The 60948-nt window shown below is 36.1% G+C and overlaps 1 protein-coding gene across 2 annotated transcripts; it reads right to left on the reverse strand.

Annotated features, from left to right (window-relative positions):
- Positions 1-10292: 10292 nt before the first annotated feature.
- Positions 10293-60208, reverse strand: LOC138692809 (zinc finger protein 492-like). Of its 2 annotated transcripts, none has more exons than XM_069816039.1 (5): positions 60105-60208; positions 57875-57972; positions 36318-36503; positions 33527-33597; positions 10293-11234 (listed from the first exon to the last, which is right to left on the reverse strand). In XM_069816039.1, the coding sequence occupies exons 2-5, from the start codon at positions 57965-57967 to the stop codon at positions 10358-10360; spliced, it is 1227 nt and encodes a 408-aa protein (XP_069672140.1). In that variant the 5' UTR covers positions 57968-57972; positions 60105-60208; the 3' UTR covers positions 10293-10357. The 2 variants fall into 2 exon arrangements, with proteins under 2 accessions (XP_069672140.1, XP_069672139.1); XM_069816038.1 differs by lacking the exon at positions 60105-60208 and adding an exon at positions 59032-60062.
- Between the last annotated feature and the right edge of the window lie 740 nt (positions 60209-60948).

The raw sequence follows: 60948 nt of genomic DNA on the forward strand, positions 1-60948 counted from the left end.
AGTGGGGTGACTTTGAATGCCGAGGTGACTTTGAACAGTAATTTAGCGCCCTTCTAAATTAAATGCTGTACCCTATTTCGAAAAAAACTGAACTAATTTATTGAGAACTTAAATAGTTTTTTCGCAATTGGGTACAGCATTTAATTTAGAAAGGAGCTAAATTACTGTTCAAAGTCACCTCAGCGTTCAAAGTCACCCCACTTTACGCATAATCCATGATAGATATCATCATTTGTAGCCCAGTTTTATCCACCCATTTCGAATAGTCTGTGATGCATGACCTACATGGTTTTGACCGCTACCCCATCCGAATGTGTATGTCTGCTTTACGTCCTGCTGAATCTTGCTCTCCAAACTGGGTTATAAATAAGGCAGAGTGCGTTGGAATTTCGGAGTCCATGTCATTCGATGATAACAGACATGAAAGTGTGGACTCCGTAGTAGAACATTTCTCAAGTGTGGTTATAAAGTCAGCGGAATATCCCTCGGTCGTCCTACAGGCCAAAACGCTTCTCTGTCACCTGGTGAACGGATGTCTGCAGAGATGCAGACCTTCTGAACAATTACATAACGACCACCAGTCGTATAAAAATTGCTGAAATATTTGCTGGCACTTTTGCACAGATAAGCTCTTCAAAGAATTATGTCCCGGAATTTTTAAAAATCTAAGATGCTGCAGAAAAAAAATTATAATCTGATAACACTGAACATTACAATACAACGTTCACATCACAGGCTGTACTAGACACACCTCCTCTGGCCCTGATAATATCAATAACCGTATGCTTCGCCATCTCCAAGATCTGGACTGAGAGAGTATTGCCATCTGTTTGGTGTCCCCCCCTCCATTGTAATCCCAGTCCAGAAACCGGGAATGGATTCTTCTTTACCTGGCAGTTATAGGCCAATTTGCCTCACCAGCTGCTTATGCAAAGTTATGGAAATGATGATAATTAAACGCCTGATGTGGGTACTGGGTTCGGAAAACCGATTATCTAATATCCAGTGTGATTTTTGTAAGCACATATCTGCCGCAGGCAATCCTGTTCGGCTGAAGACCGCCATTAGAGATGGTTTCCTCAAGAAGGAACTTCTTGTGGCGGTCTTCTTTGATCTGGAAAAGGTGGCGTTATGGAGCTCTGCAAACTTTGCATGATTGGGACATCGTGGTACTCTACCAACGCTTTTTTTCCTGCATTGCGAACAGTGGAATTGTCAATTGTGTGGGTGACCGAGTATCTTCTCTGTTGTGCATTGATGACTTCAGTTTAAGTTACAGCTGCCGAAATCTTCCACCCATCGGTCGACAGTTGCGACTGGTCATCAACGTGTTATCAGAATGGGCTGTTCGCAATGGCTTTAAATTCTCCACTCAAAAAACCCAGTTTGTACACTTCTACAACCATCATGGACTTCATCCACATCCTGAACTGCCTCTTAATGGAGTGGAGTTGCAAGACACAGACGCTGCGAGATTTTTATAAAATTTATTTATTTTTGTGTTTGGTTTAAGTGTATTAATTTAAGTAAAGTTAATAGTAAATTTTAACTTCTTTCTTATGCTTTCAAAGCATATGCTTTTCTTTAAAGCTTTTTAACTTTAATGATTTAAATTATCTCAAAATTTTATTATTATTGGGTGGATAATATAGTATAGGAAATATAGAACTGTAAAGATTTGTCCGGTGATTATAAACTAACGTGGGAGTCGCATATACGTGATTTGAGAAGGCGTATTGAAAATTCCTTAAACATTTTACACCTTTTCTCAGGGGTTCGCTGGGGTGCAGACCGCATACAGCTTTTACGTCCTTATCGTGCTGTTATCATATCAGACCTGGATTATGGGTGTTTTATTTATAGCTCAGTAAATAAATCGAAGTTACGTCTCTTAGACACTATCCATCATCATAGGATACGACTCGCCACAGGTGCCTTCCGAACAAGTCGGATAGAGAGCCTGTATTGCGAAGCGGAGGAACCATGACTGTTTCGTCGATGTAATGTGTTGTTGTGCTCATATGCGGTTAAGCTCCACTCACAGCCTGAGCACAGTTCTTACTACTTTCACCATTCTTCTCTTTAAGGCAGATATAGTGAAAATCCACGGAGACTTTGTCGACTAGGTATGCGGTTTCGTGAACTGCTCTCTGAGCTCGACATCCGCCTGCCAACAGCTCTCACACTGGAATATACGACCATTCCACCATGGATTATGCGACGTCCCATGTTTGATATAAGTCCGAGCCGAATTTTTCACCAGCATTTGTTTATAGACTTCGTTTTAGTGAACTTTTATCACGATATTCAAATTGTTTTTTAGTTTTTACTGACGAATCGCACATAAATGATTGTGTTGTTCGTTCCTTTGTTGCAAATGGACAAATATTTAAATATAAATTGAGCCAATACTCTTGTGTTTTTACAGCTGAGCTATATGTTTTTACAGAGCTTTATTGTTTTTAATTAGACAGCCCCAGGGCAAATTCCTTATCTGCTCCGACTATTTAAGCGCCATTGAGTCCCTGCAATGTATGAATTCTGATGATCCGCTTGTTTTGAGAAGTCAGGATCGTTTCCACACTCTCCCAAGCTCTGATTATGAGATTGGAGTAGTGTGGCCTCCGGGTTATGTTGGCATCCCTAGTAACGAGATTGCGGATTCTGCAGCAAGGGACGGTGATATGAATGGATGTAAGGTGTATTGGCGTAACAGGTGCAAGATATTCAAAATTATCTGAAACATACACTATGGTGGCATTGGGAAGGAGAATGGTCTCCACAAGAGGGAAACAAATTACGAGTTTGGGATTCGTCCACAAGAGCATCACGACACGAAGAGGTTTCACTCACTCGGTTGAGGATTGGCCACTGTCATCTGACACATGACCATTTCCTACGTGGCAAGCCTCAGTCGGAGTGTGATATAGGTCGTGGAACATTTTTTATTGCATTATAGAAAATATGACTGTGTCCGTCGGCAATATGGAATTCGGCCGACTCTATGTGATGCTCTTGGAAATGATTTTAATTGTAAAAATACAGTTCTGAGATTTTTATCGAATGCAGGATATGACAGGGTGATTTTTTATTGTCCAATTTTACTTGTCCTCGGGATCCTTTAAATCCAGAGGTTACATGGTTTTTTAGTAAATGTTTTCAACAAACTTGACATTTGGACCTTTTACATCTGAGTATTTTAGAAATGCGCCAGAAAATTTATTTCTGGTGGCATTTGTTTCATTATCTTATTGTTTCTTTTTCAATACTAGCTGGGGTGTGAGAACTACTCACTTTTATGGTTTTTTAAGGATCACCTTGTTGAAACTGCACTTGTTTAACTCGTTTCAACCATGGCAATGCTTTTTAGTTCTTTTAAGTATCCTGATTATTGTATTGTGTTTTTGTTTTGTGAAGGATTTTAGATAAGGGCGCAAATAGCCATAGTAGCTGACGCGTCATTTTTAAACTTCATTAACTAAATAAAATTCAACATATTCTGTCGCAGTTTTCTGCTACATATCTGTTAGTGGGATAATTCAATGCATTCCACCACTCTTGGGGCTCAAATTCCGATGACAAAGGAAATAAAATAGCAGAGGTATGTACCCGTCTAAATCTCATTACATTGAATTGAGGGAAAGCAACACACCTTTCCTTCGCTTACAGTACTTACTTCATGATAGATTTGTAGCCCAGTTTTGTCCATGCATTTCGAATAGTCTGTGAGTCACGTCCCACGTGGAAGTAACTACTACCCTATAGGAATGCGTATGTCAGCTTTACGGCCTAAGGAATTTCGCTCGCCGAACTGGGTTATTAAAAAGGCGGACTGGGTCGAATTTTCAGAGTCCATAATTATCATTCGATGATAACGGACATGAAAGTGTGGACTCCGTAGAACATTTCTCAAATGCGATTATAAAGTCAGCGGAATTATCTGTCCCCCAGTCGTCCTGCAGGCCAAAACGCATCCCTGTCCCCTGGTGAACGGATGACTGCAGAGATGCAATCGGAGACCGCAAACGTGCCTTACGCCAATTTGAGCGCCATCTGACCCAAAAATTTTTTGTTCAGTTTAAACGTCTTCGAGCCAAAGCTCGTCGCAATGTGTGCGTTGCTAAGAAGACGTCCTGGACAAACTACGTCAATTCATTGAAAAAGAACGTCCCAGCTAACATTGTAAGGGACAAAGTCCTTCGAATAATGTGGAAACGTATTTCTGTAATTCCGGGCTCTGAAGTATGGCATAACGACCGCCAGTCCCATAAAATTTGCTGAAATATTTTCTATCACTTTTGCAGAAATAGGCTGCTCAAGAAATTATGACCGGGATTACTGCAGGGAAATGAAAATTAAATTTTAAATCTGATAACACTGAACACTACAATGCACCATTCACATCAGAGGAGCTGGAGACGGTACTAGAGACATCCCCTGACACCTCCCCTGGCCCTGATAATATCCATAACCGCATGATTCCCCATATCTCGCCAGCTGGAAAATCCTTTCTTCTGGCAAACACGATCTAGACTGAGGGGATATTTCCATCTGCTTGGCATTCCACAATTGTAGCCTAATCCCAGTCCAGAAACAGAGAAAGGATCCTCCTTTAGCTGGGAGCTATAGGCCAATTTGTCTGACCAGCTGTGAATATAAGGTTATAGGTAAAAATGATAAGCAAACGCCTGATGTGGGTATTCGAATCGGAAAACCGATTATCTAATATCCAATGTAATTTTAGTAAGCACAGATCAGTCGCAGACCATTTTGTTCGGCTGGAAACCGCCATTAGAGATGCTTTCCTCCAGAAAGAGCATCTTGTGGCGGTCTTCTTTGATCTAGAAAAGGCTTACGATACCACATGATGTTATGGCATTCTGCAAACTCTGCATGATTGGGGACTTCGTGGCAGTTTACCAACGTTTATTGCGAAGTTCATGGCAGAGCGGTATTTCCGAGTTCGAGTAGGCACCACACTTTCTAACATTAGGGCCTGCCAGAGTTTTAAGGGGCCCGCGTACACCATGCAAAAAAGAAGAAAGTAAAGAAAAAAAGCCCAATTAATTGCAACCTGCATGGAAGTGGTCAGATCGTTATTCACGACGGTATTATAGAATCGGACTGTTGTTGAATACAGCACAGCTTTAAACAATGCTTGCCCTGTGCCCTTGCCGACAGCAGTTCGTATGACACGTACAGGTGGTGTGCGGCATCACCTGTCCTCACAAAAGAGCAGCGCAAAGTTATTTTATCATAATGACAAGAATGGAAATTGATACCAAATTATCATATTTTAGTTATAAAATTATATTTTCTTCTTATGAGTAGTGTGCCTGAGATGGTTTTGTGCACATTTTTTTCTGAACGTTTAACTTTTGTTATACATTTATTCGACAACAATGGAATGGGTTTTCGTTCAAATTTATAATCTCAATAATTATCCAATAAGATGTTTGTGTAATAACGATCAGTCAACTTTACTCAGTTTCGAACGAGCTCTCTTTGCGGTAAGTTATTAATATCAGCTGTGTGATCGGTGTGATATTTTTCTAGCTTCATTTGAATAGTTTTTAATTTAATTTAGTTCCTATATTTTTCTGTGTTTTATTCCAGTAAATTATTATTAGAGAGTATTGACAGAATAGTACTGTAGTTACTGAAAAATGAAACCGTTTAAAGTTAAGTACGAACATCTAAGTGGTGCACAGAAAAGAATGAAGAGGCGAGAGTTAGAAAAAAGAAACAAATTAATGAAAATAAGTAATTTTTTTTATCTTCCTGGTCCTAGTAGTAGAGCTAGCTCAACAGTTACAGATGTTTGCAGTGCCACAAGTGAGTGCGCGTCTTTAGTGAAAAGTGACATAGAAATAGCTGTTAGTAGAGACAGCAATTGCTAACTCGTTAGTGAAAAAGAAGATTGTAACAAAATTGCCTTTAATGTAATTAGGCCAACCAATATCGCTTTTGCAGAGTATTCAAATGATCGCTCAGATTATGAGTTAGAAGTAGATAATCAAACTAAAAAGTTCTTCGTTAGACAAAATCCACTGGGTCCTCCCCCTAAAGATGCGAAGCAGGATAACAGATCCTTTTCCACCAAATATTACGATAAATTCACATTGACAGGGCAAAGAATTACGAGAGAATAGTTGTGTTATTCAAGTAAAAATGACTCTGTTTATTGTAAACAGTGTTGGCTCTTTGGACAGCAGAAGTCGTCTTCAGCATGGAGGGAAGGGGTCCAAGATTGGAGATGGTTAACCAACCGTATAGTGAGACACGAAACTATGCGTCGTTTTCAATTCGTGGCGTAAGAAAAACACAGTTGACGCGGGTATGGATTCAGAACTAAAGAAAAATGAAAACAGGTCCTTGAGCGTATCATGAATGTGACGTTAACTCTGGCATCCAATAATCTAGGTTTTAGTGCACATACGGAAAAAATTGGAAAATCAAATAGTGAAAATTTTTTAACAGTCATCGAACTTCTCGAAAAGTACGAACCTGTATTACGCGATCTCATAAATAAACGAAAATGTACACAAAAACACCTTAGCTCTTCTATTAAAAAGAGTTAATAAATGTCCCTCAAGGGATCGAGTGTCTGTGTATAAGAATTTACGTATGCAAGATAACTACTTCCCCCTCTTCTCGTTTACCCATAGATCTTCACTGCCGTGACGTATGGAAATGCCATGAATGCCAAATGGAAAAGATGGTGCTGATGGGCGGTGAGCAACTTCGACTAATCCTGCATACATGGCTTAGATTCAGACGCCAAATCTTTGTTTTCAATGATCTGTTTTCTTTATCTACAATTTTACATGGTGAAAATTATTGTTCTGAGGAATTGAATGACATTAATTTCTAAGCAGTTCTTTAAACGAGTCTTGTACTACAAAAATATAATGAAAAGGGAACTAAACGTCATTGCATGAGGATTAATAAGCACTACAATATGAAACGGTCACCATATTTTGTTTACCAGTATTATTGCTTACCTTGTGGAAGATAAAATACGCCAAAACATTTGAAAATAATCACATAACATGACATTCACCAACACAATGAAATAATATCACTTAAAATTAAATTCAGCAACACAATTGAACAATAAAAAAAAATCACTGACTACCATGAAACAAATACTGTACATCCACGTGATAAGACGCTTCTTTACACAACTCTAAACCACGCTAACAAATCCAGTCGGTATTCCGCGCTTCTAGCGGGAACGTCTTTAATTTCTTGCAATACCCAAACTGTCATAAAGAAAAGGAAAATTGTCAAGGCTGATATAGTATGGGATCGGAGAAGGCTGGTTGAGCTGAAGACAATTTGAGAGACAAATTTCGTAGACATCGCATTTGAATGGTCCCTCGCCTGTGTAGACGCACTTGATTGTAGAAATGTCCAGCTTATACAGGGTGTTTAAAAAATACGGGGCATAATTTCAGGTATGTATTTCCCACATGTAGACAATCAAAATAGTTCATTACAACATGTGTCCGGAAATGCTTCATTTCCGAGTTATGGCCTTCACAACATTGAAATTCACCGGAACGTTTTTCTTTCCGCAGGTCGTTGTCATTACAGAAGATGTTCAAAATGTCCCCCTCCTGCTTGAATACAGACCTCACATCGATGTCTCATTGACATGCGAACACGATCCCATACTCCAGGAGTATTGCGTATGTCCTCAGAACATGCCAAAATTCGATTCCGAAGGGATTCCAAATCAGGCACCGGAGACGAATAATCTAATAATTTTAAATGGCCCCACAAATAGAAATCGAGAGGGTTCAGATCAGGTGAGCGTGGAGGCCAAGCAATTGGGCCACCTCTACCTATCCATCGATCAGGAAACCTTCGATCCAAGTACCGGCGAGCCGTACGACTGAAGTGTGCAGGAGCGCAATCATGCAAGAAGTGAATGTGTTGACGATTGATCAGTGGAGTGTCTTCTAAAACATGAGGTATGGTGTTTTCCAGGAAGTTTGTGTACGCCTGTCCCGTAAGTCTGTTTACAAGTACATGGGGTCCAACTAATCGATCACCAATGATACCGGCCCACATGTTGAGGGAGAACCGCACCTGGTGATGAGATGGAACAGTTGCACGTGGGTTTTCATACGCCCATACATGCTGATTGTGGAAATTTGTTATGCCATCTCGTGTGAACTGTGCTTCATCTGTAAATAATACTAAGGCAGGAAAGTTTGGATTTACACCACACTGCTGCAAGAACCACTGACAGAACCTAACTCGTGCAGGGTAATCTGCTGGTGACAGGGCCTGTACACGTTGCAAATGATAAGGATACAATTGATACTCTTTCAACAGTCTCCAGTCGTATGAGGAACATTGACTTGCAACGCTACCCTTCGTGTGCTGATAGAAGGAGTCATGTTCACAGCCTCCAGAATCTCCTCCTGTACTGCTGGAGTTGTAGATCTTGGTCGTCCCCTTCCCAAACCAGGAGAGTTAAATTTTCCATACTCGCACAGACGGTAATGGAGACGTACAAATGTCTTCCGATCTGGACATTGTCGCTGTGGGTACCTCTCCTGGTACAAACGACGAGCCAGCGCAGCATTGCCGTCCGCCTTACCGTACATGAAGTGTATCTCTGCCAGCTCTTGATTTGAATACATGTCGCACAGTCTAACGCCTACACAACACTGAATGTAACCTTCGCCTCGGAATGAACTGTCAGAGTGCCCTCTTAATGTCTCCTTTGACGGCAACGACCTGCGGAAAGAAAAACGTTCCGGTGAATTTCTATGTTGTGAAGGCCATAACTCGGAAATAAAGCATTTCCGGACACATGTTGTAATGAACTATTTTGATTGTCTATATATGGGAAATACATACCTGAAATTATGCTCCGTAGTTTTGAAACACCCTGTATATATATATATATATATATATATATATATATATATATATATATATACACGAGGCCTGTTTAAAAAGTATCCGACCTTAAATATTCCCGCGCAAAGTAGTGATTCTAAGGCGCCACTGTGCACGGTGGAAGGAGGGACCGTAATGCGCATGCTTGAATTTTTTCACCGCATTCGCTTGTGCCAGTCACTGGCTGGTGGTCGCCAAGTAAGGTGCTGTTCTAAGTGTTTGTCGGATTTAGTTTTCTCGCAAGATGACTGAACGAATTGAGCAAAGATACTGCATCAAATTTTGCAAAAGCTTGGTGATTCTCAAAGTCAAACAATTCGTAAGATTCAGCAGGTGTTTGGGGAAGATGCGATGGGTGTAACACAAATTAAGGAGTGGTTCAACCGATTCAAAGATGGCCGCACATCAGCGGAGAGTGAGCAGCGTTGTGGCATGCCCCAAACTGCTCGGAGTGCAGCTGTTGTTGAGAGGGTGCGAAATTCGGAGATGGCAGAACGTCGTTTGACCGTGCGGGAGATTGCCCAAGAGGTTGGAGTGAGTAAAGATTCTGCACATGCAATTTTGCGTGATGATTTGAACATGAACCGAGTGGCTGCGAAATTCGTGCCCAAGTTGTCCCCGGAACAAAAAGACCTCCGTCGTGACGTTGCACAGCACCTTCTGGACACCGTCAACACTGATCCTGGGTTTCTGAACACCGTGAAAACTGGAGATGAGTCATGGGTGTACGGGTACGACCCAGAAACAAAAAGACAGTCGTCGCAATGGAAACATCCCGAGTCTCCAAGTCCGAAGAAAGTGCGGCAGGTGCGAAGCAAAATCAAGGTGATGCTGACTGTTTTCTTTGATGTCCGTGGAATTGTGCATCACGAATACGCACCGGAAGGACAAACGGTGACAAAGGAGTACTATCACGATGTTCTCCGGCGACTCCGTGATGCAGTTTGGCGCAAAAGACCAGACATGTGGACTGCGAACAACTGGCACTTGCATCACGACAACGCCCCCGCACATTCATCCCAATTGATCCACACTTTCTTGGCCAAACATGGAATTACAACCGTTCGCCAACCTCCCTACTCTCCAGACCTGGCTCCTTGCGACTTCTGGTTGTTTCCAAAATTGAAGACACCACTGAAAGGATCCCGTTTTGAGAGTAGAGAAGAGATAATGCGGAACGCGACGACGGAGCTGAACACCATTCCAAAAGAAGACTTCCAGAGGTGTTTCCGGCAGTGGAAGGATCGGTGGGCTAAGTGTGTGCAAGCACAAGGGGCCTACTTTGAAGGGGATTAGGGTCCCAACCCCGTCAGGTATTTGCAATATTTTTTCTGGCTAAAGGTCGGATACTTTTTAGACAGACCTCGTATATATATATATATATATATATATATATATATATATATAAGATTCCATAGACATCTGATGTGAAAAGCATTTAGCCAGTGTGTATGCGTACATGTTTCTTTAAGTTTCCTAATTGTGAGAAACACTTTCCACATATTTCGCATATGAATGGCTTTTCGCCTGTATGAACGCGAGCATGTATGCTTAAAACTGAAGATTCTGAGAAACACTTTCCACACAGCTCGCATTTAAATGGCATTTCCCCTGTGTGAATGCGTACATGTTGCTTCAAGATACTCAATCGCGAGTAACACTTTCCACACTCCTCGCATTTGAATGACCTCTCGCCAGTGTGTACGAGTGCATGTCTGCCGAAAACTCCCGACGCTGAGAAACACTTTCCACACACCTCGCATTTGAATGGCCTTTCACCGGTGTGAATGCGTACATGTTGCTTTAAGTCCCCCAATCTTGAGAAACATTTCCCACACGTATGACATTTGAATGGCCTTTCGCCTGTGTGTATGCGTGCATGTTTCTTCAAACCTGCCAATTCTGATAAACACTTTCCACACACATCGCATTTGAATGCCCTTTTGCTTGTGTGTATGCGAGAATGTTTATTCAAATTAGCCAATGCTGAGAAACACTTTCCACACACCTCACATTTGAATGGCAATTCGCCTGTGTGTCTGCGTTCATGTATCTTTAAATTTGTCAATTCTGTTAAAGACTTTCCACACACCTTGCATATGAATTGCCTCTCCCTTGTGTGTGTGCGTGCATGTCTCTTCAAACCCCATGATTTTCTGAAAGAATTCCCACACACACTGCATTGAAATGGCATCCCTCCTGTGTTTCGGATTGAACCGTTTGGTCTGTTGCTACCATACTGCGCCGATTTATCTTCTTCGCTATCAATGCTGGCGCATTCTTGTGACACACTCTTCTCAACATTATCCACAATGCTGAAATCAACATAAACATTTATTGGTCTCTACAAAAATTCAATGTGGTGAGATAATAGTACATTATGCAACGAGCCTATAATGATAGTAATTATGAAGCGAGTATGGATGTTTATGAAACGAGCGCAAGCGAGTTTCATAATTTTCATACGAGCTTCTTAATTACCATTATAGGCGAGTTTCATACGACTTTTTATGCTCGACCATATTTCTAACTTGAAATTACAGTATTCAGATGTACACATTTTATTTGTATCTGACAAGATCGGAAGTGACCTTGTTCTAAGTCGTGAATTGTGAGATGTGCGCAGACGCGAAAGTTTTGATTTTTTCCGAGGAACAATAATGTCATTGACCTTGTGTAATCCGTTAAACATGGTATAACTTTGATTATTGAATTCGACATTGAAAAACGAGATGACAAATTGAATTTATTTGAATATTATTTACAATTAACGCTAATTATTATAGTAACAGAACATAACCTTCTGCGACAGTATTGGATTTCCAGCCTCCGTGACTTTTCGCTAATTCTCTTTCGATTGCATATCCGAGAATTATCGATACTTGCGGTTTTATAACGGTACAAAGCTGACTTGTCATTGGCTGAACACCTGTAAGCTGAGTTGTGATTGGCTGAAAACACCTGAACTTTAATGAGTAGGTGTACTTTAATGACATGCATTAAAGGACTGCTACCAGGTGTATAATTACTACATTTCGGCATGGTCAAGCATAAAAATATATTAAATACTACATTTAGATGTATTTGTGTATATAGATATATATTGTGTGCGCGTGTGTATTCATGGATGTCTACTTAAAACTGCAGAATCTGAGAAAAACACTGATCACATTGCAATTAAATGGCTGTTGAAGCAGCTATGCAGTTGTTCCATGCAAAGATTATACCCATCCTTACCTATGGCATAGACGTGGTTTGGGAGTAGTTAAAGAAAAAGGATTTGAAAGCGTTGGGAAAAAGTCAAAGCCACATATCTGAAAAGGGTACTCGGAGTGTCGAAGTTCACAAAATCCAGGCTGGTCTATGTGTTAACAAGGGAACCCTATCTGATCGAGGATCTACGGTATTCACTACTTCTGCATTCCACAGACGCGTACAAACAACTTCTAGAGAGAATACAAAGAAATGTAACAACATAGACGACGAGTTCTACGCCACTAGCGCCATGGTCGACCGAAGCCGGACTGGGACTAATCAATGCATGAAGAACGTAGTCACAAGGCTAGCAGTGCATGGATTTCACTTCAAAGTGTGCAGCACAACACAATTCCATACAGTGTCCGAGAAGTGTGTCTGTAAATTCTGTGGTGCAAGGTGTGACAAGTCCACGTCCTGCAGTGTACCGAGTGCCCAAAAACAGTGACTGAACTTAGCACAGAAGACTAATGAACAAACAGCCTATGCACACTTGTGCGCATTTCTTCTTTATTATTAATTAAATGGCTTTATACAGGCGATTACATTTTTTGTTGGTGCCTTAGTGTTTAGACTTGTTGGGGTTATTTGGGACGGTATGTTAGGAAGTGGCGTTGGACGGACCGTACCAGTTCTAGTATTTTCTTTTGTACTGTTGAATTTGTATACCAATTATATAATAAAATACGCTAATTTACAGTGGTGAAGCTCAGGTGTAAATACTGAGTAGGCTGAAAATATCTGCTTACCTTTTATCTTTTTATGCTGTAGATGTTTCTCGACTTTTCTATCAACATCTTTTGACACAGAACTTACAAGAAGATCATGACCACTCATTTCACCCCCAAAAACAATACAGGTTTAACAATATAAATTGTCTCAGAGCACCCTGGTAGCAAGCATATTTCTTATACTAAAATAATTAAAATTTCCTATTTTCTCTTCTTCAGTTCGCTATTAATATGTAAATGTAGTTTCGATCTATCTTTGTAAACTCATTTTCTTTCATATGCCCGACTTGAAAACGATTTCTATTTCAATTCTGCAAACAATGACCTCAATGTTCTCTCAGTATGAGCCATTTTACACAAAATTAGTAACACACAGATGCACTTTTGATTACACTAACGCTCAACAATGCAGTGCACTCACAGAAAACCAATATTATATCGCGATTCAGGCTAGCCCTCATCCTGTTACTGAATTGAAGCGAACTGATACCCTCCTCCCTGGCTTCCTCCCAAGCTGTAGCAAGTGTCTCTCCCTGTGAGAAAGGCTGTCACACGTCGCTATGAGACTTTTGCCAGAAGCCTTCCGCAGTGGAATGACTGCTAAACGTGAATTTAATGTGTGGAAGGACCGCAGTGAAACCAAATGTTACGATATATCGTTATTGCGAACTTATTTTTTTTTTTACTAGATATAACTCAAAATTTTTGGGTATGCTAAATCTCAAAAGCCTTTTATAGTTTCGCCATTGATATATTACAATTGTGATTTGTTATATTATCCGTAGTAACTTCTACATGGTTATCATGGTTTTAGTAGACTGCATAAATTTAGATTTCATCGTTATAGACAGTTGCGCATCAGAGTTTGTTTACCTGTTTGCCGTGTCGGAATTGAGCAGCGGACACTATTTCGTAAGTTTGTATCATACGGACTCTGCTCTATGATTACACAAATATTATAATTATAATAACAATAATAATGATGATGATGATGATAATAATAATAATAATAATAATAATAATAATAATAATAATAATAATAATAAAAGAGTGAGTGAATGCAAATATGATACATAGTGTGTAAGCGATATGTAAGCTTACTATATAGTGTAATCAAGATTTCATGATATAAATTTGAAGTTATAAAGGAAAAAGTTTTTAGCTGCATGAACTACCTTACATCAGCTAATAATGTTTCGTGGAGAAGTGTCAGACCTACATAAATCTGAGTGTCATAATGTGGCGAATAGTACAGAAAATAGTGAGGCGTGTAGTTTATCATATATTAGATCAGAGTGTATATATTTTATTTTATTTTGTTATTTTACGACGCTGTATTAACATCTAGGTCATTTAGCATCTGAATGATATGAAGGTGATAATGCCGGTGAAATGAGTCCGGGGTCCAGCACCGAAAGTTACCCAGCATTTGCTCGTATTGGGTTGAGAGAAAACCCCGGAAAAAATCTCAACCAGGTAACTTGCCCCGACCGGGATTCGAAGCCGGGCCACCTGGTTTCGCAGCCAGACGCGCTGACCGTTACTCCACAGGTGTGGACGAATATATATATATATATATATATATATATATATATATATATATATATATATATATATATATAATTATTTAAATAAAATAACCGTTTGGTTTCTTACTGTTTAGTTATTATCAAAATGTTAAATCTTATAATGCTGATATATAAATAATACTGCTTTATATATGTATGTATGTATTTATTTACACTGCAAGTGGGCAAGCACCCGGTGGCAGTGGTATATACAATATTAACAATACACAGTTAAAATGATAAGCAATACACAATAAAATTTACAATACATAATACAATTTACAACACATATACAATTTTATACACAATACAATAAGAATACACAATACAATTTAACACAATAATAATAAAATATAAAATAAAACATCTAATTTTACAACACAACCTACATAATTATGTATAGGTCCTACATAAGTTTCAGTAGTCTTTCACTTTACTCTCATCTCATTCCCTGTAGTGGCACTATGACGCATTTCACTGACACTTTAGCACATTTCACTGACACTCTGGAACACATTTCACTGACACTATAGAACTCATTTCATTGACGCTATAAATTATCACTGAACGGAACTGTTCACTGCACTGTAAAACCATAACTTCACTGACTCACCTCGCTTCACTGATACAACAGTTCAAATAAGTCAAATAATTGCATTCTTATGCATACTTATAAACAGAACTACATTTAAACTAAACATTTCTAGTCTAAGGCCCTCTTACACGCTATTTTTAAATAATTTACAATTCAAACCAAGGAAGTAAACTCGTGAGGCTAGATAAATACATGTCACCTTAAAAAATTAAATGTTGAATGTCACCTTAATTTTAATTTTCACTTTATACACAACTCTTTAAATTATTCTTGAATCTCCTTAAGGAAGGACAGCCCTCAAAGACCGCTGCTGGTAGGTCATTCCAATCATTTATAGTTCTATTTAAAAATGAGAATTTACCTACATCCGTTTTCTGTTTCCTACATTTGATTTTAAAATCATAATCGTTCCTACCATAGTACGTTGGCTTTTCTAACCGAGCTGTTATGTCTACCCATGCTTTCTGACCTAGATGTGCTCTATACAATGATGTTATTCTAGTTTTCCTACGTCTGTTTTCCAAATTTTCCCATTTAAGTTCTTTTATCGTATCGTTCCCATCTTCTCTTTTACCTTTAACAAATTTAGTTGCCCTATACTGGATTCTTTCTAAGGAATTTATCTGATATATTCTATAGGGATCCCAACACGTAGTTCCGTATTCCATTAACGGTCGCACTAATGTTAGATATGCTATTTCCCTCGATTAGGGGCTAGCCTTTCTCAAGATTCTCATAATAAAGTGAAGTGCCCTCCATGCTTTGCCTGTAACATTATCAACATGCTCTCCCCAAGAAAGTTTGGAGTTTAAATACACTCCTAGGTATTTACAACATTGTTCTCGCGGAATTACAACACCACTGAATTCGTAATTAAGACTAGTTTCCTCTCGGGTTTTACAAAATGTTATAGATTTACTTTTAGAACCATTTATTTTCATCCTATGCTTTAACGCCCAGTTGTAAATGTTATTCAAGTCTGTTTGAATAGCATCTACATCTGAATTATTTCTAATCTTTCTATAGATAATGCAGTCGTCTGCAAATAGCCTCACATTTGATGTAATATCCTGGCATAGGTCATTTACGTATATTATAAAGAGTAATGGACCCAGAACGCTGCCCTGTGGCACCCCTGAACTTATATTTCCAATTTCCGATATTTCTTGACCTACTCTAACTCTCTGGGTTCTACCTTTTAAGAATTCTTGGATCCATAGCACCACTCTTTTATCTATTCCTAGCCTACTTAACTTATCTATTAATATGTCATGTGGCACCAAATCAAATGCTTTCGAAAAGTCAATCACAACTGCATCGATTCTTCCGCCTCTATCTACCTCTTCAGCTAGATCCTTATCTAATCGGATATAATTTTCAAGGTTTATTATATTATATTCCTTTATTAGTAAATAATTTTAATATTAATAATTTGTTTTAATAATGACGCCGAATCAATTATGTCTAATACATTTATTACTTAAATAAAGAGAAAGGTGTTAGTGATTCTATTTCTGACGATCCTACAAGAAATTAATAGTTTGGTAATCATATTGCTAAATGAAGTTACGTTAGTCAAAATATGGACATTCATTTTAAAAATTGACGTAAGAAATATTATTGACTTTCCAAGGTATATGCATTCTCTCCATTAACATCTTGCAGCCATTGATTATTTTATATTTAAAAATCTAAATTCTTTACGATAATGTGCAGAGAAGAAACATAGTTTTGCAAGATTCTGCATCTCGTAGCATCTTTTTTAACGTAGTCGGTATTATAAATAGAAATGCCTCCGGAATAATTACGAAAACAATAGCCACGACAGAACACCAATACCTGCTGCGACACTTCTACGAAAATAGGGATATCCTGAACTAGGACGTGTACTATGAGGGATGTGCTTTGCGTGTGCATTTGTTTTTCGGTATATAAACATTGAGGATATACATAGAGTATTTGTATATTAAATACTCTTAAAAACAACTAAAAAGGGCAAATTTTTGTTATGTTCCTATATGGAAAAACCAGGGAAAGCTTCTTGTCTTCAATCAGGTCCAAAATATTCTGAATATATGCTTTAAATCTTAAAAAATATAAGTAATAAAATTGGGCCTCGAAAGAGCTAGCTATTAAATAAAACTAACTACTTCAAGTAAGAAATTGTTGACTATAGTTTCATTTTGGAAGAGGAAAAATAAAAATTAATAAAAACATATGCAACCTCGACAGCGAGCTATGTTAGCTTAGATTATATTCGGTAGTTGTAGGAGTCTCCGAATTTTACGCCTGCAGTAAACTCTCGATAAACTGGAATGTTTATTATCCAGGACGATCCCTAGTGAAATCCATTTCTTGAATAATGTTTTAATGTACTGTACCCTAATTATTAAAGCCATGTTTTAAGTTCAAAGTTTCAAAATCATCCCCCACAGTATTCAAAACTGCATATCCTTAACCTACAAAACACACTACTAATCGTTATACTATTGCGATCATATTATATCATCCTATTAAAAATTGAATTTGATCATCCTGCAACTACAGAAAAAATACAAGGAATTCAATATCGATAGTCCCTATAAAAAAGCACATTGGTGGCTGCATATCCTGGTTTTAGCATACGGTTCTTAAATACTAATTATTAAAGAGGGCAGTATTCACTTTCGACATATTTCCTATTTTGTATTCGTGCATATTGTTCTCAAAGTTCTCGTTTAGGTTCATGAACATTCAATTTACTCGTATTTATATTCTGCATACTGCAGATTTCCCCACCCATCTCGGGGAATCGCTCAATATTATACAGGTTTACGTTATTATTTACTTTAAATTAAATTATGAGGTAAGAAAATATTGAATTATATTAAATTATACTAGGTTATACAAAATAACTGTAAATATAATTTAGACATGCACAGAAAACCAACAAGAGGGAAAACGTAATCAACTGTAGCATATGACAATACGTAGCCCTATAACATGTTGAGCCGCATGGAACGCTCCTGCCATCTGATGGTAAAAGTTCGCATAAGATATCCATATTAAACTCCTCCAAACAAAACAGCTGACTACCACATGCGCGCTGTGAAACAACTGGCAACGCTGGTCTGTCAGCATAGACTGTGATTGGCTAGTTTGAGCGGTTGCCATGGCGATGCCTCGAAGCCGCTGAACTGTCAATATCTTTCTAGTTTACTATAGAGTGTAGTAAGAATTGTGATTGTTTACGTGAGTCCAACTGTAATTTTACATCCCAAACATTGGATTCTGAGATGTAAGATCTTAATTGAGGGGCTTATTTTCAAAATGACTCTTGTCCATTCCCATAACTTTGTGGGAAATAACGAAAAACATATTGATATCTAAAATTTCTTACCAGCTAGTCAAGAGACATTATGAAACCAAAGAGGTTGGGTGCATTTAGAATCAAATGGGAGCATGATTTCAAAACCGGAACTAATATTTGTGGCAAATTCTGCTGTTAACAAGGATAAGTTTAATTCCAATAGTCACTTTTAAAGCAAACTTTTTGTGGTTTATAAGGTGTTTCGAAACCAAATCATGACAGTTATATGTAGAGTTATAATTGAAGAATACATGGACACTGGAAGCTCATTTTCGTTATCAGGTGGTCAAGAGACGTTTTGAAAATTAGCTACTCAATTATATTAAAGTTACAATCGTATTGGTGGTGTGTATAACTACATTCCCACTCATATAGTTTCATATATTTGCATGGAGCTTTGCAAGGGCCGTGATAGAATTATCCCGAGGTACTTTGCTATATTTGTGGGGAGTTCACACTTAAAGCAAGTAAGAAACCGTTTTCCGAGTTTGTGAAGAGGCGTCAAGCTTGGCGAACAAGATAAGCCATGGGCTCCTCATATTTTACGCAAAACATGTATAGAGCATTTTCTGCCCGTGGACAAATGGAAATAGAACCACCAATGGTTATTTTTGTATTGTGAATATCATTCAATCGAAATAATCGTGATAAGTGGTCACATCATGATCTACCTTTAGCTATGAAACATATGCCACTCTCGGATCTGGTATCTATTCCACCCTTCCGTGATCTACCACATCTCTCACAGATGATGTATGTCTGATATAGCACAAGGTAAAGAAAGTGGGGGCAGCGACAGTGATTTTGAAACTTCACATAGTGAATGCTTTGACCACGAGCTGAGTGATCTGATTAGGAACCTAAATCTTTTCAAACAATCTTCTGAATTGCTCGCCTCCTCCAGATTAAAAGAAAAAAAAAATACTTCAATCTCGAAAGAAAATTATATTTTATTGAAGGAGAGAAAAGATTTTGCTGCATTCTTTACTGAAGACAAACACTCAGTACTGCACAAAGACATCGAAGGCCTCCTAGAAAATAGGTGTCTCAGAAAATAGCCCAAGAGAATGGCATCTTTTTATTGACAGTTCAAAATGTAGTTCCAAATAAGTGCTTTTAATCAATGGCAAGAAATATATCCCCATTTTTTTTGCTTGGTTATTTAATGATGCTGTATCAACTACGAAGTTATTTTGCGTCGATGGGATTGGTGATAGCGAGATGAAATTTGGCGAGATGAGGCCGAGGATTCGCCATAGATTACCTGACATTTGCCTTACGGTTGGAGAAAACCTCGGAAAAAACTCATCCAGGTAATCAGAACCCGCACCCGAGCGCAACTTCGGATTGGCAGGCAAGTACCTTAGCCGACTGAGCTACGCCGGTGGCTTATCCCCATTCCAATCGGTCATTCCACACGATTAGAGACAGTACAACGCCATCCCGTTAGTCACGGAAAAGATAACTTACCAAGAACATCAATGAATCTTTTGTGTGGATTGAAATAAATGATAATTTTCTTCTTGCTCAACAAAGTGGCTACAAAAATATTCTTGCCTTCCATGCCTTTGGCATACTATAAACTCGGCCCACTGTATAAAGGGAGAATTTGCTATATTATGTGCATACATATTGGGCAACTCTTGACAGACGAATTTCTGTCACGGGAGTGAACACTAATTATTTAGCACCTGAGTTCTATCAAGGCCCCAGTCTCTTGTGGTACAACGAGAGCCACTGTAGAGGGCTAAAGGTGAAATTGTGAAAGGATTAAGTATATACAATGTGATAGAAACAGAAGAGACAGTCCTGCTTACAGAGGCCAATATTAACCAGGTTGAGGAGAAACTTTAAAGAAGCAGTCCCATTACTTCACAGTTTCTCACGCAAACACTATTAAGAGATAACAAAGGAAAGGAGAAAATACGCCAAGAACTAGTGTTTTAAAATTAATTGGCCAATATCAAAATGATTGGATAATACTTTTAAATGGAATGGACGATAGATGCTTTCCACACACAGATAATATATGAATATAGATCCAGAGGAAGAAGAAACGTGTGTCTCACACAAAAAAGAAGAGAAACGCTTCAACTTCTTTACATCTGGTAGATGCTCTGCCATTAGAATGAAACAAAGAAAATGGTGTAATCCTATGATGATGATGATGATGATGATGATGATGTACTTGACTAGAGGAAGTGGTAAAATTCGGATTATATAATCGACAGTAATTAAAACATATGCTATACTCAGTAATTAAGAAAGTCTGTTGAAACTGTATTTTTTCTCCTGTTTAGCAAAATACTGCACCTGTAAATCATTTGCAGTTCTTCTTTAACGAAACCTAGTTCATAGTACACATCAGCTTTTCTTTACCACTCTCAACTTGTTTGATAACATTAACGTCATTACCTTCCACTATTGTAACTTCCTTTTCTGCACTTTGTTCCAATGCTCAAGACTTGAATATACTCAATTTTCTTGCGAGCGTCCCAGTGGTATGTATGCTGTAAGTTGTTTTCATATATCAGCTTCTATTTTCTTAATTGCTGTACACCTCATTAGATGGCTTTTATTCATTCCAGAGTTTGGATCTTTACAAAGAGTACTACACTGGGATGATGAATATATGTTGATCCTATGTAAATGAGCAACCACCCAGTCATGACAAGTTGTTAGTCGAAATATTACAACTGACCAGTGGCGATTTCTCTTAAGGAGCACAGGAGCAGTGCACCACCTCATCAAATAACACGTTTTTAAAGTTATATCAATGAGCTGCAGTAGATTATGTGAGCGACATAATTCTTTATTATAATACTGTGTAAAAATAACACTGCACGGTATACTGGTCTTGTTGACGCCTGGGAATTATGTTTACCGCTCGACACTTGTGGCACACTGTTCCACTGGAGCATGCGCAGTAGTGCTGTTTCACTGGCAGGCTTTGGAGCATGGTAGGGAGGCAATACAATGTGCATAAGAGGGGTTAGGAGCACTTTCAGATGTGTTCTCAAGCTGTCTGCAGTAGTCGTTAGATCGTTACATCACAAATGTTACAATGAATAGTGTGCAAAATATTTTAAATATGTAATTTTCTGTAAGACCTTTACACGAAAAGATCAAAATAAAGAAGATGGGTACACCTACACATGAATTAAAATTACAAGTGGCGAAGCATAGTAATAGAGAAGAGAAAAGAAAATTGAACATTCGGACTTACGAAAAAGCAATATGCGGCTACAATATAAAAGACGCTGTATTTTGTTTTGCTTGCCAATTGTTCGACGGCGATAATTTATTGACAAAAACAAGTACGTTTTATGAATTTTATTTATTTTTCTGTTTGAATTTAGGACTGTGCGTAGTAACTAAATAATTTTGATTATCGTTCTGCAGGTATGATTGATTTGAATCACATGAATGAAAGAATTAAAAAACACGATTCTTCAGCTGCACACATCAACAATAATGTTATAGTAGCAGTATTGGTTCAAACAAACATACAGACACAATTGGATTTAATATTGGATTGTTGAACTTCACAATGATAAAGTTACCAAGAACAGATATGTGCGTGCGGTTTTGTGGAGCTTTTGAGTTGGCTTTAAGAGGTCACGATGACAGAGACTCATCTTTAAACGCTAGTATTTTTCTTGACCTCATCAATTTAAAAGTTCTGAATTAGACGCACTCTTAAGGAACATTTGGAAACAGCAAAAGTGTTTAAGGACATATCAAACACTATACAGAACGAAGTCCTTCAAGCCATTTTGCGTGTATGCCATGATGAGATTTCAAAGAAATAAAGAATGCTGTTGACTTTTTAGCAGTTAAGGCTGATGATGAACTTTGTAATAAAACGCAATATAGCTAAAACAATATTATTTACGGTGTGTTGCAATAGAAGTTCAACATTTTACTTTGATATTAATGGACCTACATAGGAAACTAATTAACTGCAATTTCTTGACTAACAAAATTATGTAAATCTATACCTATATAACATATGTTAATAGTTATGGAGTAGTTAGTACAAATAATGATAATGATAATAATAATAGGGTGTAATAATAATAATATGATAATCATAATAAATATTTGTGCACCACCAGGATTATTTATCACCACACGCCACTGCAACTGACTTATTTCTTGGTATATCTAGGATGATCCTGGTCTTTTAATAGAACGTGCCAGGGTTTATCTTGACTGTTATCATATAGTTCTTATTAATCATGCCTGGAATATATAGTCGATCAATAAACTTACCTAATGAAAGGGAACATTTGTTAGGGGGTTTACTACAATTTTTGTTCCTTTCTTTGCCAATGAGTCTGTTATCTCATTTCCTTGGATTTTACAATAGGATGGTATCCATTGAAATGTCATTTCTTTTTTTAGAATTTCAATAGTATTCTGAATTTCATTAATTTTCTATTTGTAGGTTCAATAGATGAAGTAGTTAGCAGGGTTGATTTGGAATCACTCATAATCAACACCTTGTTAAAATAACTTGTATATGACTTCGGAGTTCTCTAAGAGCTAAAAATTAAAGAATTTACTGCAAATTTCAGCACCCGCATTACCATTTTTATCTTACGTCATCCATTCAAATATGAATCCATTTCTGTGTAAGGATATCTTGTTTGAATACTCCCCTAATCTACTGCTGAGATTTCATCTCGTTTACATCGCATATTGTGTGTTCATTCAAATTCAACTCTTGCAAAATATGATAGTACATGATTTGCAAGTGGGAGTTTTTCTAATTTACTTTAAAGTTCTAAATCATATTTGTTTTGAATTTTTTTTTTTTTTTGTAAGAGACTTCTTGGGATTCCAGATAACGTTTTTATCCTGATATGATCTCCAGTAGTAATTGCTTGGAAGTGTCCTTCCTTTCTTAAACAGTGTGGCACTTTGTTTTTCTATTCATTTTATAATAGGAATATGCTGGGTAACTATGTGCATGGCTGTCATTGGAGTAGATTTAACACCACTCATTATTAAACTTGAAGCTAGATTTTGCACTATTTCTATTTCTTGTGAATTTTCCTGCAAGAAACACTTAGTTTCCTCTTTTCTTAGAATTCCAGTTCTTGGCTCGTAAAATGCTTTGCTCACAATATATGAAAACATCATTGGTGTCCAATGACATTACAAGTCTTCAGCGAGTTGCACCCAACGACAGTCGCTATTTAATGTATGTAAAACATGAAATTTTGAAGAATCTACACTCAGCATACTGTTATCTGGCGAGTCCATGACGTCACTTGTTGCTTCATTGTACTTGGGGGGGAAAGAGGCTACCTCAATACTATTTTAAGCGAACCAAAAACATTCCATTTTGTATCTTGTGTACACTACTTTTAACACTTGAATATAAGTAATTGATAAACTAGCGGACTTACTCATGTTAATTATGTAAGTTTCTGTGGCTTACAGCTCTTTCGGTGCTTCATCACCATCCTCTGAGCCTACTAGATCTCGGCGTCATCTCGAACTTCTCTGCCTGTTATGTGGGTGCATTTGATTGTTGAGTCCACACCTGTGGAGTAACGGTCAGCGTGTCTGGCCGCGAAACCAGGTGGCCCGGGTTCGAATTCCGGTTGGGGCAAGTTACCTGATTGAGGTTTTTTCCGGGGGTTTTCCCTCAACCTAATACGAACAAATGCTGGGTAACTTTCGGTGCTGGACCCCGGACTCATTTCACCAGCATTATCACCTTCATTTCATTCAGACGCTAAATAACCTAGATGTTGAAACAGCGTCGTAAAATAACCCAATACAATAAAAAAAAATTGATTGTTGAAAGGTGTTGAAAGGTGAGTCAAATAGTGTGTGTGTGCTGAAATTGATCTTGTGTTGAGAATTTGATCGGGGTATGTTTTAGTGTGTTTGTATATTTCATATTGTTCTAGTGTGTTGAGTTTTTGGTTCTTGGTTTGTATGTGTAGGAGTTCCATGTCCGCATTTATGTTATTGTATGCATGGTTAGCATTGGTTATGTGACCGGCATATGTAGATGTATTGTGTCCTCTGGTTATTGCTTTAATGTGTTCTTCGTAGCGTGTTTGGAATGATCTGCCTGTCTGTCCAATGTAGAACTTGTCGCAACTATTACATGTGAGTTTGTATACACCTGTGTGGTCGTATTTATTTGTTTGTGTTTTTTGTGTGTTGAGATGTCTTTGTAGTGTGTTTTCTGTTCGGTATGCTATGTTGTAATATACTGGCACAGATACATAGACGACATACTCATACTATACAAAGGAAACAAAAGACAAATACACAAGCTACACGAATGCATAAACAAATTACACCCAAAACTTCAATACACACTGGAACTTGAAAACAACTCCATAAATTTCCTAGACACCACCATAACAAAGATTGACAACAAACACACCTTCAAAATATACAGAAAACCAACCACCACCACCACACACATACACAACACATCTAACCAAACCCATACAACACAAACATGCTGCATTCAGGACAATGGTACACAGATTACTCAACATACCCATGAGCCAACAACACTACAATAAAGAAGTGAACACAATAAAATACAGAGCACAAGAAAACGGTTACAATCCAAACATAATAGACAACATCATAAGAAAGACAAAACAAAAACTTAACAAACACAAAAACACGCAAAACACAACACAAACACAAGAAATACATCACACTAACATATGAAAACTAAAGCACACATAAGATTGCTTCTTCATTCAGAAAGCAGAAATACAACATAGCATACAGAACAGAAAACACACTACAAAGACATCTCAACACACAAAAAACACAAACAAATAAATACGACCACACAGGTGTATACAAACTCACATGTAATAGTTGCGACAAGTTCTACATTGGACAGACAGGCTGATCATTCCAAACACGCTACAAAGAACACATTAAAGCAATAACCAGAGAACACAATACATCTACATACGCCGATCACATAACCAATGCTAACCATACATACAATAACATAAATGCGGACATGGAAATCCTGCACATACAACCCAAGAACCAAAAACTCAATACACTAGAACAATACGAAATATACAAACACACTAAAACACACCCCGATCAAATTCTCAACACAGAGATCAATTTCAGCACACACACACTATTTGACTCCACCTTTCAACAATCAAACGCACCCACATAAGAGGCAGAGAAGTTCGAGATGACACCGAGATCTAGTAGGCTCTGAGGATGGTGATGAAGCACTGAAACAGCTGTAAGCCGCACAAACTTACATAATTAACACGAGTAATTCCGCTAGTTAATCAATTACTTAAAAACATTCATTCACCTCACGCAGTGTCAGTTTCTTCGCCATCACTGTCGTACAGTGATCTCTTACACCGCGGCTCATGTATGTCTTCAGCTTCAGTTTCAGATTCACTTTCAACACCACCACAGTTGATAATTACACTGTCCGCTACATTATCCACGATAATTTCTCGTTCTCTCTTCTCCTCTTCAATTCTCTGCACTCGTCCACAAACAGGAAGCCAGTCCTCAGCTGTGATTGAGTAAAATTTTTCTTCACAAAGCCTTCTCATTGTGTCAATATTGTGGTCCACGTTTCTGGATGCTACCCATCCCTTCACTATATCCCAAACATTTTCAGTGGCACTCGGATCCGAATGATAAGGAGGAAGCCACAATGAAGTATGCCCTACGTCTTCTAAAATCTGATCCATTGAATAGATAACTCTTAGAGGTTTATTAGCTTTCACACGTTTAATAAAGTGAAGATTTTGCCATCTCCTGTATCCATGGAATGCCATATCTACTAAGCCAGTCTCTCGTCACTTTCCTGCTTGCATTGCTATTGGGAGCTCTGTTTACTGCGATATTATGATATGGGGCATTATCTAATATGAGAGCAAAATTAGGTTTCAGGTTGGGTACAAGCCTTTCACGAACCTATTTTTCATAATTTTCTTAATCATTTGCTTGTGGTAATCACCTGTAGTTTGATGTGCCTCCCACATGACCAAAGCATTAGGATCAAACCCCTGTTCACCTCCAACATGAAACATAATTAGACATTTCGCTTTCTAAACTGGCTGGAGTACTCTATTTAATGAACTATCACTCCAGGACTTTTTCTGTACATGCGATGACAAAATATCTGATTCATCAACATATACAATGTCCCTTCCTTTTTCTCTGTACTTAGCAATGTCTCTGAAATAATAAATTCGCTTCTCTCATATGTCACTATTCTCTATTAGCATTCATCAGTTTGATCTTGTTCTAGTCGATCTAAAACCTAATTTCTTCAATAATTATTTACAATGTGTTCCGACCCTTAAAACCTAATTCTATTTCTTATTTTCTCCTCAACTCACTCATAGTTGGGGCATGTTTTTCAGTCACATAATATTTGTGCACAATTCTTCCTGCCACTGTCTCGTCGAATTCGTCTAAATTTAGTACAGTTTTCTGTCGCTTCCTCTTTTTGTCGGAAGTCTGAAATGCTGGAGATCCACCTGCTTCAATTCGTTTTGCTTCGGACTTTGTTCTTTGAACAGCTTTTAACGATATGCCTATCGATTTTGCCATTCTCTCATGAACCTCTTCGAGTGGAATACTTATTCCCTTGGCTGTTTCTACAAACTGCATTTTACATCAAATCCTGTTTCAGAACGTTCCAAGTAAATAATTTTCATTTGCTACGGAATGATTTGATGAAACATTAACTGCTTTGTATCAAGAACAGCGTTGTCTTTATGACAAGAGACACAAGTATTAAAGAGCCAATGCATTAAACGATAATTATATGGAAGACGATCGCTCATGAAATTAAATGTGAAGGTAGGTGTATATATCCTATAATGTATGTCCTTCCCGGTAAGAAATTATTATTATTATTATTATTATTATTGCAGTATTGTATTCTCAAAATGATAAATTCCTTGGAAAGGGCACAGTTATGTTGTATTGTCAGTTAATTATTAAGTTAGGTTAGGTCAGCTTTGGTGTGTAATAAATCAATTGGTAGTGAAATAGGGCATAATTAATTAATTTGACTATGTCTTAATTTCACGTGTGTTAACGTTTATATATTTATAGCTGGAACAAATTTTTGGAATAAAAGGGAAATAAAATTACATTGAACACAACGAAAAATCAACAATGCAGTTAACCTAAAAAATACAATAATTTAGTATGTTTCCCTTATATGATATCAGTTTGATTGACACCATTTATTCTGTTCCAGTTCAAGTATACCAAGGAAGGCTAAAAACCTTAAGTGACAGGTATACGAGGGGAAAAAAAAAAGATAGCAACAGGAGCAGAGCTAAGGTAGCCAGAAGGAGTCCCTTTAATGATAATGATGGCTTTCCTTGATCATACACGGTTGAGGAAAACATACAATATAATAATTTTCCTGTACTTGAGACATCATTGCCTGGTACTAGCAACAGCCATGTAGTGCAAGAGAATTCAGTGTCTACAAAAGATTGAGATTTTAACTCCACCTTCGAGCGTGAAGTGGGTTTGGTGGAAGAGATTTCTTTTCACGATGATGAGCAGTATGATCCTGAGCCTGTTCCATGTACCAGCAAGTCAGTTACAGTGCCGACCATGCTATCGAAGGAGAAAAAACGTAAAGTATTCTCAGATGATTCACTTATAGACGAAAACTTGCGAATGATTGCTGAAAAATCGAAAATATTTTCAAAATCTTTTGCAAGAAAGATATCATCTGAGGATTTAACGTTCACTGACTTTCTTGTAGCTCAGCTCTCTACTTTTCAAAATGAAGTAAAGGACGAGGTTATGTTAGAAATAACTCAGCTGCTGATGGCAGCCAAGACGAGGTGCCATCTGCTGTCTTCGCAATGATATCTTTCAATCGTGTTTTTTTTTTATATTACATTATAAACTTTTTGTAAAATGAATATGTTTATGTATACTGTTCAGTAATATTTTATTGAACTTAAAGTATAATATTGTTACCATCAGTGAAGATTCTCTGGAAATGTAATTAAATTTTGTGAACCTTGTTAAGTGCAAAACATGAACTACTTTCTTAATTAGTGCTAAGGCTAACCTAACCTATATTCCCTAAACAAATTATCTGCAAGTATGGTCAAACTACTGCCTAAATTATTGACGAGAAATTTATCCTTACATTATTGAACTACATTTACGTTATACAGGGCTACTGAAAATATTTACCTGTATTCTCTTTATATGGCACTGCCAAATCCACGTAAAATATATTCCATTTGTCCATCAATGACACAAAAGGATGAGATAAAATAATCTGAACTAGCCTCTCCAATATTTAGTGCATTTTCAAGTGGTATTTCTGGTACCAATTCTTAAGGAGTTAGGTACAGTATAAGACTTAAAAAAATGGAGTTTTCCTTTTTACATTTTTTAAGGTATGTTTTGCACATGACCTCTCAGCGGGAAGGCTTCATCTTCATGAAAGTAATGTTCTGTAGGAGTTCCTAATTGCCAAAGGGGTACTGGAGGTTGTAAAGGGCGCAAGTCATTATTTAAGTTGTAGCCAAATTGTGAATTTATAAAAATTCCACCATCGGTCTGAGATCCATATGCTCCTACATCAACATGGGTGAAGAAATATTTTGCATCATATATCACCATTAGCATGATACTGAATGTCTTTTTATAGTCGATAAATTATCATCCTGAGTTAGTGGGTGCCTGGATGATGACATGTTTACCATCAATAGAATCCATACAATTCGGTAGGTTTCAATTCTTTGAATTCATCTGCAATTCTTTCATATTTCAAAACTGTATCAAATCGGGCGATCATCAACCTCGTGTACACTAAAAATTGTTGTACTTTGTGGAGGAAGCTCGAACACAGAAAATGAAGGAGGAGGAGGAGGAGGAGGAGAAGATGACGGATTTCTTCAAGTGATGAAAAGGTAGATAAAGGCCCATTTGCATTTTGTATTGTTAAATTTAACTTAGATAAAGTAATAAAGCTTTCATCATTACTAACATTTAAGTTACATTAATTTAGACAACCATATGTTGTAAGCCAACATATAGTATTTTGCGACCAGTATATCACAAATTTAAAATTTTTCCTAAGTAGCTCGATAACTCGAATATTCGACAAGTCGAATTTATTTCAACATCCCCTGATGATTCGAGATATCGAGGCTCGACTATATAAATAAGTTGATATTAATGTAGCCGACATAATCCAGTAACCATGACAGTTACGATCACTTTAAACTGCAATACCTACTACAAACATTCACATGGCATTAGGGTTGCCAACCCTCCCGTATTTCCCAGAATCTCCTGCATTTGCCTCTAATTTTTAACATACTCCCAAATCCCATATTTTTGTTGTTTTGGAGCATTTTTCTCCCTTATTTTTGCATCACGTAAAAATTTTTATTCTAAACATTTCATTTTGCTGTGAATGATTGTTTATATGATAAATTTTGTTGTTCAAGAGATGCATTAAAATGTACAGTCTTTGTAGAAAAATGGATTTTAGTGCACACCTGTTTAAAATGAAACCATGTTAATGTTAAAAATTTGGAAAAACTGGCAAGTTTTGTTCTAAGCATATCATACAAAAAGGATGTTTCAGCTCATGAACAATAATTCGACAGATGTTCGAAAAAGAAGGACAACACAGCTAATCAAATCAGAGCTACAAAGTGCAATCGACTTCCAACTATTACCAGAGACAAAATCTGTCTCAAAATGCTCTTAATTTAAGTCTAGCTGCCAAAGTGCAGAATACATTTTTAGTAACTGAACAGAATAATGTGTCTATTTTATATGTAAAATTTTGTCGATTCCTTAGTCTTCCGTATTTTCTTCAAAAAAAGTTGGCAACCCTATATGGCATAACAAAAAATAGTGCAACTGGTAACTGTTCTTTTCCACACATTTGTCACATCAGGTTGTGAACTGTTTAATCAGAAAAAAACAACGGAAAAATTCCAATCCAATCTTCATTCCATTTAAGAAACAAACATGTAAACAAATGCACATGCCCGAAGCCCTTCCTATACAGCAGAGGACAAAGGAACTCTATATGGCACCTACAAAGCAACAACAATTAGTTCCCTGTCTGGAAGCACATCTGTTACAAATTTTCGAACTCTTAATGGCAAACTTACTATCTTTTATAAAAATGAGAAGGAAATAAGATGATGAAGCTGTTATGAAACTAATTAAGACTGCCAAAGAGAGCGTGAATTGCAGGTGAGGTGTATAACTAACTTTTTGCAATGAACCAAGATAACATAACTAAGAGGTCGTGTAATGGTGCGTCACCAATCGAAACACTAACCCAAGCAAAGAGATGGAAATGGACAATCAGCTTCTGTTCCTTGCACTGTATTAGAATAGATGCTTCTGGTAAGAAATTTGCATGGCAGAGTAGACAGAAATAAAATTCGAAAAGCAATGGGAAAATTTGTAGAACTTTTCATAACTGAACATGGATGTACAATAGATATATTTTCCCATCATGAATTGAAAACCAAGAACTCTAACAAAAAAATCATAAACATTCCTGATTTCCCAGCTACTCCAAAACAGTTATCATATTATATTACTGTAAACAAGATCCATTTTTATACATAAAAAATCGACCAATGTGAAATCTTCTAAATAATGTTAAACATATAAGGTAGATTTATAATATTTTTTTCCAGCAAAATAATATATAGCCTATATGATTAGAAATACAATTTATAAGCTGATATAAAAATGTCGTCCACACCTGTGGAGTAATGGTCAGCGCGTCTGGCCGCGAAACCAGGTGGCCCAGGTTCGAATTCCGGTCAGGGCAAGTTACCTGGTTGAGGTTTTTTCCGGGGTTTTCCCTCAACCCAATACGAGCAAATGCTGGGTAACTTTCGGTGCTGGACCCCAGACTAATTTCACCGGCATTATCACCTTCATTTCATTCAGACACTAAATAACCTAGATGTTGATACAGCGTCGTAAAATAACCCAATACAACAATATAAAAATGTCTTATATTTTTTAATTCTTATAAAAGACTTCTCTCTAATAGCAGTTTCTAGGGCCATTTCCTCTATCATAAGATTGTTAAAATATGACTTACAAGTCCCGTGTGGTATTCCAATTAAGATAAGAGGAGTTACATTCGCAGACTAGATGTGAAGATCAAGGACAAGTTAAATTGAGTATTGACGGCACTACCAATACGTGATTCAGATCCGAACACAGAAGTACATTGATGCACTGCATCATCTTCGACTGCAATTTGTTTATCACTATTTATGTAGAAATGTAAATATTTTCTGTATGAGTCTATTAAAATAATTGTTTTAGATATTAAAATTGCAATAAATCGGTAGTGGCTCACAATCCGAACCAATTTCCTTCAAATCTTCCTTACCTGAAGCAGCTTAAACAATATTTCCCCAAATGTATCATATTTTGTCGTGAATAAAACTATAAGTTTTGCAAGTGTCGTACATCCATGTTACCATTTTGTAACCACCATATGATATAATGTCCAATAATACACAGAAACCATGATAAATATAGTGAATACTCCAACAGAAGTCCCGCACTGTGACATTGTGGTCTAAGGCATCCTGCCTACGACTCAAGTTACGGAATGCGTGCTGGTTTGAATCCTTGTGGGGGAAGAAATTTTCTCATGAAATTTCGGCCAGTGTATGGGACCGGTGCCCACCCAGCATCGTGATGCACTTGGAGAGCTACGATAGGTAGCGAAATCCGGTTGCGAATGCCAGCTATAACGGCTGGGGTAATCATCATGCTAACCACATGATACCTCCATTCTGGTTGGATGATCATCCACCTCTGCTTCGGCATGTGGGCGTGAGCCCAGCAGTCGGCTGGTCGGTCTAGGCCCTTCACGGGCTGTAGCACAACGGATTATTATTACTCCAACAGAAATAAGTTTACAGACCATCATTTTTCTCTCGTGGACGTTGTAGTGATATTTACGACAATGCCAAAGGAGTTAGACAACACAGACTAAAGTGAACGAGAAACAGATATTTAATATAACATGTTAATGATATGAGAATAAAAGTGAAGTTCCGGTTACTCTATTTTATTTAAATATCTCATATTTTCCATTCTACATGGGCAAGTGTAAATAATGAATTTAGACAGTATAACAAATAAAGGTATGAAGTAAGGGAAACTGAATGAAGGAGTGAAACTGATACAATTAGAATGAAAATATACAAAAAAATATTCCTGCTGAATAAAGACGAAATGATTGGCTGAACAAATTTAAAATATACAGAACTGCTGTTGCTGTAACAAAAATCGAAACCAAGTGGTAATGTTGGACGACACGTAATTTAGAAAGCAGATGGCACACAATTAGTCAGAAGGCAAGTAAGATAGGTACTTGGAGATTAAGAATGTTCATTCTAACAAATTCAAAGAAATGAAGCAGATCCCTAAGATAAATTGGAGACGAACTCTCATTTTACTCCGCACACCACAACATGTGAACAACTTGGAAACTACCAGCTAAAAAATCTCTTGCTTGATATTCTCTTTTATGCCGCTCTAAGTAAAGATGTATACACATAGCTATATGTGATGATACAATTAATTTTTATACTTTCCATAGGATAATTTCAAACAGGAAAGTACCAACGTTCTTCAGGGATATAGTGCTATTGGTCACTATTACATTATGTTGGCTTTATAATAAAAATGCGAAAAGGTGTGGCAAAATTCGCAGCACTCGAATTGCGCAGTACGAAAGCAGCGAAGTAGCACAATGCACAGGGATTGGAGCTGCAATAGAAATGTTGCCAATCAAAGTAGTGACATGTGATCGAACATTAAGAGAGATCACGGTTCTCAAAGGACAGCAGAGTAATACGTAATGCAGCAGATATAGTAATGATAATTTTAGTTTATATTATGTCATTTCAGTACCAAAATACAGTATGTTTAGGCATGAATATGAATAACCACATAAATATAATAGAAACAAAACCGTACTGGTACATTATAAAATTTGTCCTACGTCATCATTAAATGAAGAAGACTGGAAGAAGAAGCATGACTAGCACATTACACTCACCTCTCAGAGAACACTTCATCCTCCTCCACTTTCTGTTTCTTCTCAACTCTCTCCAGATGTAACAAACCTTCCTGCAAAGTGAGTAAATAATAAACAGAAGTAAAGTTGCCCATCGCTTTCGAGATGATTGCCTGTTGCCTACCAGAAATATATGTTTGCGAATTACTGGTTTCTTTAAAATCTAAAACGAAAGTAGTTGGGTCATTCCAAGCCAAACCAACCAGTCACTCAACTGGATCTCCTCAGATATTTATGAAACTTTCAGGAATCATTTTCCCCAAAGGTCTAAATTGAAATATATAAAAAAAAAAATTGTATCGTGTTAGGTTTTGATGTAATTCATTTCTAAAATCTGAAAATTCCGATTACAGTAACTTCTTTTTCAATCTTGAATAACTCCAATTCCGTAAGTCCTACATAGTTGTTTTACACCTCATTTTAAAGGGAATTTCACGAGCTTCAATGTGATATGAAACGTGACTATCTTCGTTAAAATAAAAAGAAAACTGAAGAACATATTAAAAAAAAATTGTTGCGATAATGTTTTAATTCTGAAAAAAAAAAAAAACAATATATTGATTTATCGATTTATTTTATATATATATATATATATATATATATATATATATATATATATATTAATCAGACAGTCTAGCTGTTTGTAGCTATCTCCACAGTAGGTTTTCACCCCAAGACGAAGAGAGATCCACTCTATAAACCATTATGTTATAATTTTGACAATTAGTGATGGAAAAAGTCCAAACTGCTCAACTAGTGAACTACATCAACAGGACTATTTTATTCCAGTTTCTAAAAGTTGCAAAGTTTGAAGACCTTTCTAGGTGAACAGTATTGAAAATGTGACTCTCAAGGGATGCACATTGATAATAAGTCTGTACTGAAAACTATTACAAAAATTTTTAGAGTGCTTGTTTGAGAGTTTACCAAAACTTTTAAGACATTTATTTATCGCTACTCAACAATATGCCTATTTGCGACATCTATAAAGAAAATCTATCTCAGAATGAATGTATTGTAGTCTGTGATTTCACTGAGAATTTTTAATTTATACTTCAGGATGCTGCGTAAGGATTTCATTGGGACAATCCTCAAGCAACAATGCATATGTTTGTTATATACTATGTAGATGAGGAAAGCAAAAAGCTGGTGCACTTAAGCTTGGTTCTTATATCTGATTATATGGCTCATGATACTGTTGCTGTTCATTTATTCCATTGTCTCATGATTGACTTCGTAAAACTGAAACTGCCTCGAAAATCTGAACATCTTCATTACATGTCAGACAAAGCAACATTCCAGTACAAAAATAAGTCGAACTTCCTTAATCTTTGTCATCATGAGAAGGAATTTTAACATTAAGGCTAAGTGGAATTTTTTTTCTCGCTTCCTCACATGGGAAGAATGCGTGTGATGATGTGGGAGGGACGGTAAAATGTTTAGCAACATTGGCAAGTTTTCCTATGGTCTGTGATCAACAAATCATGATCCTTCGATCACACGCCAACTGTATAATTGGGCTAAAAACAATATCTCAAACATTTTTTTATTCAACTAAGGAGAACCAGGAGACAGGAAAAATTCTTGATGAGAGGTTTCAATCAGCAAAACCAACAATTTCACAGTTACAGTCCTGTAAATGAGACTAGAGTTTTCGTGGAAAGCTACTAATTTTCAGAGGACTCAAGAGTATAAAATAATGGTAACACTTGATGACAATGATGATGGTGTGTATATCATTAACATTGTCGGTTTTGTTGTATGCCAATACTGGAATTAATTATGAATAGGTTGTGTATTAGAGCTAAAAGCAAAGAAGTAAGAATAAATTTTTCGAATCCACATGGACCTTCTTCGTCCTTCATATATCCCCAATTTCTTGATATACCGTACTACTTGTGCACAAACTTGCGGTATTGACCAAAGTGGATCCTACAAGAATACAGACAGAATTTACTGGCTAATAGAATATGAAACACAAATAGTAAACAAGAAATTACTTTTAAAATGAACAAAGAAGAAATAAGACGTTTGATAATAGAAGTACTGAGTGCTAGAAAAGTTATTATTTTATTAGGTAAAAACTTTAACTTGTATCTACACTTGCTTAAGTTTAATTTATAATATGTGGATTTCGTAAGTTTCTGATATATAATACTTGGTAACTCACCTGAATTAAAATTTTTAAGTATTGCTACATTTGACCTAGAATACATTTTTTCATCTCCCGATCCCATTCTAAAAATTTCAGGTTTTGTAGTTTGTGAAAATACAGGAATCATATATTTTCTTTTCAAAATTAAAATAAAATAAAAAAAAAAAAAACACTACCTCAAAAATTTTTTGATCTCTTTAATTTTGTCTTCATTTTACCAAAGATAGTCTAATTACATATCAAACTGAAGCTCACAAAAATTACCTTTAAAATGACGTGTAAAAAAGCTCTGTAAGACTTACAGAATCAGAATTATTCAAGATTGAAAGCGTTCATGTAAACAAAAAACGTGCTTTTGTTTGCAGTTAAAAAAAATTAATTTCATCAAAACCTAACAATATACAATTTTTCAAAAAATGCATTTCAATTCAGACCTTGAGGGAGAATGATTCCTGAAAGTTTCATTAAAATCCAAGATGTCCAGGTTAGGAATGACCCAGTTTAAATTGAGGAAATATCGAAAAACTGGAAACAACAGTATTCTAAATTAATTAACAGCTCTGATATACTTCAAAATGCACTGTCAGAATATCTGTGCACTGATAGTGAACCACTTACATCAACTTCAGACTTCAACACAGGAGAGATGACAGGCATTGAAGTGTCTTCAACTTTACATTTCACCACAGCACAGGTAAAAGACACTGGTCTGTCTTCAACATTTATGTCTGATATGAGATCACAGCTGTGGTTCACGCATTCTATCTTCATGCCGCCCACTTGCAGATTCGATAAATTTCTTTCCTACAAAACATAAAGGCATCACAAGAAATAACTTCATTTAGTTATTTTTAAGTTGACTTCATATTTGGTTCTGCATGACAGTCATTTGCTACCAATTTCTGAAGAAAACTGAAGGCAGAATGGGAACCGAACCTTAAAGAACACAAGTAACGTCTAATAATAACAGACCAGGTGTTCCTTCTGAAAATAGCTTACATACTGCAATAAGTGTAGGGCCCAATTGTGTTCAACCAATAGTCCCGGGTTCGATACCCGGCCCAGAACAATTTTTCCCTTGAAGTTATTCAAGTCAACTTTACAGGGAACTATACATGAAAGCTAGATCTGTAGGTTAGGTCAGGTTAGTTTAGGCTTTTGGAATGCATATTTTCTATATACGAGTCAGTAATAGGTTAGGTTAGTTTAGGCGTTTTGCTATACCACGCATACACATCAAATTGACTAAGAATGTTCTCTTTCTAGCTGTCCGCCTTTCTTTGGTAAAGCTATTGTAAGGATTTACTCAGTGGTTATGTTACGTTAGGTTATACTAGGTTAGCTTACATATTTCGAATTTAATTTTTAGAAGTTACTTGTAGAATTTGACTGCCCACAGACATATGCGCATTTGATCCCCCTGATCCCCATTTCTCTTTTGTTAACGTCTGCATCTTGCTCCCCTAAGGTGTTTTCCGTCGCAACTCATGACTTGTAAATTTAATGCAAGTACAAAAAGAAATCTTTGATACACCACACGGTGATAGCTGCACCTTATCACAATAAATAGCACTAATTATTATTTATTTATTAGTCGTAATGTCGTAATATTTTTTCATTTGGCTTGGAGCACGTTACACTAAACTTGGCACACGCAACATTAACGTTGCTTTGCTGTGTATGTTTTAACCTAAATAATGCAAAATTAATTGACCATTGTCGTAGAATATTCCGCCATTACAGACCATTTTTAATCACACTTTTTTCCTCGAAAGTATTGAATAACGCTACTGATTGTCTTAAAAAAAAGGCAAAATAAAGAACTACACTAGTTTAATAATAATAATGTTAGAAAATGGAAGACAAGTAGGTAGTTCACTTTCAGCAGCTGAAACGAATTAGATGGAATAAAATCTGAAGGAAAAACACGGAACTGAAAAAAAAAAAAACTTGACAAAGTAAATGAAGTAGCTGAAGAATGCAGTTTGAAAGCAATTCTTTTAATTGAATAAATTCAGATATTCGGGAAACAAGATTGTAAATTCCATTAAATCACTGTGAAAATCTGCATACTGTTATTTAACAATTAGTCATCAACAAATCTCAAGTAAGCAAATCAAGATTTCAGGTATAACTCCCTGTAAAGTTGATTTGAATAATTTCGAGGGAAAAATTGTTCCGGAGCCGGGTATCGAACCCGGGACCTTTGGTTTAACGTACCAACACTCTACCACTGAGCTACCCGGGAACTCTAACCGACACCGATCCAATTTTTCCCTCTATATCCACAGACCTCAAAGTGGGCTGACAACCGTCAAGCAACCAACTTCGAGTGCACACTAACTCTGTGTGACTTAAATTGTGGTTTTCTGTTAACGAACAGTGACGTGTATTATGGAAATCAAGATTTCAGGTATAACTCCCTGTAAAGTTGATTTGAATAATTTTTCCCTCGAAATTATTCAAATCTCAAGTAAGATTGTCCTATGCTTGGCATGTTATAATCTTCGTAGTCGATCAACACACTCACTATGTTAGAAGTCAACTGTATACCGCACTCTCGCAGTGATGAAAGATTTCGTCATAGGTACGCGCTCAATTCGTAACACAGCTAATATGACGTCATATGAAAATTCAAATTCATTTAATCTTCCTGAAACTTCACAAATAGTCTTGTTGTTCTACGTAGATTATAGTCATGTTAATTTCATTTAATAAAAGTGTTAAATATATTGAAAAATAATAATTAATATAACCTATAGGCTTACCAATAATGAGTCTGACATCCGGAATGTTCACTGTCGAGTCGACTGTATTGCACCGATACATATTAATGCTAACGACGTTCAAACAGATGTAACGCTATTTAGTGATGGAATAAAAGCAAGATAAACGTTGATTTGCGTTTAACTGTGAATGGTGTAAAATGTCAAATGTTATGTACAGTTTGAATAATGGCTAGTTATTTCTCGTGTTTAATGAAATTTGTTTTACACTCTTACAGGAATACTGTATGTTTGTTTTTCTTCTTCAAAATAACTTATGCCTACTATTTTTTTAAATATATTTCCCAAATCAGGACTTTAAATGCCGTTTGGGTTGCGAAAAGGGCTGCTCCGATTTTTTATGTAATGCGTGCTCACCCTTTCGCACCCCCTTAGCGACGTCCCTGCTACACAGTACATTTCTTTAGTTAAATATAACAAAATATCCTTCCAACATGTAAAATCGAATTTAAAAAATGAACACTTCTTCTAACATCATAATAGCTAGATTCGCTATCAATTTTTGTTTTCTAAATCGAAATTGCTTTTTAAATTACGGTAATATATTGTTGGATACCAAATAATGATAACTTATAATCTATCTTTTTATATATTGGTTTACTATTGACTATTTCAGTCTTCCTGCGAAAGTACCACATTGCATTAAAAAATAAATTCCTATGAACTGTCTTCAAACTTTCTTAACTGTCATTTAAGCAAATGAACTCATGTAGTGTAAGGTAACATTCACCTTACATAGGATGAATTGTAAAACTGCGGGGAAATGAAGGAAATACTCGTACAATAAGATACTAAACAAGGCTCAGTAAAACTGTACCGGTAGCCTTTTTCTTATAAAAAAAAACAGGATTATATTAACCACAAAATATAACGAAAACGAAAATTACTGGAAAATGGCGGAGAACCCAAATTAAATTTCTAAAGCTTCATGAAATAATACATCTAAATTTAGAAATGGCTAATTTCTAAAGAAAAAAAAAAATACAAAAAACTTATTTCTCACAAATGTCGCATAATTATACATGTGTATGTGCTAGGCAGACTAAAAGCCCGAACAAACAAAACCTAACCTGTCACTGATTCTCGAGCTAATAAAAACTCGCTATCTAGGCCAACTGTACCTCGTACTTACCAAAAAGTCTGAACAAACCAAACCTTACCTGTCACTGATTCTCGACCTTATGAAAACTCGCTATCTACTGTATCTCCTTAGCTACTAAAAAAAATGTATATGCAAAGCATTTCAAAAGCCTGAACATACCAAACCTAACCTGTCACTCATCCTCAACCTTACTAAAACTATTTTTTCTACCTATAGTGAGTATAGTTCCACAATTCGCACACACATTTATCGGACAATACGCAGTGTCTTCACTGAAAAAGATCACAGTTCTTCCACATTCAACAATGGCCCCTTAAAAGATCCCAAAACCCTCCACTGTTTATTAACTACACATTTACAGAACTGACGTTAAAATTGGAGCCCATTGACCACATCTTCTTCTTTTTTTGGCATACAGCTGTTATAGTTTAGCAAAGCCTCCTTTAAAACAATAGCCCAAACACTTCTGTCCTCTGCCCTCTTCCTTCATCTCCTTATTCCCACTTTCTTCAAATCTTCCTCAACTACCTCAATCTGGGGCAACCCCTATCTCTTTCCCTCCAGTGTTCCAGTGACGATCATCTTCGCCATTCTTTCGTCCTCCATTCTAATTAAGTGACGTAGCCATTCAAGTTTTCTAATTTTTATCGAAGTTACTATATTAGATTCCTTATATACTTGTTCTAATTCCAAGTTACTACGGATTCTCCAATTATTTTGTTTTTTGACAAGACAATAAATCTTTCTCAGAATTTTCCTTTCCCATCTTCTAAGTTGTTGTTGTTGCTGTTCAGTCATGGTCCATGATTCATCCCCATAAACCACTATGGGTTTAATTATTGTTTTGTATATTAGTAATTTCGTCTGCTTAGAAATATACCTAGTTCTCATGACTGCCTAAGACTTAATAAGATCTATTCCCTGCTGAAATTGTAGCTTTTATATCTTTACTGCAATCATTGTCCCATGTAACCACTGAATCCAAGTATTTAAACTCATTACATTCCTTAAATTGTTCTGAGCCAATAGAAACCATCTTATTTTCTTCCGTTCTTATCCTATTTTTTGACTTGTTCATAAATTCTGTTTTATCAGTACAAATTTAGAGTCCAATCTCTTTTGTTATCTCCTTTATTTCCATTGACCACTTGGACACCGAAAAATAGACTAAGAAGAAGCAGAACCAAATATTGACAACTGTCGCACAAACAACGGATGAAATTTAGTTTGTTCCAGCATGGTTCGGAATCGACTGTGAACTGGCTACTCATGTGCAGTTGCTCAATGTACTCTACAGCAAGACTAGAACAATTAATATTAGAGAAAAATCCGCTCCGGCACCAGGGATCGAACCCGGGTCCTTGGTTCTATGTATAAAGCACTCTCACCATTGAGCTATGCCGAAGTTCAATCCACAGCACTGGATCGAACCCCTCTCCTTCAGTGTTTTTCCCTTTGTGGCCTGACTCCAAGTCGGGCATATATGCTGACATTTCATATTAGGTCAACTGCCATTATACAATCTTTAAACCAGTGGTGGTTCCTCGGGGGAGGGAAGGGAGGAACGTCCTCCTCACATTTTTCTTCTTTTGAATGTAAATACCAAATGAAATAGGCCTATATGCTTTGAAATTCGAGGAAGATCCGATAATTTTTAAGTTCACAGCTATAAGAAAACCTCGGTTGATCGAGTTTTTAACGACGCGCACTCATGTGCTACTAGAAAACTGTGAGAAGGATGCGAGATTATTTGTGTGGAGTAATATCAATCCATTCCTCCTTTACTACAGTTAATACACATAGACAATAGTGTGCTAGCGGCCAAAGAAAGAAGCAGAGTTTTAAAGCAAGTAAATGAACGAAGAGGGAGGAGATCCTCCTCTGAATCAGCGCATGGGCAGGAAATAGAAACCGACTGGTCTTGCAGCAAGCTCACTACCGCTGCCATCTAGCGATGCTGCATTCAACCAGACTATAACACAGCTAGGAGGAGACACAATAAAAAACAGTTTTAACGCAAATCTCTGAAAGACACCATATATATATATATATATTTTTTTTTTAATTATAGATCAAAATATATTATTCATTGCACTTTATAAAAGCTACTATTCATGGTTTGAAACTTTCGAGGATATCTGAAGGTTGAAGTTGGATTTATATAAAACAAAGAGGAAGTAGTTCTACATTGGTATCGCAGATCTTTTTGGCCCCTTAAATTCACTTCCATTCACTGTCTACTAGACAGGACAACAATCAAGTTGTCAGTTTTGCACAAATATCTTTGAAATTGAAGGTACTGCAAACTACATTATTTTTAACATAAAAAAATTAATCAGCCACCGGCAGCTTTGAACAATAATGGTAGTATGACTTTACAGGAACTGACATTCTTCAAAAGCATGTGATACTGAACTTGTAAAATGTACATGTGACAACACAGAACACGTGGGTGGGTGCAGTTTTCTCGCTTTTCTAACATTATTTCTCATTCTCATTTCCGTAAAACGGTTCCAGTTATGTGTTAGTAGCTGGTCTCTTCCAACGCGTGTGATGCTGTAGGGTGCGTGAAAAATGCTGTGAGGTTGTGAATTTCTTTGTAATTGTTAATTTGTGCAATTATTCAACAATGAATGGAAGTGAAAACATATTATATTTTTGACAATTTAGGAAACTCAGTTTACAAAAACAGATTACTGCAATACAAAAGGGAGGAAGGCCAACCCCAACACTACCTGGTCTTACATGTATGCATGTAGGCTAATTTGTAGCATGTTTCTCTCAAGAATGTGTAATTTTTACGCTGTTAACTTCTTTCCTCCTCTTAAGAAATATGCAGGAGACACCACTGCTTTAATCTTTAAGACAAGGCCAGATTCCGAACTGATACTGAACTCCCAGTTCCTGTTCCAACGTGCTTTAGAACTCGTTTGGAATGAAATTTGTTCTGGATAAAGACCAGGAACTGGGAATTCTTAACTACTGACGCATGCGCATATGATTCAATCTGGAATTACAGTTAAAATGCTTCGAGACTAAGGATGTTAAAAAAAAAATAGTCCATCATAAGTTATTTGGAAGGTGACAGCGATATATTTTACGAATAATTAAGTTCGGAAGATGAATATAATTTTAATGTGAGAAGAAACTCCGAAGGCCATGAAAGAACAGTTCAAGAAATGTTCCAACGCATAAAATCCCGAATTAGTTCTGACACCGTACATAACTGGCGCATGTGTCGAAAGAAGTTCGGTATTAGTTCGGAATGCCTTCTGAATTGCTTGCTGGAACAAACTCATTACGTTTCAAACCACAAAACAGGTAAAATCACAAAAATTAAATAAACACAAAAACAAACATTTTATTGCTTGACAGCCATTTCTTAACAATAAATAAATACACTCAAACCTACATTAACTCCGAAAATGTGACTTTTATATTTTATGGTCATTGTCATGACGGGTAACATAATTATGTAAGGCTCGAAATAGGCATTATTATACGGTTAACTCAAAGAGTTATATTACTATAGAGTGGCTACAACGCTTTCTGGTTGAAGACAAATGAATATTAGTCCGCCATTTTTTTTTGGTCAAAACAAAGGGGCGTGGCTCGAATGTTGTAGGAAAACAAATTGATGAAGTTAGTACTATTGTAAATTGAGTTACATATTACGTCTATGTTAATAAGTAAAAAGTAAAAAACACACAAAACTTCACGTTTTGTAACATTTTTATGTTGTATTAGTTCCACTAAATACAGCCCAAATATTAAATGAAAAGTTATACTCAATGTAGCCAAACCAACCACCTAAAGACGGATAAATATATATGTCAAAAGAAAAATACATAATTTTTGGCTTCGTCACAAATTTAATTACCTTACATCTAATCTAACCTAATATAAAATCATGTAATTCAGTGCGCAAAGTGATTTTAAGAGAGACGACGGTAAGTAACTAACAGAAGTAAAATGAAGGAAACGTGGTAAGAATTTTAAAAGATTTAATAATTATTTAGAAAAATTAACTTCAAAATTAAATATAACACAGAAACTTTTTTAAAACTGCAATTATTAAAACTACATAATTTTAACCCCTTAACATGCAACATAATGACAGTAATAGAAAGTTACTCGTAAGTCACCACATTTATTGAAACGATAAGATACTTATGGTTAACACTGTTATCACAAACAACAGGAGCCACAGCTTGCTACACGTCTTTTCGCGTGATGGATACATTGTGTAGTCTAATATAACTTGAAACAAATAGTGATTTCACAAGTGTCCCGCAACTAGGCTGAGGCTTTTGGGTTCTTACATTTGACGCAATAATGACTAATTGTGTGTGGTGTAAGTGCTGAGTTTCCTCTTTCTTAACAAAAAGAGCCCTATGCATTAATAAAACGAAAATTCAAATAGGCCCCATAAACACAATAAATACTAAACTCTTGATAGTACAAACTTGTTAAATATGTATTTATCTTATGCTCAGTCCGTCTTTTCTTATAATAATTCTTTGGGGCAATGCAACCTGTATTCAGAGGGTTTAATAATCCAGAAACGAAAGTTACGATTTGCGGTATTTCTAAATGAAATCCAAGAAAATGAGATATTTTTAGAAATTTTAAAGTCTTAACACTACTTCTTTATTTATTTATAAATCAGCTTTTTGCAGAAACAATAGCAAAATGTTTAAATTAAATATTGCTGTATCTCAATAATAATAATAATAATAATAATAATAATAATAATAAATTTTACCTCTGACAATTAAGGCTTTCTCATTCACTGACCCAAGTCTACAATTAATGCAACAGCAGCAGCAATTTATTTATTTTACCTGGCAGAGTTAAGGCCTTCTCTTCCACTGATCGAAGTCTACAATTAATACAAATACATAAGTAATAATACTTACTTATGGTTATTAAGGAACCCGGAGGTTCATTGTTGTCCTCACTTAAGCCCGCCATCAGTCTCTATCTTGAGCAAGAGAAGTAGTAGTAGTAGTAGTAGTAGTAGTAGTAGTAGTAGTAGTAGTAGTAGCAGTAGTAATAATAATAATAATAATAATAATAATAATAATAATACTTACTTACTTACTGGCTTTTAAGGAACCCGGAGGTTCATTGCCGCCCTCACATAAGCCCGCCATTGGTCCCTATCCTGACCAAGATTAATCCATTCTCTATCATCATATCCCACCCCCTCAAATCCATTTTAATATTATCTTCCCATCTCCGTCTCGGCCTCCCTAAAGGTCTTTTTCCCTCCAGCCTAACTAACACTCTATATGCATTTCTGAATTCGCCCATATGTGCTACATGCCCTGCTCATCTCAAACGTCTGGATTTAATGTTCCTAATTATGTCAGGTAAAGAATACAATGCGTGCAGTTCTGTGTTGTGTAACATTCTCCATTCTCCTGTAACTTCATCCCGCTTAGCCCCAAATATTTTCATAAGCACCTTATTCTCAAACACCCTTAACCTATGTTCCTCTCTCAAAGTGAGAGTCCAAGTTTCACAACCATAAAGAATAACCGGCAATATAACTCTTTTATAAATTGTAACTTTCATATTTTTCGACAGCAGACTGGATGATAAAAGTTTCTCAACCGAATAATAACAGGCATTTCCCATATTTATTCTGTGTTTAATTTCCTCCCGAGTATCATTTATATTTGTTACTGTTGCTCCCAGATATTTGAACTTCTTCATCTCTTCAAAAGATAAATTTCCAATTTTTATATTTCCATTTCGTACAATATTCTCGTCACGAGACATATTCATATACGTTGTCTTTTCGGGATTTACTTCCAAACCTATGTCTTTACTTGCTTCCAGTAAAATTCCCGTGTTTTCCCTAATCGTTTGTGGATTTTCTCCTAACATATTCACGTCATCTGCATAGACAAGCAGCTGATGTAACCCGTTCAATTCCAAACCATCTCTGTTATCCTGGACTTTCCTAATGGCATACTCTAGAGCAAAGTTAAAAAGTAAAGGTGGTAGTGCATCTCCTTGCTTTAGCCCACAGTGAATTGGAAACGCATCTGACAGAAACTGACCTATATGAACTCTGCTGTACATTTCACTGAGACACATTTTAATTAATCGAACTAGTTTCTTGAGAATACCAAATTCAATAAGAATATCATATAAAACTTCTCTCTTAACCGAATCATATGCCTTTTTGAAATCTATGAATAACTGATGCACTGTACCCTTATACTCCCATTTTTTCTCCATTATCTGTCGAACAAAAAATATCTGGTCAATAGTTGATTTATTACGCCTAAAACCACACTGATGATCCCCAATAATTTCATCTACATATGGAGTTGATCTTCTCAAAAGAATATTGGACAAAATTTTGTACATCAACAAAAGTGATATTCCTCGAAAGTTACTACAGTTAGTCTTGTCCCCCTTCTTAAAGATAGGTACGATTATGGACTCCTTCCTTTGTTCTGGTACAATTTCCTTTTCCCAAATAGCAAGTACGAGCTTATAAATTTCGTTAGGTAATGCGCTTCCACCCTCTTGTATTAATTCTGCTAGAATTTGATTGATACCTGGAGACTTACAATTCTTCAGATTTTCTATCGCAATTTCGACTTCAGGAATAATAATAATAATAATAATAATAATAATAATAATAATAATAATAATGATAATAATAATAATAATAATAATAATAATAATAATAGATACGTTGTAGAATAGTATTATTGAGATTATATCATACAAGAATATGGAATGAAGTATTAATTGGAAACTATGGGACATCTTATTATTGAAAGTCTTCCATCGTTTTCGTTAGCCATATTATAACCAAATTACCACTTGATATAATTTCAAATTTGTATTAAGTTTAAGATGGTGTTAAAAGACTTTTTGTTTTCACAATATTTACTCGCATCAAGGATTTTATTGTAATTAAAAATATACTGACATGTCCATCCATACATTGTGCATGCCTACAAGATAATATACACCAAAAGAACTATGTTTTTTGAAATTTATGACCTTACTTAAAACACTATATATCTTCTATTTTGTTGCTTCTGTGTGTGCAGTTGTATGCTGAACACACAGTCAGCATTGTTCCGGCATTAAAAAATTCTTTTATACCAAACTGACAATGTTAACATGTGTTAAGCACAGCACATTCAGCTTCTCTATATGCAAACAAAAAATTACGGTCCACAGTACCGTCAGCCTCCGTGGGAGCACTTATCAAAACTACACAGCCTCTCTGTAATCTTATATCTCGTCGGGTTAACAGGTTAAATACCGGTTATTTTTGCCAGTTTAACCTGATAACCGATTATTTTCTTGAATAACCAAACAACCAGTACTTTTTTTAAATGTACACCGAATCAAACGTATTTTAAGTTTATCTTTAATTTAATGTCAGTCGAACATAGTTTGTTTTTATTATTTTGTACTCAATGTAAATCAACCTGGTATATAAATTCTCTTGTGTTGGGGTTTGGTTTACTGCTTTACTTGCTTCCTTTGTCTATAGATGGCAAAATGAAATCAGACTTCTAATCATTGTCAATAATATGACTATATTAATCGCTGACTTTATCTGTCTGGTTCATAACATATAGGCTATCTGCGGGTATTGAAGCATTTCAAATGGCAGAAAATTTATTTTCTAACGGCATAGGTTATTTATATTTTTATGTGATTGTCCCATTAGCCACTTTCACAGATGGACTTCAGAGATATGCATTGTCTTAGATGTTCTGTCCATACGGCGAGAAACATTTACTTCAGTATTTATTGGTTATAGGAGAATAAACAGTCTGTCGAAATGGTTCATAGTCACGGTTATATTTGTAAAATTTATGTTATTTGTGTTATTTTTACTTATCTTACCTACAACCCTAATATGAGTGAAATAATCACGTAGATAATACAATTTCATAACCACTTATTATTTAAATAATTGATTAAATGGCGATCTTACTCGTGTTAATTGTGTAAGCATGTGCGGCTTACAGCTATTTCGGCGCTTCTTCACACCAACCTCAGTGCCTACTAGATCTCGGCGTCATCTGGAACTTCGCTGCCTGTTGTGTGGGTGTATTCGATTGTTGAAAAGTGTTAAAATGTGGTGTCAAATAGTGTGTGTGTTCTGAAATTGAGCTGTGTGTTGAGAATTTGATCAGGGTGTGTTTTAGTGTGTCTGTATATTTCATATTGTTCTAGTGTGTTGAGTTACAGATATAAAACAAATGCTCATAGACAACACACCACAAGAACACATCGAAGAAATCATCCAAATCACAGACATCATAACAAAGCAAAATTATTTCACACACAACAACAAATACTACACCCAAACAGAAGGATTTCCAATGGGGTCACCCATATCTAGCATACTAGCAGAGATATTTTTACACAACATAGAACAAACATACATACTCAACAATGAACACAACAAGTATGCAGACGACATAATAGAGGCCTACTGGCACAGATACGTAGACGACATATTCATACTATACAAAGGAAACAAACGACAAAAACACAAACTACACCAATACATACACAAAATACACCCAAAAGTCCAATACACACTGGAACTCGAAAACAATAACTCCATAAATTTCCTAGACATCACCATAACAAAAGTTGACAACAAACACACCTTCAAAATGTACAGTAAACCAACCACCACCACCACACACATACACAACACATCTAATTACCCCACACAACACAAACATGCTGCATTCAGGACAATGATACACAGATTACTCAACATACCCATGAGCCAACAACACTACAATGAAGAAGTGAACACAATCAAATACATACAAGAAAAATGGTTACAACCCAAACATAACAGACAACATCATAAGGAAGACAAAACAAAAACTCAACAAACACAAAAACACACAAGAAATACATCACACTAACATACGAAAACAAAAACACACACAAGATCGCATCATCATTCAGAAAACAGAAATACAACATAGCATACAGAACAGAAAACACACTACAAAGACATCTTAACACACAAACAACACAAACATATAAATACAACCACACAGGCGTATACAAACTCACATGCAACAGTTGCGACAGTTTCTACATTGGACAGACAGGCAGATCATTCCAAACTCGATACAAAGAACACATTAAAGCAATAACCAGAGGACCAATACATCTACATATCCCGAACACATAACTAATGCTAACCACACACGGTCGACTTTAGTAGAAGGTCGGAAAACTGAAACTTGGCAACATGTACATCAGGCATCGACCATCTCACATGGCATATGCGGTTTAATCTTTGTTTACACTTATTTAAGAGTATCTGCAATTTATGGTGAGTTTTTTTACGTGTGTTTCGCCTTTAAACCTATGAACCTGCAGAAGAAATAGTAACAATATATATATATATATATATATATATACATATTTATATAAGGTAGGTAATAAACACTGAAATACTGAAACAATTGTCTTTAGAGACAATTAATATTAGGTACCCTCCACAAAACTAGCTTCATTTATACACCGACGGATCCTTGATCTCAAGAGAACAAGGTGCCAGTGCAGGTGTTACGTGCTGTCTCTTCTCCCTTTATAGATCTCTTGGATATGGAACAACAAGTTTTGATGGTGAAATGATTGCAATAAGTGAAAGTCTCAGGAATCTCCTATGCCACATCAATAAATTTAGGAATGCAGTTATATTGTCAGACTCCAAAGCAGCTATTCTATCAATCGTCTCTAAACTCACACCTTCATCTCAAACAGCAGAAATAAATAAAATGCTCTCTCAATTAATATCACTCAATAAAAGAATTGTATTCCAATGGATACCATCCCATTGTGGAATCCTGGGAAACGAGAATGCAGATGCTTTAGCAAAGAAGGGCAGCACTGCTACTTACAGACCTGTTACTAAATCTACGTATTACTCTGTGAAGAGATTTATTAAATCTACATACTTAGACTTCAACAAACAAAATTTGATAACTCAATCCCAAGGGAAAAAATGGAACTCCCTGCATCAAAATCCACAGTTAATTCCCGATTTACCACGAAAATCGTCTGTAGCTGCATCTAGATTAGCAACAGGCCATGATTGTTTGGCCAAACACCTGCATAGAATTGGAATATATCAGTCCCCTAACTGCCCATTGTGCAACTCAAACCAAGAAATGGATTCGGAACACCTCACAATCTGTGCTTCAGTGGCTGGTCATGATAATATCAAGAGGTCAAATGACTATATTGTCAAACGCCTGGCATTAGAAAACAACAACATATAAGGTAGGTAAAAACATAATTTTAAAACAGAAATAAAACACGCAAAAAAACAATAACAAACATTCTTAAAGTCAAATCCTATGTATTAAGCATATGTTTTCTGTTTTATTAATATAATATTACCTATTGGCTCGTTTTGCATTACTATTCTATTTTTTTTCAGAAATGCATAATTACAATGCCAGATAAATGTTGTGTTCCTAACTGCACTTCAAATTATCCGAGCAAAGGAGGTAATATCCCAGTATTCAGATTCCCAAATGAAGAGAAACTTCGCCAAGACTGGATTAGAAAAATACCACGCAAGCACTGGCAACCTTTAAAGTGGGCTGTGGTTTGCATACACCATTTTCATGAAGATGTTATAAAAGTGGAAAAACACAAGGATTCGTCGGGAGAGTGGAAGGAGGTTGAAGTTAGTAACAGGAGCACTCCCTACAATTTTTCCTGATTTGCCAGCTTAATTGTCAACCCCAGAAACAAAGAAGCGGAGGGACCCTGAAGAACGAAGAGCCAGACAGACTGAAGCACATGCTGAAAAAGAAAAAGGTTTTCTTGAAAAAGACATTATTAAGGACTTCTCTACGTTTACCGACAATGTTAGTGGAAAGTCACAGTTGCTAAAGGGTTGGTTTATTTATTATAATATTTATTACGTAATACTTTATCAGTGCACTTTCGAAACCATACCACAGATAATAGTGTTAAAATAAATAATGATATGAGTTGTGAGGTATATGTCAATCAGAACACAGTAGCTAGAAGTGAACTGTTTGCATATTAACAGGAAATATGAAACTCACCCGCTGGTCTCAGTTCGAACAAATTTTGAAGAAATATGAGTCTGTTGAGAAAGACTGTGTAACTGCTCAAAGTGTCCAATCTGTGCTATTAGTTATTACGAACAAATTAAATTCACTTCTTTTATTATTGGGAGAGTCCAGTGATATACAACCGAACATTGAAAGGCAAATTAAATTTGCAATTGAACATTTAAATTTAATTTGTAGCAAAGCTAAACATTATTCAACTGATTATATTTTATGGGCTTTTATGTTGTATATGCACTCTCCAAGTTGTTATGCGGCAATCCGAGAAACATCTTGGATTGTTTTATCACATATGAAATATTTGCAATATTTGACTTCTTTGTTTTCAGTGTCCCCAAATTCAATGACAAACAGTGAACATTTTCTCAAAAATGCCATAAAAAACTTGACAGAGAGAGAACGTTTAGTTACTTTACAAATTGATGAAATGCATATCAAACCACAGATAGATTATAAATCAGGGCAACTGTTCGGATATCTTGATAACAAGTAAAATACTGAAGCTAAAACTGTCCAGGCATTTTTTGTTTCTTCTCTATTTGATAACTTCAGGGAAATTGTTGCTCTTTACCCAGTAAAGAATTTGACAGGCAAAGATTTATATGATATGATATATTAATTTATTAAGAAAGTGTGGGTGCCATATACTTTCTGTTGTTTCAGACAATCACGGAGTAAACAGAAATATGATGGCACTACTTCAGGGTTCAAATGAAGGGTATGTTTCAAATGACAATGATCCACCATATAGTCCACGCCTGTGGAGTACCAGTTAGCATGTCTAGCCGCGAAACCAGGTGGCCGGGGTTCGATTCCCGGTTGGGGCAAGTTACCTGGTTGAGGTTTTTTCCGGGGTTTTCCCTCAACCCAATATGAGCAAATGCTGGGTAACTTACGGTGTTGGACCCTGGACTCATTTCACTGGCATTATCACCTTCATCTCATTCAGATGCTAAATAACCTAAGCTGTTGATAAAGCGTCGTAAAATAACCTACTAAAATAAAAAAATAAATCCACCATATACGACACTTTCTACATAAGACTTTGTTCATATTTTAAAGAACATTAGAAACTGATGGATCAATCAGAGAGATGCTTCTCAAACGTTGATTTTTCCAGATTTTGAAGACAGACACACTTTTGACTGCAAAATTTTCAGAACTTAAGCAACTGTATCACTATAGTAATAATGTCAGTCCTCTCTTGAAACCTGCTCATAAATTAAATCATAAATCTCTGTATCCAACCAACTTAGAAAGACAGAAAGTTTAATTAGTTTGCAATATTTTCCATGAGTGTACTTACAGTGCTTTAAACGCTGAATTTCAAAGTCAATCTGGCATTGTGTCAAGTCCAGGTATTTGTCAGTTTGTATTGATAATACTGCAGTGGTGGACAATTGTAAACGTGAAATCCAAGCTGTTGGGTACTATGAAAAGAAATGAATTGGCGAATTCCTTTTATAGTGTTGGAGATGCCCGCCTTAAATTTTTAAGACAATTTTTATAATGGTTGCAAAAATGGGAGTTCATTAGAGAAGATGGTTAACTCCTGATACTTTCAGGGCTTTGTTTCAGAGTACCTCTGTGTTAATTGAATTTATATAATACAGTTTGCAAACTCTTAATGTGGAATTTGTACTGCCAGGAAAGTTACAAACCGACAATCTCGAGCAATGCTTCAGTTGCTATAGGCAGTTAATCAGATGGTAACTACAATGTTTCCTTTGTACAGGTCTTAGAGGCAGCAAAAAAACTCAGAAGAAATCTCTTTTAGGTATAAAATCAGCCAAGTATGGAATTCTAAAATGGTCCTCACAAACATTTGAAGCAGCAGAAAATATAGACCTAGAAAGAAATGAAACTGTGGATGTAGCTCCATTTTTTAGTGTCATCCAAGATCCTGATACTTTTACCTTTGAAGCTGATACCTCCAGCCTTTTGTACATATCAGGTTATGCCTCTTTCAAGGTATCTTCAAGGTTACAGTGTCCACTTTGTATTGATTACTTGGTAGGGAAAGAAACCAGCAATCAAGATATTTATTTTGACACTTTGAACCGAGGAGGACTTACTCTTCCTTCAGATTTTGTAATTTACATTGCAAAAATTGCATACTGTATTGTAAATGCATTGATTTCAAGGGGTACAAATGAAGAACAATTTGTAAAATGTGGAAATCAGAAAAAATTGTTGATGTTACTCTGCAAAACAGTGTTGTGTGGTGATGCTGGTTTTGTAAATTATGTGCACCTATGTGGTATGGAATATATTGAACTTGCTGACAAAATACTTTCAGTCATTACGAACATATTGTTAAATAATTATGCAAAGGCCAGGAATGATAACATATCTGCCAGTAAACCAGTGTATGGTAAGAGAAAGTTACAGACATTTTAGAAAAGGATGTAAAAAGTGTGTGTGTGTCTAATGCTCAATATTTAACGGTGAAGTCATTCTCCTTCTTTCTTCCCAATATTTAGATGTAAGGTCCATAAAATTTTCCACAGATTCACAGATTTTTTTAGATATTCCATGTCCATGGCATCTTCTTTATTGCACAATAAACATTTAGCAGAGTCCAATAAGCTGATTCGATGTAGATGTTTTGTAAGACAGTCGTGACCAGTAATCAGTCTGAACATAGCTACAGTAGATTTCCGTGGTAGATCAGGAATGGATTTTAAATCTTGTAGTAAATTATTCCATATTAAATTTTGATGTTCACTTGGAGAATTAGTCTGGTAATTGCTGGTAATCTTCCTTTTGATAACTCGTTTTATGCACTCATATGAAAAATTGTAGTTCTTCTTTACATTTTTTCTAGTTCCTTTCTTGGCCAACATATCAGATTTCTCATTACCATATATTCCACAATGGGTTGGGATTCATTGGAGAACTAAGATATTATTTAAATTTTGAATGTACCTTAACATACAATGGATTGCCTTAACTTTTCTTGATATAGCAAAAGTAGTTGTACTAACTGCCTGGATTGCAGCTTTGGAATCAGATAAGAGAACTATATTTTTGCATTTCTGTAACCAAGGAAAAAAATTTTGGAGAGGTACAAATAGCTTCAAGTTCACCATCAAAATTTTAAGTTACATTTGCCAACATTTTTATAAAATGAAAAATATGGACAAGTAGCACCTGCTCCTTCATCTGGATTCATGAGCGAGTCATCTGTGTAAATATGTAACCAATCTTGTGTTAATAATGTAAAAAATGTAGGCCTAAATAAGGTAAAATGCAGGTATTATAGTCTTAGGAATTGTAGGCCTACAGTATACGTTTGAGTTTTGCACATGATGTAATTGGATATAGAAATTGGAAATAAGATTTAAAAAATGCTAATAATAAAGACATGACTCCTTGTAAGTTATTTATAAATTGACATTAGCCTACTGAAGTCTGAAGAAGGTGGCCTAGTCTAACTGCATAAACCCATTAATTCTGGCTGGAAAGCAACATAGGCCTAGGATCTACATAAGGTAAAATGTATTTAATATACACGCTTATGACCTGTGTATGTTTTTTTTTTATTTTATTGGGTTATTTTACGACGCTGTATCAACATCTCAGGTTATTTAGCGTCTGAATGAAATGAAGGTGATAATGCCGGTGAAATGAGTCTGGGGTCCAGCACCGAAAGTTACCCAGCTTTTGCTCGTATTGAGTGGAGGGAAAACCCCGGAAAAAACCTCAACCAGGTAACTTGCCCCGACCGGGATTCAAACCCAGGCCACCTGGTTTCGCGGCCAGACACGCTGACCGTTACTCCGCAGGTGTATGAGTTTAGTAAATAATATGAGCTTTTTTTATAAACAATGCAAAACTATAACGTGCGAAATAATAAGAAAAAATGACATGGCATAAAAGTTACGAACACTTGTATTAATATGCAGCACATTTATTACGAGTTAACATTATTCTAAATTGAAAAAAAAAAAAAAAAAAAGATAAAATGAAAACTTTAATTTGTGGAAAATGTATATATATATATATATATATATATATATATATATAATTCGTAGCATATAAGTGTTTGGTTATAATGGTGAGTATGACAGCAGTATGACTGACAAAGCAGGCGACACAGTGTTGCCAAGTTTGAACCTTCTGACCTTTTACTATAGTTGACCGCGTAACCACACATACAATAACATAAATACAGACATAGAAATCCTACACATACAACCCAAAAACCAAAAAATCAATACACTAGAACAATATGAAATATGTTGTTGTTGTTCTGTTGTTGTTTTCTAATGCCAGGCGTTTGACAATAAAGTTATTTGACCTCTTGCACTCCAATATTTTTCAAAGATATTATCATGGCCAGCCATTGAAGCACAGATTTTGAGGTGTTCCGAATCCATTTCTTGGTTTGAGTTGCACAATGGGCAGTTAGGGGACTGATATATTCCAATTCTATGCAGGTGTTTGGCCATAACAATCATGGCCTGTTGCCAATCTAAATGCAGCTACAGACGATTTTCGTGGTAAATCGGGGAATTAACTGTGGATTTTGATGCAGAGAGTTCCATTTTTTCCCTTGAGATTGTGTTATCAAATTTTGTTTGTTGAAGTCTAAGTATGTAGATTTAATAAATCTTTTCACTAAAACACACCCTGATCAAATTCTCAACACACAGATCAATTTCAGAACAAACACAAACAATTGAACACACCCACACAACAGGCAGCGAAGTTCGAGATGACTCCGAGCTCTAGTAGGCTCTGAGGATGGTGTGAAGAAGCACCGAAACAGCTGTAAGCCGCACATGCTTACACAATTAACACGAGTAAGATCGCCATTTAATCAATTATTTATATTCAAGTGTTAAAAGTAGTCTACGAAAGATTCAACATGCACTCATTATTTGTTGTACTTCGTTTTGGGACGTCAATGATGATCTTCAGCATATAATGACATTCCTCTAAATATTTTCTGGTTGGTTTACAAGTGTTTGCAAATTGTTCTTTGATTTCTATTGCAAATAACCTCTCATTTTGTTTTCCTAACTAAATTGCTGACTTTAAATGGTAAAAAGATAACCAGTTATTTTTGACTGGTTAACTTTCTTCAGGTAAAATTAGTATTAACATCTCATCCCATCCCTAAATTACACAGCAGACAAAAACTGACTGACAACATTCACGGATACATACATACCTCTATAAAATATTACAATGAAAATGAACCACAATGAGCGATATCTTCACCATCCCATTCAGAATGTAGAATACAAGATTCCAGGGGCCTCTTTCTCAAAACTCATGGACTAGTAACACTAGTCTGTACAGTAGTAATATTCGTTTATTTTACAAGTCTGTGTTTCTAGAAACTACAAGGGTAAAGTAGTAGTTACCAGTTCAATGACTAGTAATATTGGTCGATTTCACCAGTTCATAAGTGATTCTGTTTCTCAAAATGCTAATCTGGTTGATTATACTAGTATTCAACAGGAATATTCCTACAAGACTCTAAAGACTGGTGATTTCTATATTATCCGTTACCAGTGACAACCTTTCTCGGATAATCAAAAAAAAAATGTTGTATTTATTTTTTAATACATGTGGTTTAATGATTCTGATTGAAGTGATGAAGTTGTTATGAGAAGAGCTAAAACTATATCGAGAAACAAAAATTATTATTCCGTTATGGGAGCATTTATTTAAACAAAATGAACAGTTTAGGTAAAGTGCTGAAAAGATTGGGGTCAGTCTCGGTAGCGTACTTGGTATAGCGCTGGCCTTCTATGCTCGACGTTGCGGGTTCAATCCCGACCTAGATGGATGGCATTCAAGTGCGTTTAAATGCGACAGGAACATGTCAGTAAATTTACTGGCATGTAAATGAACTCCTGCGGGGCAAAATTCCGATACACCGGTGACGCTGATATAACCTCTGCAGCTGCGAGCATCGTTAAATAAACCATAATTTGAATTTTGAAAAGCTAGGAGAGTTGTTAAATATAGTGGATCCTGCCATAACAAGACACATAATAGAAGTCATGCATTATCAGCGAAGCTTCAAATACAAATTGCTCTACAAATTGGGATATTGATTATTTTCCAATACCATCAGATCTTTCTGTCCTAGACAGGCAGAATATTTTCCTAATCATCTAAAACTAATTCATCAACTGCAGTGAATTTTGCTGGCTTTTCTCCTCCACTACCAGTTCTTCTGGCATTGTCAACTTAAGCCTACAAATGAAATACAAAACGACACTAATTTATGACTAGATCAAATGTAAAACTGAAAAAAATTAGCTTATTTTTCATTAAGTTATAAGTGGCATTCATGTCGGTAGTAGACCCACTAGCTACATAATATGTTTATATTATGATACCACAGTCTAATATATACAGTCACGAAGCTCAATACGTAGTAAATATGCATCCATAGATAGTTGCTAACCACTAGGATCGCTAATATCGCCTCATTACATACAATGCGAAATAGTAACGGCACTGTCTATTATTCCTAGCACCCTCACAACTCAAGCTTCCTGACTGTATATACTCGACTGTGAGGATACTGTGAACTTGAATTGGTACTCATCAAAGTTGCTTTCTCAATATTGAGCCAATAAGTGTCCCTAACGTATGCATAATCTTTGTTCTGAGGTATCAGTTCCATAGCCTCACACATTACAACATTTTTTTGTCCATTCGTTTACTTTATAATTTTTTCTTATTATGCTTGAAAAAGGACCGAATAGTATATCCTTTGATTCATTAATCATAATGAGTATAGTTAATTTGCTTTCAATTGATGGAATTTTAATCGAAAAGAGAAATCAAAACAAAAACACAAAAAACTTAGCCTTCTAACCTCAAAAAACACTACCTACCAATGACTATAAACAAATGAACTCAATCAGCTGACTAGTGTAAGTGATCACGTGACTAGTGAAAAATTGTCACAAGTTACTAGACTGGTAAAATAGTTTGAGAAACAGAATCTACTAGAGCTGGTGAAATATACTCTGGTAACTAGTAACTGGTGAACTACCAAACTAGTATTTTTGAGAAACAGGTTCCTGGTGGAAAAAAGAAGAAGTAATTACAAATGAATTTTCTCCCTAGTTATAAATGACGCATTTAGACAATAAATAGTAATTGCTCTCAATATACCTCTGATAAAGGCTTCTTCTCTTCTATATCTGCGATACCACTTGTCTGTATACCCAGTGGGTCGGACTCAGGTTCCATCTTGATCACGTCCATTATGACTGGAAAAGGAAATTAAGTAACATAAGTTAATATGCAGAATATGAAATATTGATATAGACTTGGCAATAATAAGTTCAGATCTGCATAGCGTGTGTATTTCTGTGCGTGCGCCAGAACACACAAGAAGTACCACAAATAAAAACCAATGCATACTTCAGCACAGATGAGCATGTGGTACTAGAGATAAGTTACAGTAGTTGTCTAACAAATGAAGTCGAAAATTTCACGACAGTGTTGGTCACTAAGTTCAATATATAATTTCGTCAAGTGGATTTGTTCGAACATTTTCAACAAAATGCAGATGTCTACTAAATAGTGTCAGACGATTAAAGTACTAGACAGACGAAGTGAAAAGAGAAAACAAGAAAAGCCGCAGGTAGAACAATGGAAGATAAGTGTATGAGTCGCTTAAATTAAGTACAGTGTAACAATATAGTGTAAAGGTAGTAAATTAATTAGTGAAGTGATGTAAATAGCAAAGTGAGCGAGAAGTATGAATCAGTCATGTTACATGTTAATAAGGGCTAAGAATTAGGAAAGCAAGGAATACTGCATCAGGTGGCATAGAGATTACGAATATATATATATATATATATATATATATATATATATGTATATATATATATAAATGTGATAAGAGTATAACAAGTAAGAGATAGAAATTGTAATGAAAAGTATGTGTCATGAAAATAGAGACAGAATAAAAAGTAAAAAAAATGGTAGGAATAGACAAATTGGTCAATGTTACTTATGTCCCGCCCACTATAGAGACATAGGCCAATTTTACACATATTTAGTATAAATTGTTGCTTCTTTGACAGGATAGGTTTGGTTAGTTTAGGTTTTTGTTATAGCCTACCTCGCATATACGATTATAGTGCAGCATTGGCAGTGATAAAAGTGAAATATTCGTTGAGTGGGCGTTGAATACTCTACCTTCACCTGATTCACAATTTATATCCAAATTTAAACCAGCAAAATTTTACACATATTTAGTATAACTTATTGCTTCTTTGACAGGTTAGGTTTGGTTAGTTTAGGTTTTTGTTATGGCCTACCTTGCACATACGATTGCAGCGCAGCATTTGCAGTGATAAAAGTGAAATATTCGTTCAGTGGGTGTTGAATACTCCACATTCACCTAATTCACAATTTATATCCAAATTTAAACCAGCAAAATGCTCCATGTACAAATCTATAACACTTCGAAATATCAAAATAGTCTAACACCAATTCCATGTATCGATTCATCTTACGAAGCAAAAACTAAGTGGACTTCGCATATCGATAGAAAATAAATCAAGTGAAGATAACATAGTTTCCATCGTTTCTATGAAATTACCGATCGCTCAGCCTAGTTATTGAGACACAATATAAATGATTACAGTTTTCGATTACACTTTGAACTTGACTATCTCTTACATACTCTATCTCCATATTACTATCTACGAGGGGAAATCAAATCTTGCCCTTCAATTTATTAAAAAAAAAGGGCCAATTCCCTTTCTCAAAATTGTTTATAGGCCTACTAAAGAATAACACAATGAATAGTAAGATTAGGAATTTAAACTTGCGGGCACAAAAATTAATATTTAAACAGAGAAATACGTAATTGTCTAAATTAGTTACACTAATCGTAACTGATATTTTCTTCTACAGAGATGATTATTTTGGCTATTGCATTTTGTGGAGATCCATTTCCAGTTTGACCACGTGCTCGAAAAATGTGGGCGGAAGTTTAAAGTCGATAATTCTAGCCATATGTAGGCTCATAACCACACCACATGCAATATAATTGGATAACTGAGCAAAATATTCTTTGCGATTATCTATTTGGACAGGTCTATAAAACTAGAGACATCTTAATTAAGAGCCAATTCATTGCGAAACATTGGTTATACTTTTCTCCCCCTATTCTGTTCGACTATAATCCATGAGAATATTAGCAAATTATAATCTATATTCTATCTTTCCAATCGTATATTCATTATTACGTCACTTTCTCAACTTCAGCGAATTGTTCCCTGGACGATCACGCATTCGATAATTGGTCGTTTCCTCCTAACTTTTTGTGGAATACAATGCAATAGTAATTTGCCCACTGCTCATTGAAACAATCACATTTACCTACTTGTTTTCAGCTGTCACAGGTGAAGCCGAAAATTAGTATAGAATAATAAGACCTATAAGGCAAATTTATATTAGTATATTTCTTACAAAATGTAATTAAGATATCTTGACGGCAATTCACATAGAAGACCGTGACACATACGTTTCAGGATTACTTATGTCCAGTAATGTCGACATTGTAACCTGGATACAGAATACCTCTATACAAATTCATCCTGCCTAAGGTTTTTCTAAATCTCTAAAACAAATATCGGGATGAACCTTACAAGAAATGGGCCACGAACCTACATTCCTTTAAACCCTAAAGATTCCGTTGATTTTGCAAACAATTTTCGACATGGATGCACTGGCTTAGCTTCATATTTTACCGTTACTTGAGCCAGTTACTCTATTTTATTCGCACATGGGACTTTTACAGTTCAGACTTACAAATCCAGGTGTTTCTTCTGGCGGTCTTGGCTCAGCCTTAGAACATCACACTTGTCATATGAGAGAGTTTACTGAACTCCACTGGCACTGTGAAGGGACAAAGTACCTTTCCAATGTGCAGACTTACATCTTCCGGCGTTTCTTCTTGTGATCCTTAGGCCACCTTCTCTAACGACTTCCCCTCCCCGCTCTTATGTGGTAGCTATTGCGTTACGACTATTTTCGGCCGTTTCCCCTTCAACATTTTTTTCAGTGGAGCAGTGAAACCATAGTGAGACAAGTGGCGTTCAGGCTTGGAGCTTACATATTCAGTTTTTCTCAGGCCAAAATTTCCTTGCTTTTTAAAGTTTTTCGTCCCTTCCCTCTCTTTCAATTCAATTTGTCCACGGCTATATACAAATGCTGCAAAAAAACGT

This window comes from Periplaneta americana, chromosome 17, assembly GCF_040183065.1.
Source record: "Periplaneta americana isolate PAMFEO1 chromosome 17, P.americana_PAMFEO1_priV1, whole genome shotgun sequence".
NCBI classification, from domain to species: domain Eukaryota; kingdom Metazoa; phylum Arthropoda; class Insecta; order Blattodea; family Blattidae; genus Periplaneta; species Periplaneta americana.

What these genes read in the sequence shown, in the direction of transcription:
- LOC138692809 (XM_069816038.1), bottom strand. Translation starts at nt 59,110, where the DNA reads ATGTGGAGTATTCAACACCCACTGAACGAATATTTCACTTTTATCACT. An exon ending in GCTGCAATCGTATGTGCAAG is followed by an intron (nt 57,973 to 59,031) that starts GTAGGCCATAAC and finishes TTCCTTTTCCAG; the next exon opens with TCATAATGGACGTGATCAAG. An exon ending in TGTTGAAGTCTGAAGTTGAT is followed by an intron (nt 33,598 to 36,317) that starts GTAAGTGGTTCA and finishes CTCACTTTGCAG; the next exon opens with GAAGGTTTGTTACATCTGGA.